We start from the raw sequence: 65,066 nt of genomic DNA, 5'->3' as shown, positions 1-65,066 counted from the left end.
TTTTCAATACAAAGCTTTGTCAGATAAGTGTTCTGCAAATATTTTCTCCAAGTCTGTGGTTTGTTTCTTCATTCTCTAAACAATTTTTCACATAGCAGAAGTTCTTATTTTAATGGCATCAATTTTTTTCTTTCACAGATTGTGCTTTTGTGTTGTATCTAAAAAACTAATCACCAAAAGTCACCTAGATTATACTATCTTTTCACCTAGAAGTTTTATTATTTTACATTTACATTTAGGTCTATGATCCAATTTGAGTTCATTTTGATGAAAGATAGATGGTCTCTGTCTAGTTTTTATTGTTGTTATTGTTTTGTTTTGCATATGGATGTACAATTTTTCTAGTACCATTTGTTGAAAATCTATCCCTTTTTCATTGAACTGGCTTTCTTCCTTTGTCAAAGATCAGTTGACTATATATGTGTGAATCTATTTCTGGGCTTTATATTTCTTCCATTGTTCTATGAGTTCATTCTTTCAATACCACACCATCTTGATTACTGAGCTTGATAGGAAGCCTTGAAAGCAGTATAAGTTCTCCAATTGTGTTCTCCAGTATTGTGTTTGCTATTCTTTTGCATTCCATAAAAACTTTAGAATCAGTTTGTTAACAGTTATAAAAGAGTTTGCTGGGATTTTGATTGGTACTGCATTGAATATCTAGGTCAGATTGGGAAGCACTGACATCTTAACAACATTTAGTCTTCCAGTCAGTGAACATGGAATATCATTTCTCTCCATTTACTTGTATATTTTAAAATTTATTTCATTAGGGTTTTGTAGTTTCCATATACAGATCTCGTATATAGATCATATACCTGAGTTAGATTTATACCTAAATATTTATTTTCCTAGATACCATTGTAAGTGATACTATTTTTAGATTTCAAATTCCAATTGTTCATTACTGGTAAAGCAACTGACTTTTGTATACTATTCTTGTATGCTATGAACTTCCTCTATTCACTTAGTAGTTCCAAAAGTTTTTTGTTGTGGTTTATTCTTTGGGGTTTTCCATATAGTCAGTGTTATACCCTGTTTTCCAATCTGTATGCACTTACTTCCTTTTATTTTCTTATCGCACTAGCTAGGACTTACCGTACAATATTGAATAGGAGTAGTGAGAAGGGATATCCTCATCTTGTTCATTATTTTAAAAAGAAAGTGTCCAATTTTTCATTTTTAATTATGATATTAGCTATATGTTGTAAAGATTCTTTATCAAGTTGAGGAAATCCCTTATATTTCTTGTTTAGTGAGAGTTTTTAATGTGAATAGATGTTGGATTTTGTCAAATGACTTTTATGTATTAGTCGATAAGATCAATAAGAATTTCTCCTGTAGCTTGTTGATATGGTGGATTACATTGATTTTTGAATATTGAACCAGCCTTGCCTAGCTAGAATAAGTCCACTTTAGAGTAAGTCTAATTATTTTTATACACTGTTGGATTTAATTTGGTAATATTTTCTTGAGGATTTTTACATCTATGTTGATGAGAGATTTTGATCTGTAGTTTTCCTTTATCATAATGTCTTGATCTGTTTTTGGTATTGGGATAATGGTGGCCTCATAGAATGAGTTAGAAAGTGTTCCCTCTGGTTCTATTTTCTGGAAGAAATTGTAAATAATTGTTCTTTACAAATACAATTTTTACAAGAAATTGTAAAGAATCATTTTCTCCTTAAATGTGTGTTAGAATTTACTAGCGAAACCATCTGGGACTGGGGTTATGAATTACTAATTACATTTTAAAAATAGATATAGCTCCATTTACATTTTCAGTTTCTTCTTGTATGAATTTTGGTGGATTTTTAAATTTATTTATTTTTATTTCTTATTTTACAGAGATGGGGGTGGGAGACAGAGGGAGAGAGAGAGAGAATCTTATGCAGGGCTCAATCCTATGACCCTGGGATCATGACCTGAGCTGAAATCGAGTCAGATGCTCAACTGACTGAGCCAACCAGGTGCCCCTGAATTTTGGTAGTTTGTGTCTTTCAAGAAATTGGTCTGTTTCATCTAAGTTATCAAATTTGTGGACATAGATTTGTTCAGAGTCTTCATTTATTATCCTTTTAGTGTCCATGGAACCAGTAGTAATGACCACTTTTTCATTTCTATCAATAATTTGTGTCTTCTTTCCTTTTTTCCTTAAAGTTGGTTTGGCTACAGGTGTATGAATTTTAGATCTTATTTGGCTTCACTAGGTCACTGGACCTTTATCAATTATATTTTTGTTTTCAAAGTGTAGCTTTTGGTTTTATTGGTTTTTTTCTCTGTTTTCTTATTTTCAATTTCATTAATTTCTCCTCTAATTTTTCTTTTCTTCTGTTTGCTTTAAATTCACATTGATAATCTCCAGCTTCCTAAATTAAAAGCTTAATGATTTTAGATTTCTTTCTCTAATATATTCCTTTAATACAATAAAAACTCTCTGAGCACTATTTTTGCCACATTATACAAGTTTTAATGTTTTATTTTTATTTTAACTTAGTTCAGAATATTTAAAAATTTTTCTTGAACCCTCTTCTTTGACCCATGTGTTATTTAGAAATATGCTGTTTAATCTCCAAATATTTGAGGTTTTTCAAGTTATTTTTCTGTTATTGATTTCTAGTTTGATTGTGTTATGGTCTGAGGACATATTGTATGACTTCTATGCTTTTTAACTTGTTAAAGTGTGTTTATGGCCTAGAATATAGTCTATCTTGGTGAATGTTCCATATAAGCTTGAGAAGAAGACATATACTGTTGTTAGAGTATTTTATATCAGATCAGGTGATTGATAGTGTTGTTTAGGCCAACTATAGCCTTACTGATTTTCTGCCTGCTTCACCTATCAATTACTGAAAAGGGGTGTTGAAGTCTCCAACTATAATAATGGAGCTTTCAACTTCTCCTTGCAGTTCTATTAGTTTTTGCCTCATGTATTTTGACATGCTGTTATTCGATGCATTAAAGATGTGTTATCCTCCTTACATTTTGCTGAATTTGCTTTGATAGATTTTAAAAGGATTTTTATATCTATGTTCATGAGGAATGTTACACTGTATTTTACATTTCTTGACAAGTCTTTTTTAGATTTTGGTATAAGAGTTACATTGACATCATAAACTAAGTTGGGAAGAGTTATCTTCTTTGTATTCTAAAAAAATGTGTAAGATTGGCATTATTCTTTCCTTAAATGTTTCATAGAATTTGGCAATGATGCTATCGGTCTGGAGCTTTTTGTTGGGACATTTTTAAATTACAAACTTAATTTCTTTTATGGTTTATGGCTATTCAGATTTCACATTTCTTCATTTCTTCTTGTTTTAGTTTTGATAAGCTACATTTTCTGAGGAACTAGTCTATTTTATCCAATTTATCAAATCTTCTAGCATAAAATTGCTCATAGTATTACATTATCATTTTTATGCCTGCAAGTTCTGTGATAATATCCTTCTTTCATTCACCTTTTCTTTCTTTCTTTCTTTTTTATTATCTTAGTTCAGGGTTCATCAACTTTCTTAACCTTTTCAAAGAGTCTACTGTTGGTTCTGCTGATTTTCTCAACAGGCTATTTTCTGTTTCCTTTTACTTCTGCTCTTATCTTTATTATTTTATTTCTTTTAATTACTTTGATTTTACTTTCTTCCCAGCTCTTTAAGCTAGAAGCTTAGAGCACTGATTGTAAATCTTTCTTCTTGTCTAATAAAAGTGTTTTAAGTTATTTTTTTTTCTTCTCACAGCTGCTCTAGCTACATCCCACACATTTTAGTATGTTATGTTTTAATTATTATTCAGTTTGGAGAATTTTCTAATTTCTATTTTGAATTTTTTTGACCCATGTGTTATTTAAGATCATGTTCTTAATATATAAGTAGTTAGCATTTTTTTAGTACTGTTATTGATTTTTTATTTAATTCCCTTGTGGTCAGAGAACATAGGGTATATTATTTCAATATTTTGAAACGTGTTGAGAATTATTTGATGGCCCAGAAAATTCTAGATCTTTGTGAATGTTCTGTGGGCACTAAAAAAGAATGTGTATTCTTTAGTAGTTGGATTTAGTATCCCATAAGCCTCAACGAGGTCAAATGATTTACATTGTAATATAAATCTATATTTTGTCCATTTATCCTATCAAATATAAGAGATGGTATTAAATTCCCTGACAATGATTTTGAATTTGTCTAGTTTTTTCCTTAGTCTGTAAAAATTACTTTATGTATTTTGAAGTTGTATAAAAGATGATTACCTTTTACGGATCTTTTTCTCTCTACTAGCTTTGGTCAGCCTACCTCCTGACTCCAAGTAAGTCATAAAAAAAAAAACCAAAAAACACTTCTATCATGTTTTAGGCACGCCTTAAAAAAATTTTTTTTTAATGTTTATTTATTTTTGAGAGAGAGAGAGAGAGACAGAGCATGAGCGGGGGAGGGGCAAAGAGAGAGGGAGACACAGAGTCCAAAGCAGGCTCCAGGCTCTGAGCTATCAGCACAGAGCCTAACGCGGGGCTCAAACTCACAAACCATGAGATCATGACCTGAGCCAAAGTTGGACACTTAGCTGACTGAGCCACCCAGGCGCCCCATTTTAGGCACTCTTATTTTCAGTTTTTCTGTAATATATATCCATACCTAATAGTCAATGACATAAGTAGTATGATAGAAAAGTACAAGATACCATGAAGGTGTATACAACTTAGCCATGGAAATCAGGAAGAGCTCTCCATGGAGGTGATATATTACTAGTAAGGTGGAAGTTAGCTCTAATAGCAGGTTGTGAAAGGAACATTCGAAGAAACAGAAAACTTGTGTGCATAAGCCTTGAGGCAAGGAGGAGTTTGGATCTTTGAAGAAACTCAAAGAAGTCAAGAATAGCTCCATTGCTTCATTGTAGAGTGAAGGCAGAGGTGGCAGAGGAATAGTGGGCAGGGAGGCATATGTAGAGGCTTGAAGCTTCCTGAGAACAGTGGAAGTATTAAGAGGTTTTAAGGCAAGAAGCACCATGATCTGGTGTACAATTTTTAACAAGTACTTAAACTGTTGTGAGAATAAATTGCAGAAAGGAAGAAATGGATGCAGAGAGTTAAGAGGTGATTGAGGTGAGTAAGGTGCAGGAGACGAGGGAGGCTTAGGTTAAAGTGTATATAGGAGAGCTGAGGTAAGTGGAAGAAGTCAAAGATAAATTTTGCATCTAGAATGATAGTTGGTCATGGATTGGATGTCGGTGGTAAGAGAGAATGAAGTACCAGTGATGCTTTTTGGCATGTGTGGAAATAGAGAAATATGAACGAACAGATGGGGGTGGGGTGGGGAATAGGTTCTAGTACACTGCAATTCAGATGTCTAAGGTACATCAAAAAGAAAGTATTACACAAGCTGTGAGATATATAAGCCTGAAGAAGGATCTAAGCTGAAGATATACATTTTGGGAGTTATAAACAGATGGCAACTAATGCCAAAAGAATGGATCAAATAATTTAGACAGGAAGTATAATTACAAGAAAAAGAGAAGACTATAAAACAACCAGAAAGAACTCTTAACATTCAAAGGTCAGAAAGAAGGAGCTGATGAGAAAAAAGGAGAAAAGGGGGCCAGGTATACAAAGTGATCTTATAAAAGTCAATACTTTCCTTCTGGTGATGTCCTTTTGTTTTGTCTATGGATTCTTCAGAGTCAAGGCTCTTTCTCCAAGGTCTGAAGGAGGTTACTCATTTTTGTGTAATCATTCATTTTGTGTGCATGTCCCTCTGCACAGCTGCTGGGCCCAAAACATTGCAGCTAATTACTAGAAAATGTCTTTAAATTCATACACAGTCATTTTCCTTAAGGCATTCACAGAATATCAGAATGGCTCATGAAAGATGGCTTCTGGAATTAGCTAAACATTGGCCTGGAACCAAGGGTCAGATTTTTATACTAAGTCCTTGAAATACAGTTTCTTTCCTTTATAATGATTAATTAATTTCCTCTTAGGAACCCCCTGGTCTTTTCTTACAATGAAACCAGACTGACTGTTAGTAATGGCAAGACAAAAGCATGGTGAAGAGGAAATATCCTTAACACTTTCCATTTACTATCAGATTTCTTGGTCAAGGTTTGTATCACTGGTGAAGATGGAGGTGTTCTAGGATATAGTAAATGAAGGAACTGCGAACCCAGACAATATTCAAGTGAGAGTGACAGAACTTTTCTCAGTGTAATCAAGCCTGGAAGAGCTGGCATGGTTTGGCAGATTTATCACTACATCCTTGAGTGCTGACTTGAAGTGTGGCTACATGGCTTTAACGGATGGCTATGTGAAGGAAGATTGAATCAGTGGCATTAACCATAAAAAGGAAAGACTGGTTGTACATACTAGATGACCCAAAAATGATGATTATCCAGTGCAAGCTATTTATAGTTGAGATTCTTGGGAAGGGAGCAGCATATGCTCCTAAAAGTGTGAATCAGAACTTCCAGGGGTTATACAGTTTGAAAATGATCACAAGACATTCTGTCACATAATTCTTTGTTTTAAGTTTATTTATTTAAGTAATTTCTACACCTGGCATAGGGCTTGAACCCATGACCTCAAGATTAAGAGTCACATACTCTGGCAACTGAGCCAGACAGGCACCCCTCTGATACATAATTCTGGGGGAGGTGGTGGTAGGTACACCTAACTTATTTCCAGTCTCCAATATGCCCAGTTAAAAATTATTACAACAAATCCAGTAAAAGACAAATAAACTGGGAAAATATACGGGCAACATGTATAGCAGATAAACTTATTAATTTTGTTACATAAAATCTTATATATATCCATAAAAAAATAGACACAACTAATAGACAAAAAATAGCCAGAGAATGCAAATAGATGGTTCTCAAAATAAGCTAAAATGACAATTAACATGATAAAACATTAAGCAACAATGAAATAATATTTGCCTATCAGATTGGTAATGATTACAAGGCATAAATTCAGTGAGGAGCATACATTCAGGCTTGATGGTTTCCAGTTTTTTCTATAACCATGATGGCATCCTTCCTTACTTTCATCGTGCATTAACAACCCTTTCCACAGAGTACCATGTGTAATGAGCCTTAAAGGTCCTTATGACCCCCTAATCTAGAGGCTGAATTAGAGACATTGTGTTTGGGGGCAAGTAGACCATTTTAACACTTTTGGTGTTGAAATCACTGGGTTCTGGGTGGCCAGAGGCATTGTCCAATATCAAAAGAACTTTAAAAGGCAATCCCCAAAGGCAAGATCCTTCCTGACTTCAGGGACAAACTATTGAGGGGACCAATCCAGAAAAAGTGTTCTTGTTGTCCAGGCCGTCTTGTTGTACAAACAAAAACCTGGCAGCTGGTGTTTATCTTTTCCCTTCAAGGCTAAGGGATTAGCAGCTTTATAGATAAGAGCAGTCCTGATCATAAACCTGACCGTATTTGCATAAAACAGTACAGGTGACTTTCCCTTCTTGCCTTCAACCTGGTGCTCACTTCTCTTTCTTTCTAATAAATGTCTTTTGTGGCATTTTATTCCAGAATAGGGCACTTCTATCTGCATTAAAAACCGGTTTAGGCAGATATCCTTTCTCCTCAATGATTTCTTAATGGTGTCTGGGAACTCATATGCTGCCTCTTGATTGGCAGAAGTTGCTTCTCCTGTTAACTTGACATTAGTAGCCAAACTTCTTTTTTAAAATTATCAAACCATCCTTCACTGGCATTAAATTCTCTAGCATCATACGCTTCACCTTCCTTTTGCTTTAAGTTGTCATATAATAACTTCACTTTTTTTTCAAATATTAGAGTCTATAATTATGCCTTTTTTATAGCAATCCAGAACCCACATAAAAGCTGCATTTTCAGTATGAGATAAAAAGGCAGTTTGCAAAAAGTTCAAGGTTTCTGCACCTGCTGGCAGAACTGTAGCAACAGCTTCATGACTTGTCCTTTTATTTATTTATTTATTTTTTTTTTTGGACAACGGTCCTTACACTAGATTCATTTGTCTTGAAACAGCAGGCATCTGCAGCTGCAGATCTCAATCTATGGTACATATCAAGCAATTCACCTTTTTCTTGTAATGTCGTGACTTTTCTCTGCTTCTTGGGAGCACTCCCAGCATCACTAGTGACACTTTGTATAGGTCCCATTCAAGGCTTTCACTAAACATGATGAAAAATATGTGAGATCCAGGAGAGATCACTTATTACTGTGGTTCCTAGTTTACTGGAGAGACATATCATTCATACAGAGAGGATCAGTATCATACAGTGTGTATTTAAAAAATTTTATTTGAGAGAGAGAGAGAGAGAAGCAGAGGGGGAGAGGGAGAGAATCTTAAGCAGGCTCCATGCTTAGTCCTGATGCAGAGCTCTATCCCACAACCTGAGCTGGGATCATGACCTGAGCTGAAATCAAGGGTTGGATGCTCAACTGACTGAGCCACACAGGTGCCCCTCACACAGTGTTTTAAGTGGATACTGGCAACACTTGAGCTCACCACAATAACAGGAAGGGGCTATGAAATTATCACAATAGTACAGTATGTACTACAGTTAATTTCATGCAGTTATGACTTAGTATTGTATCTTTACACTTGTTTACATTTCTCTCAACTGTGAATCATGCCTTGTATGGTCTATAAATGTTTGTGTGGGTAAGTTTTGATAAGTTTTAACTTTTTATAATAGATTTGCTATATTTTATGATAGCAAATGATAAAATAGATTAGTATCTACATATATTGTACACATTCATGACACACCTAATTTTATTTTTTTGATATTTCTAGATTATGTGGTTCATCTGTGAGTTTTTCATATTGTTGCAAATCTCCAAAAGTTTTTCCTAGATTCTTATGAGAAAAAATCCATGTATAAGTAGACCCACATAGTTCAAACCTGTGTTGTTCAAGGGTCAACTTTATTACCAATGAGTTTCTCCATTTTCTGTAAGTATTATCTACAATTTACTTATGTAACATTTAAGGCCTTTCTATGATTCTTCATCAAACTACATGCTTTCACTCCTGATTCGACAGATTCCTAGGTTCACTTTTTTTTTTTGAAAGCACACGTTGCTAATGATATTGACAATGTGGAAAGGCAGAAACACTAGGGAAAAAATGGACAGCTTGATTTATGTTGTTAACTCTGCATGGGCTGTAAGAAATGTTAAAATATTTTACTATTTTATATAAAATCAATTTTTATGATAATCATATCCCCTCTCAATTTTTTGTAGATAACTACATCTTATTTGTATTCAATCCACAACAAATGACTCTAGGCCTCAAAATTTTGCAGATACTGTGGATGCATATATTTGATTTTGTTCTGTCACGATGCCACCAAGATCTTGGTTAGATGGTTGTCACTCTAGGTGAATGAACATGCAGGTCTCCTTCCCTTTGCAAATTGAGTATGTACTGGACTATTAGTCTCTATACTGGGTAATGGAGCTCCAGAGTGGGTAAGTTCTAGGGTACTTTTCTTGCTGTATGATTAGACAGCTCATAAATGCAAATAAACATACTACTCTTCTCGGTACTGTGAAGGAAGTGTAAGTGCCACTCCTGACTTTTTGTCATCACTTGTCTAGGATTTTCTTGTATGTGACAGGCGCCCCCTAGTGAATAGAGGGGCTTAAATTGGCCTCTACTACAGAGAGGCTAGAAAAATACTTGAAGCTGTTATAACAAGTTCACACTGCATTAAACAACTAAGATGCTGAATGAAGTTTTGTGTGTGTGAATGTGGGTGAGGATGGGGATCTGTTCTCCATAAAAAGTATCCAGGATTTCACTATATAGAAGTAGTAATCAATTTTCTAGGTGAAGGTCAAACTAATCTGAACTTCACTAGATCATCAAAGTACATAGAGTAGATCACTGATCCTTATCTACTCTTCAGGTATTACAGCTTGACTGTGTGTATATAGATATCTACTAAATTCTGTATGATACACATAACTTTGGGGTTGAGACTTGAGAAACCATAATTTCAATCCAAAAACTTTAATCTGGTAAATATATTTGATAAATTACATTTTATTTGGTTAATTTCAAGAATACACCATTAAGACTGTGGTTGCTTGATATAATAAATCAATTACATTTAATTACCTCTTCTCTCCCTAAATCTCCTGCCACTTATAATAGTCTTTATGTTCTGAAATAAGTATGTTATAATGTTGACATCATCATAAACATTCATTAGTTATTATTTATAGCACTGGGTTAGGTCCTCAATGAGGAACTAAAAATAATTCTTATCCTCTAGGATGTTGCCAAGATAAAATAAAGTCAAAGAATATATAACCAAATCAACTGGAAAACAAATAAATTATCCAAATATGCTAAAAAACAGCATTCCTTTTATTTTAACAGTGCCAAAGAGCAGAAGCAATCACACACTTGACTCAGTGGTTTAAATGGAGCATCCTAAACCAACAACTGGAGAAAAGGTTAAACAAAGAGTAGGTGACATGTTTAAGTAACAAGTAGGTGAGAAGTTTATTCTCAAAGGTCTTGCTGACGTCAGAAACTATCAAATTAAGAACTGTATGTAGATTATACTTGCTACTTTTCAGGGGTATATTATACCGTTGGCTCCCACCTTACCATCTAAACAACTTTTAAAATAAAAAATTAATATTTTCCTCTTTCCCCTAGATTGTCCTTTGTCTCCTGAGCAATTATCCTTTTACATTCACCTCAACTTCTTCAGGTCCAAGAGGACTTCTCTAACAGTAAGGGTTCTCTCCGTCCTCCCTCTTGTCTGAAGCCATAATGACCTTATTTAACACAATTATATTGCTTTGATTATTCCAGGTATAATAAAAGAGTCTACAAAACACATGCAAGCATTCATTCAAATTATTTGTAAATTGGTTAGTGAGTAGACCCCAAAGTCCAATCTCCATCAGTGTAGCTTGGAAGACAAATATCACTTCACTAACTTAGAGGGATAACTTGTGCATTTCTCTTGTCAGGACAGGCATGTGCTAGTAGGGGTGAAAAAACCGAACCTAAAGGAAATAGAAGTGAATGACAGGTAAGGACCAAAGCACCTCGCCTACCTCATCCTTGCTCACAAAACGCCCATTCTTCCCTGTCTTGTTTCCTAAGATGTATCGGGGAGGAAGCGAGGTCACCCGTGGGAAGGCGGCGTACCCTCCTCCTGACGACCGAGACCGAGAAGGAGCCTTAAGGAGACTCGCGGGGTGGGCGGTGGGAAGACAGACAGCTCAAAAGGTCCCAGGTGTCTTGCTCCCGCACGGCGAGAGGTGCGGGGCGGCGCGCGCCTGCGCGGACCTGGCTCTCGCCACCCCACGACCGCAGCATCCCTGCGCAAGAGTCCCAGCAGCGCGGGCGGGAGGAGGGGCGGCGGCCCCTCCGCCCCGCGCGCGGCCACGTGACTCGGGCCGAGGGGATTGGAGCGGCGGCGGCGCGAGGCGGCAGACTGGTGCTGCGCCTGGAGCTCACGGCGGGATCTCCTCCTCCTCTTTCTCCTGGGAACCTGGACGGTACCTTCTCCTCCGCCCGGCTAGTCGGCGCAGCCGCCGCAACCCTACCTCCGCGGCGCCCCGAGGAGAAGGAGAAGACGCAGCTGGGCCGCCGCCGTTAGAGGGGTCCCCGGCTGCCTCTCACTCCGTCGGCCGTCGCCTCCGGGGTCAACCCGCCCGCGGTGTCTCCGCTTTCTCCTCCCGCTGCCGCCGGCGCCCGCTTACAGCCGCGATGGGGCTCTTGGACTCGGAGCCGGGCAGTGTCCTCAACGTGGTGTCCACGGCGTTGAACGACACCGTGGAGTTCTACCGCTGGACCTGGTCCATCACAGGTAAAGCGGCAGGCTGCCCCGTCTTCGTCCGGCCCTGCAGTCCCTCGCTCCCTGCGGCTTTTGGGATGCTGCGGATCAGAGGAGATGCGGGGCGCGGGGACCGCGGTCTGGCACTGGTTAATCTGATCCGAACGTTAAGGCCTCCCCCTCCCCCCGCGACGCTCGCAGGGTTTTCCTCTGAGCTTCCATCTCTCGTCAGCTTCTCGGATGCTGGGGCTGACATATCAGATGGAGCCTGGGCTGCTAAGAGCTCGTCGCAGGAACCACTCCACCCTGTACTCCCACATCTCCCAGTCTCGTCTGACAGTTTTAACTTATGCACAGGATTGGTTTTAACATTTACTAATAATAGTCCTTTTGTAGAGATGGCTGGGGAAAGGAGGAGGGCTTCAGTGGTAGCTGTCTTTTTTTTGCGTCTCTTCGGCCTCCTGGTTGCATTGACACAATCTGCTAAACCTTCTAGTGTTTAGTCTAACTCATCCATCTATACCATAATTTGGAACAAAAAGTAAAAAGCCATTGTTTGTCCTCTTGAACCTTGCAGGATGTTAGTTTCTGAGGCTTTTTCAGCAGCAAATATGTTTGAAGTGATTGTCTATAATGGCTTTGCGCAGTGCAGTGCAGTTAGGGGGTGGGGGAGGCTAAAATACCCGGAAAGAAATAAGTCTTTAGGAAGGGGGTCTCTCTACAGCAGCACCTAGAGGTCGTCCCAGCAGCCTGCATGTATACAATTTTCTTAAATTAGCAAACTTTTTCCCCTTAGCGGTTGTAGTTTGACAGGAATCGTCTATTGGTGGATTTATGCAGCTCTTCTAGTGGGAGCAGTTGGGCTATTATGTTATTTTTACATTTTGCCATTGATTTTCTTAATTTGCTTCAGTTGCTTTTGGTTTTAAAGCATTTAAAAGTTTTTGAAATTACAAAAAAATTAGCCTAACAGGATTTTAGAAATGATCTTATGATTTATAATTTTCTAGTCCTTTTGCAGTGTGGCACTGCATCTCCAGCAGTGGAGGAGAGTAACCTTACACATTATGACTCTGCCTCCTTTCCCTAGAAATGAAAATATATTCCTGTAGTTTTGTATTTGTTGTCAGAGTAAATGGAACCGTGGTTACAGCGTGATTACAGTACAATATGTGGGATACATTTTGTAGAGAAAAATGTGTGCTGGAATTATTTCTGTGTGAGACAAAATGATTCTTCAACATTGATGTGGCTTTAACTTCTTCAGCTAGGAATCTCATGTTTGGCACTGGTAAATAAGCTGTTTTAATTAGCCCTTGCAGTTGGAAATGGTTAAAAGGCAGTTTTTAATGGAGTCTTTCTTTAAATCTTCTATGTGCTGTTACACTGAGGTTACCCTGTACCTACGAGAGCTGGGAAAGATGTACCCATCCCTTCATCTCTGATTTTGGTTATTTAAGCATTGCATCAGGGTTTCCCATTACACAATTGTGCAGAGCTGAACATCAGCTTTGGCAGATAATTGTACTTTGCATACTTTAGAGTACAGACATCGTCAAGGTCCTCCAATCTCAATTCAGCCAGAGCCACACCCAGAGGTTCTCATTCCTGTCTATTATTCCCTTCCTATCTCAGAGCTTTCTTACTTCTTGAGTCTCAGAAACAAAAACTGAGTGCAAAGGTAGAATACACCTTTCTGTGTTGGTTAATTCCTTCCTAATGATGCTGCTGTAAAAAATATGAAAAAGATAGGAAATTTTGTGCAGTTGCTTCATGTGAAAACTTGCTACTAGCCTGTGAAGGGCATATAAGATAATATTGTAGACCAAGTCTGAGAAGTGAGAGTAGCCACTGGAACACAAGTGACCTCTCACTAGCAAGTTAGAGGGAAGGTATTCACCCATGCCCTGGCTATCCACTTACGAAACCTGAGACTGCTTCCTTGCTTTCTGTAATGAGCTACCTGCTGTAGGTAGATGGTATTTCTTAAACCAACTTAGAGGCTTAGTGGGATATAGTTTGTTCTGCCTTTCTGCTGTGAGGAGAAATATTTTTTTAGATGCAGGCAGGACAGACCTGAACCCCATGGTGTCCCATTTCCTTTCACCCCCTATCCTATGCTCTCCGTGCTACCTTTCTTTCACAACTTCACACTGCTCTCCACAAGGATTTCCTCTTGCTATAACTTCATGAAAATCTGAGTGAAGGAGTTTCAAAGTAGAAGAGTAGCTTATAAGATGAAGCTGAATAAAAGTTGATGAGTCAGATGTTTGGAAAGAGGGAGAAATAAAAATGGGTGGAGAGAAAAGATGGTCTTGAGAAATAGAGGTGAGTGATGAAAGGACACAGATTATTCAGAGAGCAAGATACGAACTAGGCTCTGTGCCCTTGAGTGCTTTCATTCCCAGACTGTAGTTACATGCTTCTATCTCCGTTTTATTAGTCCATTAAATATTTCTCTCCACTGAAGTTTCTACCTAAGTGTAAATGAGTGTATCTGCTTTGGACTGTCATAACAATAGTTATAGATTTGTAGAGTATATTTGGTGATGCAAGAGATCTTTTGCCCTAGGGCAAACGGTTTCTGGAAAAATATCATTTTGTGTTATTATATCAAATGGTACTATTTAATAAAACATACGGTGATGCTCAAAGCAATGTATAAAAACTGGGCTTTTCAAAGGCACATGTCTAGCAAATACAGAATATGACCCATAGAGTATTAACACAGATAATGTTACTTTTACTATAATTGTTAGCACTGAAGATTTTTTTTAATGTTTGTTTATTTTTGAGAGAGACAGAGACAGAATGTGAGTGGGTTAGGGACAGAGAGGGAGCCCGATGCGGGGCTCAAACTCATGAGCTGTGAGATCATGACCTAAGCTGAAGTCTGATGCTCAACCAACTGAGCCACCCAGGAGCCCCAGCTGTTAACACTTTATACATTAGTATTGAAACTTTGAAAAAGCTGTACTTTAGGAAAAACAACAAAAATAATTCTCTACTTCCCTATATTATATTTTTAGAGATTTTGAACAATGAGTTAATCTCAGTGCATATTACACAGGAAAGTATAGACTGCTGTAGAACTTTATACTAGTTGGTGGCAGGGGAGTAGGTATTCTGATGTTATTGAACTTTTTTTCCTAATGTTCTTTTACTTTATGAGTACATTAAAATTATTAGGACTGGGATACTAGGCTCAAAGTATATAAAATCAAAGTTGTATGTAAAATTTTAAACCTGGTGAATCTTAGTATTCTCCAACTTATAAATACCCAAATTATCTACAATATCTATTGTATTTGTTTATTAAAATAAATGCTTATTAGTAGCCTTTTGTGTAACTGAATTTAGCATAGAAATATCCTACAGAGTTAATAGCCAGCATGCCTGCAATAAGGCCAGCTGTCTCCTGAACTGCCATATTTCTTTTTGGCAGCATGTTTTTAAACAGCCATTGTTCATGGAGTACGTATTGGTAGTGGTGGGGAGGGGGGCGGGGAGTGGAGGTGGTTGGCATTGCTCTCTGTTTACAGATAATAGTAGCCCATATTTTGATGCAAAATTTGTGTTTACTTGGGAGTTAAACTTAGAGCATAAAGGGCCTGCTTATTTTTGGAGGGGCAGAAGGGAGAGGAGGATGAGTGGTACAGGAGGAAGGAGGACTCTTGTAGGATGATGATGAAATTTGGAAGCAAGGCTTGTATAATGATTTATTCTTTTCTCCTTACCATGTGTAGGCATAGTTCTGGGCTCTGGAGAAAGAATGAGGACACTTGGTCACTGCACCCATGCAGCTTATGAAGTCATGGCTATTCCACCTTGGGAATCCAAAGGGTCCTTTGAAGGCATGATCTGTGATTCTGTGATCTGTCAGAATTAGGCCTAGCTGGTGCCTAGGAAAGTCAGAAAAGTCCTTCTTTACTATTCTTATCTTTACTTCTTTTACCTGCAGTACGGTCTTGAGTTTTAAGAAGAATATACAAGCCCTATTTTTAGAATATTTCAGCTGTCACCATGTGGAGTTGATGTGAATATTGTCAGAGAGTATTTGTATAGGTAGACTAAGGAGAAGGGCTTCAAAGACTAAAAATTCATGGAACTGAGAATGTGTTTTAGGGTCAGTGAGTCATCCTGATTTGCTAAAACTGGGGGTGTGTGAGAGGGGACATTTAACTCAGCTCATATAAGCTGGGGTAAAAGGTCTGTCCCTGGGAGTGCTAGGCCCACATGCTAGCATGTGTTTTAAACATGTTACAATATATTTATATTAGTTTTATTATTTGTCACAGTTAATGTATAGTCTTTAATCTTTGTTATTGTCTAAAGTATGTTTTGTTTGTTTGTTTGGCCTAGCCTGGAAGCCTAGTTACCATTTTTGATGTTTCTTTGAGAAAAGGCATTCTAAATTCCAGGCAGCTAATTAAAGATAAATATGTGGGACATCACCAGCTCCTAACATGAGATCTCCCTTAGCTAGTGTTTTCAGTGAGGTCCTAGAGCTATCCTTCTCTCTCATAACCTCCCTGAAGCTTCTAAAAGGTCCACACCATTTTAGGATTTTTTTGTTTTTGTTCTTGTTTTGGTGGTAGACTCTTAGACTTTAATGTCTGCTACTCTTGTCCATTCCGCAACAGCCTCATAGCAGAACATCCAATCACAGATGAAATTACAGGAGGGTAAAACAATGCAAATTCTAAAACTGGTGTCGGGACAGTTTTATACAGTTAGATTTTTTGGCTTAGGAAGATGAGGTTTTACGAATTACATAGGTAATTATGTCAGACAGTGCTTTTGTGAGCCACAAAAAAGTTGGTTATCCTTTTAAAATTGAATTTGTTAGATTTTTTTTTTCTCAAGTCGTATGATAATGTCATTAGTGAGTGATTTAATATTACTAACCTAAGTATTATTTTGGATTTATTGAGTCATTTATTATTTCAAATTAGACATATAAGCACATAAAGAAAGATTCTATAACAGAGCAGACTCTTTTCTCACTTTAGATGGCTCTTTTTTCCTTTTCATGATTTGGACATTTTTCCTTTTAAAAATTAAGGCACTAGGGCACCTGGGTGGCTCAGTCAGTTAAGCTTTCGACTTCAACTCAGGTCACGATCTCACGGTCTGTGAGTTCGAGCCTGCGTCGGGCTCTGGGCTAATGGCTCGGAGCCTGGAGCCTGCTTCCGGTTCTGTGTCTCCCTCTCTCTCTGCCCCTCCCCCGTTCATGCTCTGTCTCTCTCTGTCTCAAAAACAAATAAATGTTAAAAAAAATTTTTTTTAAATAAAAAAATAAAAAAATAAAAAAAACCAAGGCGCTATTGTTTTATTTTCCCTTAGAATGAGAATGAATTCTAATATATTTTTAAAACTCACCAGAGTTTTGACTTTTAGAAAAGAGAAGGGAGGAAATACAATGGACTTTCGAAACCAGATTTCCAAGTTTCCTTTTCAGTCTCGTCAGCCTGTAGTATTTCCTCACCCACAGACCTGTAGCTCTAGCCAACTTGGATAACTCCCTCTTGAGTAAATCATGCCCATGTCTGTCTTTGTTTCTCAGTACACTGTTCCCTTTGCCTTTGCTGCCCTTTCTCCTCTCTACCTCTACAGGAGCACTGCAGTAGAACCCAGCTCAATTGCCCTCTTTCACAAAGCCTTTCTTGGCCTTGGTAACCTTGGAGCAGTTCATTCCTTCATCTGATCCCATTCCTGTTAGCAATTGCTCATGCATTTCCTTGTGCCATTCCTTCTGTAACTCTATTTTCTTGAACCGTCTTAACCTTCATTATTATTTACCCTTTCACCTCTTTGTATTTTTCTCCCCAACACTAGGGAGTATCCTTGTATTTGTTGATTTGATACGTGTCAAGAGATGACCCCCTTAATCTAGCGTATTTTCAAATAGTGATATATTCTGTTGCTAAATACTAATAATGTTTGGTGCCACAGTAAATTATATAAAGTTTTTTTAATGACCTTTATCATAAATTAGCCATATTCAATTGATGTTGACTAAATTTAGTGAAGGAATCAAACCATTAAATCATTTATTAGCACAAAACCGTTACTTTTGAGAGATCTGAAATCAGATGTAATTCTTTCTTCCTATCTATGTGGAAGTATCATGATGAATGTGGAAGTGAGGAGGGCAGCGTGGACTGGACTGGGATTTAGATGACCAATTCTTTAGTCTTACTAATTAGTTGGGAGACTTTGGACAGGTCCCTCTTTCCAATCTCAACTTTTTTCATCGGTAAATTGAGAGAGTTGAATCAGGTCATCTCTACGGTCTCACCCAGCTCTTAAATTCTGGATATATATGCAATTAAAAAAAAATTCTTTAAATAGGTCAAGCAATTTCCTATAAACATACATTGATCGGTAATTTAAAAACCTCACTCTATGCAATAATTTTAATCTTTTCCAACAAACCTGTTATTAGTGTTGCTAAGATAGTAAAAATAACAATAGATTCATATTTAATCTTTTTTACTTTCTTATCTGCTCCATAAGAAGTAGGTAAAGGAATAGAAAAACAAAGGGATACAGATATTTAAGTACCTGCTTTGACATAGCACTGTTTGTTGCCATTTTACTGTACCTATTTAATCATCTAGATATTTCTTTTTTTCTTTTTTTTTTTTTTCCATTTCTAAAACTTTTTTTTAATGTTTATTTATTTATTTTTTTTTTCAGATTCCACACTGCAGTTAACCTTTTATTTTTTTTTTTTATTTTTTTTTTATTTTTTAATATATGAAATTTACTGTCAAATTGGTTTCCATACAACACCCAGTGCTCATCCCAAAAGGTGCCCTCCTCAATACCCATCACCCACCCTGCCCTCCCTCCCACCCTGCCCTCCCTCCCACCCCCCCATCAACCCTCGGTTTGTTCTCAGTTTTTAACAGTCTCTAATGCTTTGGCTCTCTCCCACTCTAACCTCTTTTTTTTTTTTTTTTTTTTCCTTCCCCTCCCCCATGGGTTTCTGTTATGTTTCTCAGGATCCACATAAGAGTGAAACCATATGGTATCTGTCTTTCTCTGTATGGCTTATTTCACTTAGCATCACACTCTCCAGTTCCATCCATGTTGCTACAAAAGGCCATATTTCATTTTTTCTCATTGCCACGTAGTATTCCATTGTGTATATAAACCACAATTTCTTTATCCATTCATCAGTTGATGGACATTTAGGCTCTTTCCATAATTTGGCTATTGTTGAGAGTGCCGCTATAAACATTGGGGTACAGGTGCCCCTATGCATCTAGATATTTCTTGAATAATCAAGAGTTGCCTATATTGTCAAAGCTAATAGCAATAACATTAAATAATTAGTTTATTGTACATTATATACAATATATACAATTATGTGTTACATTTATTATGTAATATATGACTTCTGAGGATGGCTTGTTATGTGGTTTGGGGCAAGTTCATGATTCTTTGTGTTTCATATTTCTACCTGTACCATGAGATGGTTGAAACAGTATCATCTCTTAAGGCCACTTTATTGAATTCTCATAATAACTCCTAAAGTGATGGCTTAAATAGTCTAAACTTAATCTTACTTTACATTCTTTCCTACAGAAAATGCAAAATTTTATCATATGTCATTACAAAAGATTTTCAGTTATAGGCACTTTATGAGCATTTCTAAAATTTGAAAGTATGGCTTAAAATTTTTGTAAAATTGCTACAAATATGTAGGTCTTAGTATATGGGGTAAACAAAAAAATTAAATAATTTTGTTGTAAATATGTCCTTAACCAAATGTGAATTTTAAAAACTCTTAATTTTGTTATTTTTTCCCATAGAATATTGTCATTTTTAAATACCTGTCAATATATTTTGATTACATTTAAATTAGACTACAAATCTTGGAATTGAAAGGCAAATGCATTAATCCACTGAAGGAATCAGTTACTCACTGTTAGGTGTAATCACAGATAGGCATTGTGATTTTGAACTGGAGCATTCAAAGGAATAAGCTTTCTTTTCATTTTTATTTATTAAATAAAAACTAAGGCACAATTATGTATTGTTAAACAAGTTCATATAGTTTTGCACACCTATGTTCATGGCAGCATTATTCACAATAGCCAAGAGGTGGAAGATGTCCATTGGTGAATGAATGGATAAACAAAATGTAGTGTGTACATACAAGGGAATGTTATTTAGCCTTAAAAGAGAAGGAAATCCGATGTATGCAATAAAAGGGTGAGCCCTGAAGACATTATGCTAAGTGAAAAAAGCCAGTCACAAAAACAAATATTGATGATTCCACTTATATAAGCTCTCTGAAGTGGTCTAATTCAAAGAAACAGAAAGTACAGTGTTGATTGCCATGGCCTAAGAGGAGGGAAAGATGGGGAGTTGTTTAATAGGTAGAGAGTTTCAGTTTTGCAAGATGAGAAAGTTCTGGAGATTGGTTGTACAACACTGTGAATATACTTAATATCATTAAACTGTACACTTAAAAATGATTAAGTCAATTTTGTTATGTATTTTCACCACAATTTAAAAAATTCATATATTATAAAATTAATATAGCACCTGTAGAAATGATCTTTCTTCAGTGTTCAGTGGTACAACAGTTGATTCTGTGAAAATGTATAAAGGAAAACCTCATTAAAAATGGAATTGGGAAGTCGTGAAGGGAGAACTCTCAGGCATGTACCATTTGTCACAGCCTACTTTATATACTCCCACAGACAAGAAGAGGCTTACTTTAATACCCTAGCAGGAGGAAGATTTTCTCCTTGGCCAGCAGCAACCCAGCCAATGAGAAGTTGCCACAGCCCTGAACTCTCACCCTCTTCCCATGGACCATTCTTAACAACCTCTACCAACTTGTTTTTTCCCCTCTATTAAAAGGATCCTCTCGGGGCACCTGGCTGGCTCAGTCCGATTTCGGCTCAGGTCATGAGCTTGCAGTTTGTGAGTTCGAGCCCCGCGTCGGGCTCTGTGCTGACAGCTTGGAGCCTGGAGCCTGCTTTGGATTCTGTGTCTCTCCATCTCTTGGCCCCTCCCCTGCTCATGCTCTGTGTCTCTCTGTCTCTCGATAATAAATAAACGTTAGAAAAAACAAATTACAAAAAAAAAAAAAGGATGCTCTCCTCCTTTGTTCTTAGGACTTTCCTGTGGTTCACCATGGTTTGCATGTTCAAAATTGTAATTTCTCTGCTCTCCTCACATAAATTCATTTTGTTGTTAAACTAAATATCTATTTTATTCGGGGCGCCTGGGTGGCTCAGTCGGTTGGGCGACCGACTTCGGCTCAGGTCATGATCTCGCAGTCCGTGAGTTCGAGCCCCGCATCGAGCTCCGTGCTGACAGCTCAGAGCCTGGAGCCTGTTTCAGATTCTGTGTCTCCCTCTCTCTCTGACCCTCCCCCGTTCATGCTCTCTGTCTCAAAAATAAACGTAAAAAAAAAAAAATTTTTTTAAATAAATAAATATCTATTTTATTCTTTAAGTTTTGTTTTATTTTTTCAGCTTACAATAAAATGGCTTTAAAAAGGGAATGCATAGGTGTTGCCTAAAGAGCAGTACCCAAATGGCTAGAAAGTAGCAAATAACGAGAAAGACAACCTTGCCTTTGTATTTTATTTTACAATTTTAGCAAGAACTTTACAACCTTGGAAGATGGGACTGGTAGGCATTATTATTTTCATATGTTTAGAAGTCTCTGAGAGTCATAGAAGTTAAATCACTTGTGGATGAACGCTGTAGCAAAAATGGGTATTAATAGGATGTTTTGTCTCTTAGCCTAGTGCTCTTGTCTCCCATCACACTAGCCAAGCAGGAAAGCAATAATCAAACCTCTGACCTACTTTACTTGATCTTATACTGCTATCTATCTTATCTATGTACTGTCACTACTTAGAATACTAAATCTGAACAAAGTTGTAATACCGCCAGAGGCAATCTAAAGAAAAACATCTGAAATACTCAAAAGTACTGTAAGGCTGTTGTATGAGATTAAACTAAAAACTGATATTTATATAGATTTATATATTTAAATTATATATATGTAAAATATAAACAACATAAGTATTTAGCCTGAGAAGATAAAGTTGACTTCTATATGGTGGAGTGGCTAGAACTATAAAAAAGTATATTCAGGGGCTTCTGGGTGGCTCAGTTGGTTGAGCATCCAACTCTTGGTTTCGGCTCAGCTTGTGATGTCATGGTGGGATGGCGGGGGTGGGGGGGCAGGCAGGAGGCAGGAGGCGGGTCCAGGCATGGAGCCTGCTTGGGATTCTCTCTTCCTCTACCACACGTGCTCTCTTTAAAAATAAAAAAATATATTCAAAGTGAATTATGAAAATGTTTGCTAAATTTCACAGTCTAAGAATGTGAAACTATTGGTAATTAGTGAAAAGAAATAAATTCAGGACCAACAGTAAATTACCCATTGGATATTCAGCATATAGAACTGTTAGCAAGAGAAGATTATGGTCACAGTTCCCATTAAAACATACACACACTTCAATGGTATTTTCAGTGTTTTTGTTTTTGTTTTGTTTTTTTGCTAAAAGGAAATACCATTTCAGTTTCCTTAAATCCTTAAGATCATTAGTGGCACTAAAGGGGATGTTTGGACTTTGAACTTCCAGATTAGCACAGGGAGGAAGTTTTATGACTACTTTTCTGAGAAGTCAAGCAAAATGTGAAAATGCAGCAAGAAGGAAACCACTTAGCTGCATTTTATCTTGGCTTCCAGGATGTGAGGTGTCATTCTTTCATATCAAATACATATATATGAAGACATATTCATAAGAGCCAGTTTGTAGGGAAAGGGAAACAATGCCAAAAGGTGGGGGGATTTGAGGCAATTAAGAGGTCTGGGGGAAAAATACACAACTGACTCTTAAATAATTCAGGGGTTAAGAAATGCTGCCCCCTGCACAGTCAAAAATCCATGTATAACCTTTGATTCCCCAAAAACTTAACTTCCTATAGCCTACTATTGACCAGAAACCTCACCATAACATAAATAGTTGATTAATGTACTTTGTGTTATATGTATTACATATTGTATTCTTAATTATAAAGAAAGTTAGAGAAAAGAAATGTTATTAAGAAGATCATATTAAGAAGATCATAAGGAAAATACATTTACAGTTCTGTACTGTATTTATTGAAAATAACTTGCGAATTGAAGTGGACTCGTGGTTTAAACCCATGATGTTTGAGGGTCAAATATATACATAAGTATATATAAATGTGTGTGTGTGTGTGTGTGTATATATATATATATATATATATATACACACACACACACGTGTGTATATGTGTATATATATATATATACATATACACACACCATGGATTTAGATGTCATCTGCACATAGTGAAACTTACTGCTATTTATTGAGCTTCTAGAATAAGACCCTTATGGACTTGTAAAATGCTGTAGTATGTGTTTTATACACCTTATTTAATGTTCATAGCATCCCTATAAGGTAGGTATTATTTAATCATTATATGATGAAGAAACAGACTTAAAACTACACAGCTTGGTGTCACCTGGGTGGCTCAGCAGTTAAACATATGACTTTGACTCAGGTCATGATCTTGTGGTTTGTGAGTTTGAGCCCCACATCGGGCTCACTGATGTCAGTGCAGAGCCCACTTTGATCCTCTGTCCTCCTCTCCCGCTTCTGCTCTCTCTCTCTTTCTCAAAACTCAATTAACATTTTTTTTTGAAAAGCTAAATTCTTAAAACAACACCAGCAAAACAGCTGGAAAGTAATGGAGCTGGGACCTAATCAAGCTGGGACCTTTCACCTTCCTACACGAGCGACTTTTTCCTAAGGCAGTATAAGCTTCCTATTCATCCAACAAGTACTGTTTTACTGTCTACTAATAATAGCAAACATTTATTGGATGCTTACTAAGTTCCAGGCACTACGTCTAATGCTTTATATGTATTATCACATTTAATCCTCATATTCCTTTGGGCTGTATTTATTGAAAAGAATAAATTATTATTATTCCCTTTTCCCAAGTGAGTGAACTGACTTTCCTTGGATCTTCTCCTTCTAGTACTAATCCTTTCAAGTTAAACCTCAAAGGAATCAGTCTTCCAGCTTGCAACACACAATGATTCACTCACCTCATCTGTGTTATTGTCTTTTCTCCCTTGCAGTGTCTGAATCCCCCTCTGTGCATCTGCTCTCTGTGGGAGATTTTATCATTTGTCTCACTTTCTACCTTTTTTATGATCTCTGCTCAGGCAGACAGAACCAAATTTCTTCTTTCCTTTTTTCTCTATTTTTTAACTCCTTTATCCATGCTTTCAGGCTCTTTGGTGACTGTTCTACAACTCAGTTACAGAAAACATTTTTGCCCTCCTGTTGTAACTACTTTCAGGCCATTTGCCCCCTCGTCCCCTCAGATGCTGCAGCTTACCCTTGCCTTGCTGGTGGAGACCTCCATTCCCTCCTGTCTGCCCATCACACGCTGACCTCTTCGTCTTTTTTTAGCTGAACCTCTGCCTGCACCACCTCTATATTCTACAAGGTCTGCCCTTTCCTTACATTCATCCAGGCACTCTTCCTAACTCAAACCATCACCCTTTTTCCTGAGGATGTAAGGGGAGGCTAAAGCAGAAATTTTCCCTGCTCATCACTCTGACTCAATGGGAACGTACTACACTTTCCTTCATGCAGTGCCTTCAGAATCTGTGTTTTACTTCCAGAGTATATCTTGGATGTTACCTATCCATTGTATCCAGCTGTATAAAGACCCTTTGTCCTCTAGTTCTGACTTCTTCATCTCACTGATACCCAAAATCTTACTTGGCTTGGAGAATATATTAAGCATCACATGTTAGACTAGAATCCAGAAAAGGCCTTGTGCTGTTATTTGGTTTACCCCTATCATAGAGATAAAATCCTTCTCAAACTCTTCTTGACAACAGTTACCTACATTTTTCATTAAAAATTTTCTTTTCAACAAATGTTTGAGGGCACTTGTATCCTAGGCATTGTTATATGGATACATCAAAGAATAAAGACTGTGGCCCTGGCCCTCATGACCTTTATAATTAATGGAGGAAGACATTGACTACCTCATTGAGAAAAAGTCTGCGGTTTCCCTCTGGGGTTCCTCTAGGGTACGGTGTGACATTGACTATTATTTTTGTGTAGTCAGTAAAGGCAAATGGATTTTTAACAATATTACTTGTATAGTAGTGGTTAGTATACAGGTGTAAAAAATGGTATTGATTCGCAGCTGTTGGTTCTAACTTATTAAAGAAGGATGAATAGTTTTGGAAAATATATAGTACATACTTCTCAATGTCTTGAATATACTCCCAAAGCTACTCAGTATCTCTAGTTGGTTGTTAGGCGTGTGTTTTTGTTTATGGCAGGTTAAATAGATGTAGATGTTGTTAAAAGGAAAATAAAGTGATTCAGGTAGACTCTAGGAACAAATAAATAAACCAAGCTTTTATGACTGGATTTTAATATAAAATAGGCCCACGTTTATGAGTAAACTAGAGCAGTTCTTCTTAGATTTTAGTGTGTAAATCACCTGTGAATCTTATTAAAATACACATTCTGGCTTAGTAGTCCTGGAATGAGGCCTGAAATGCTGTATTTCTTTAAAATTTTTTTTTTAACATGTATTTATTTTCAAGAGACACAGAGAGACAGAGTGTGAGTGGGGGAGGGGCAGAGAGAGAGGGAGACACAGAATCCAAAGCAGGCTCCAGGCTCTGAGCTGTCAGCACAGAGCCCGACACGGGGCTTGAACCCACCAACAGTGAGATCATGACCTGAGCTGAAGTTGGACACTTAACCGACTGAACCACTCAGGCGCCCCTGAAATGCTGCATTTCTATTAGCTCCCAGGAGATACTTTTCTGCTGGTGTACCACACTTGGAATAGCAAGGGAATGGAGGATTCTTAATTTCTTTGATTATCTGCTACTTTGTACTAATATTGAAAAAGAAGACTTACAAATGTTCCTAAGCGATTGCTTTAAAAATATATTTAAGAAAAACAAACAATGGCATGGATTTTTATAGAATATTTAGTTGTTTTTTTTTACCCCAGCAGGGACTTTGTATACCTTTTAGAACCATATTGATCAATAACTCTTGCTCATTTTAACTGAATCAAAAGGGCAGTTGAGAAATGTCTTGAATGTCTATTCTCACAATAGCAGTAGCCATAATAATAATATTTATTTTCCAGACACTTTGCGGCCTTCATCCAGTCCACTAGTCTTCAGCCATTTGCTGGGTACATCCACTGTTAACAAGCCCTTATGGCTATAGAAATAACAATACTGCCCCTGCCCAGTCTGTGTGGGATGTGCTTAAACAGACTAAACGGACAGTTGCATGGTATAATAGAGGTAATCATAGTGTGCTTTAAAGGTTTCAAAAGAAATACATATTTAATACTTTTAAAATAAAAAACGAGTTAATGTTGGAGGGGCTTCTTACAGAGGGTTATCAATTTGAGCCTCAAAGCAACTCTGTGATTTGGGTAATTTTATTATTACCCCCATTTTACATAAGAGGAAAGTGTGCTCCAACAGTTTCAGGTGTTAAGTCATGGGGCTAGCACAAAGATAGACCTGGGATCCAGGTGTTCTTAATTCAAGTCCTGTCCCTTGTCCCTGTACCACACTCCCTCTGTTCCATGTGTGTTCCTAAGTCATCACCTGACTAGAATTATTTCCTAGTCTTGTGCTCACTCTTGTTAATTCTAGAAATTTGTATGTCCTAAAAATTAAAAATTTTACTGCTTTTTATTTTGGAAGATGATAACTAGCTTAGACTACTTGGGAAATAAAGTTCATTTTGATTGGTAGAAACCTGAATTCTAAAAAGCTTTAAGAAAAATCAATTACAAGAATTAATTACAGTTGTTTGTGTATAAGTAGAGGTTTATAAAGGACTTGGATTACTTCAAAACTATTGGATTATGAATATTTTGTTATGAAAACTAAATCCATATTATTTATTTACATTTTCTTTTTTTTTCTTACTTTCATTTTTAATATTTTTAACATTTATTCATTTTTGAGAGGCAAAGAGAGACAAAGTACGAGCGGGGCGGGGCAGAGAGAGAGGGAGACACAGAATCCGAAGCAGGCTCCAGGCTCTGAGCTATAAGCACAGATCCTGATGCGGGGCTCCAGCCCATGAACTGTGAGATCATGACCTGAGCCGAAGTCAGAGGCTTAGCCAACTGAGCCACCCACGCACCTCTGGTTTACACTTCATTAAAAAAGAGGTTTTGTTCTTTTAAGTAGCCTCTAAATAATTCAAAATGCAAAGTTAGACTTGTTATGTATTTGTTCTCCTGAATAAATTATAGAATGTGCTGTCTTCTCAGTATATGTTATAAAAATGTTCTGTTTTCTCAGTTTAAACTCTTATACAATTTATTATTGATGGTATTTTCCCTTCATTTGGTTAAGCTCTTCTCTTGGAAAAGAGGATTTAGTGGTTTAATTATTATCAATAATAATGACAGTGCCCACACTTATTGAACTCTTATTCTGTGTCAGGCACCATACATATAGCAATATCTTATTCCTCCCAACAACGCTGTTATCATCCATAAAGCCAGAGAGACTTAAGTGACTTGCTCAATGTATTTACCTAGTAAATTAGAGAGCTAGGATTCCAATGTTGGTAGGCTGACTTGAGAGTCAATATTTGCAATCTAGAGAACTTTAGAGCAGGAAGAAAAGGTATAGAAGACATCGCAGGACTTGACTTTAAAAAAAAAAACCTTTTTTTTAAATGTTTATTTTTGAGAGAGAGACAGAGTGCAGGTGTGGGAGGGGCAGAAAGAGAGGATGACACAGAATCCAATGCAGGCTCCAGGCTCTGAGCTGTCAGCACAGAGTCCGACGCGGGACTCAAACTCACAAACTGTGAGATCATGACCTGAACTGAAGTCAGAAACTTAACTGACTGAGCCACCCAGGCACCTCAGAACTTGACTTTTAATGGGAGGGACTCAGCTTATTCCTGAAATAAGACACACCTGTGTGAAGATGTGGCATGGATAGGGAATAGGATACAGCAGAAGGAACAACAATTGTGGTATTCATGTGTGCTACAGCTTTTACATTTAATCATCACACATCAGCCTGTGAAGTAGTTACTATCTCCTGATTGAAAAGAAAAGAACAGTTGATTCTCCATCTGTAGGTGTCTGTTGCTTACCCCATCCTTTTGGAAACATCTTACTCTCCTTTCCTTTTTCTCTGGTTGCTTCACTTCCATTTCTCCCGCTCTTCCCTTAAGTGTTCCCCAGGCTTCATTCCTTGTTCATTTTATTCTCTCATTCCACATGCTCTTTCCCTTGTGACCTCAAACTCCATGTGAGTGAGTCACATTGCCAGTGACTCTTCCATGTGTCTGCAACCCTGGTAGTTCTCTGCAGCCACAAGGCCTACTGAATACGTCCACCCAGGTACTTCAGACACACACAAGTACTTCAGACACAGGATGTTTAAAAAGTCACCTGGTCATTTCCTTCCAGATTCATTTCTCTTCCTTTATGTTCTGTCCTGGATCTCCTTCCAGATCTGTTCCTCTCCTTTTATGCTCTGGCCAGGATCATGGTTTCACCACTTCTGCCACTAGCCATGCCAGAAATCTGGGAGTACTTTTGAATTTTCTTTCACCCTTAGCTCTTACATCTGCATCAGTCACCACGTCTGTAGAGATTACTTTCATGTCTGCCTATGTTCATCACCAGTGCAGCCCTCTTAATTCAGGTTTCCGTCATTTCTTGCATTATAGTGGTGTCCAAGTCTTACTGCCCACCAGAATCACCAGAGGAACTTTGGTGATTCACAGTCCTGGCCCTATCCATGGAGATTTTGATTCAGTAGATCTAGGGTGGGGCCCAACAATCTATACTTTTAACAAGCAGATGGTTCTTATGTGGGTGGCCTGGCAACAGAGATGTTTGAGAACCACCGATCCAACTGGTTTCCTTGCCTCTTGATGTATCTTCTTCCCCTTCAGTCCATCTCCCACTGCTTCTGCCATTATTTTTTATAAGCTAAATGTGATCCCCTATTTTTAACCAATTAAGCATCTCTCCATTATCTACCAGACAGATTCTAGCCTCTTTAGCATATCTTGTAAGACTCTCCTAGGTCTGATCTGACCCATAAGTCTCCAGTCATTTCCTGCCATCTTCCTTTGTAAATATCCTCTACCTCAGGCCTGCTTAGTTTTCAGAATAAATGTGTTATTTCTTGATTTGGGGCTTTTTATACATATGTTTCTGTCTGTAAGAAGGCCTTCGTTCTCTCTGTTTGGCAAATTCCTCTTCTTTCCTTCAAGAAACAATTCAGATGTCTATCCCTGCAGTCCATCTTGTCCCCTGTCCTACCACTGTTCTTAACTGTCTTCTCTTATATTGTGCTCATTGTCCTGCAAAGCAATAGATTTTTTATGTCTGTCTCCTTTTCTAGTAAATGAGTTTTTACAGGTCGGGAACTAGACTACCTGCCCCAAATCACTTAGCTCAGAAGGGGTGGAGAGTCTCACTTCAAAATCTATTCTATGTATCCATCATGCTGTGTGATTTTAAGATACAGATCAGGTTAAGAATAAAAACCTGTTGGTGTAGCATGTTTGAAGGAAGCTCCACTTCAGATAGACCATTTTACCTCCCATTTGTAAAGGTATAATCTACACATAATAAAACTAACTCTTTTTATTTAGCAGTGAGTTTTGACACATACAGTTGTGTAACTATTACATGACCTTTTAATACAAATAAAATTTTATGATTACTGACTGAACGAATGTTTGTAAATAAATCATTCTCACTTGGTATGAGCTTTATGAAACAATCAAAATGTTCTAAATGGAAACTATTTCTTGAGGAAAAAAATTAACTCTTAAGGGTCTGAAAGAGTTAAGATAATGTATCTTAGTAATTCTTATTGTTAAAATAGTCTCTTGCTCCTGAACTTGATGTGCTACAATGTTTAGCTCTAGGTTTGCTTAAATTTAATTTAAAACTAGGATAAGGAACTCATTGCCAAAGAAGACAGCTCTTTCTTCTTACAAAAAGAAAGACCAAGTTCTTAGAAATTTTCTGAATATAGGTGTAATTCAGCTTCCTAAAACTTCTTTTCATTGGTTCTACTTCTATGGAATTAGAGAATAAATCTGAGCTCTCTTTAGGTCTTTTAGTATTTGATGAGTCCTCTTTCTTTTCTCCAGGCTGGACATCCTTAGTTTTTTCCCACCTTTCTTTGTGTTATGGCTTCCAAAGCATTCATGATCCTAGACCAGGTGTGTTAGATGTAGCACCTAAAAAAGTATGAAACTTAGTGTGAATATCTCTTGTCCTTCTTTCTACTAAGGGAACTTTTGTAGGTCTCTCTTATTTTCTTTCCCTTAAAGAAACATGATTGATAGTCACAATTCTATCTTAACATACCATTTGTACCCCAAATTTGGTATTGGTATCAAATTGATGGAAGAAATTGATGGAAATCATCTCTCTTAAAATTAATGGACATGAAAACTGAGTGGTATTGGAATACCTGCTAGGCTACGTGAGGCTCTTGACTTCTCTGAATTTCATTTTAATATAAAGAGATCATATCTAAATCTAAAATTGTACAGCCCTTCTTTAGGTAAAGGTTTACATGTAACACAAATGGCTTAAAATTGTTGATAAGCTCAAAATAAGAGCAAAATCACTAAGACATGGAGGCATAAACATGTTAATAAACAGATATAAAATATAAAAATAAGACAATATAGATATAAGACAATTTATAAAAATAAGTCAACTAGAGTCAGTTTATATTTGTGCCATATTGATCCCCTCCCCCCAAACTGTACAAATAGAGAATTTCTAAGAATGTTATATAAAACCCATTTGAATCTTGGGTATTCCTTGATGACAGTTTGACTTCAGTGGTGGCAGGAGGAATAGGATTTCAGTTGAATTGTTTTCTCTCTTGTTTTTTTCCTAATAAATTCATGGTGTGAATTCCTGTCCACAACTGTGTAGAATTAGGATATTGACAGCATATTGGAAATATGTCATCATTTACTCTAATGTGTGTAATCTACATTTAGATTCAGTGTAACTCAAATGAATAGAAGATTTAATTTATCCTTAAAATATGCTGTTTACAACAAATAAACAAATAAAACTCAGAAAAAGGGATCAGATTTGTCCTTACCAAGGGAAGGGGGAAGGGGGTGTTAGAAGAAGGTGGTCAAAAGGCACAAACTTCCAGTTATAAAATAAATAAGCACTAGGGGTGTAATGTACAACATGATGACTGTAGCAAACACTGCTGTATGATACACATGGAAGTTGTTATGAGAGTAAATCCTAGGAGTTTTCATCACAAGGAAACCATTTTTTTCCCTTTATTGTTTTCTTTCTGTTTTATCTATGAAAAGATAGATGTTAGCTGAACCTATTGTGGTAATCATTTAACAATATATGTAAATCAGACCATCATGCTGTATGCCTTATACTTACATAGTGAAGTATGTCAATTATGTCTCAATAGAACTAGAAAAAACAAAGAATCTAAGCAGATGTGCACATCTTTCTTAGAAGAAAGGCAACATGTAAAAATGTTATTGAAACATTTGAGTTAATGACAGGCTGGATAATTCATTATTTTAAGATTATATAAAATAAAAGCTTTAGTATTCACGATCTTCTTTTACTGTTCTAACTCCACATCTTTTTTCTTTCTTTTCTTTTTGTTTCTTTCTTTTTTTTTTTTTTTTTTTTTTTTGGCTCAAGACTTGTGTGGGGAACCTGTTAGTAATAGTGAATTTTCATATTATTGTATGACACTATTGTGACTCACTTCATCCTTTTTAGTGGAAAAGGGAACAAGTAAAAGAAGTATTGGATATATGCATCTTGTCAGAAGTACTAAAGGAAATATTTATGCAAATAAATTTAGAAAGACACAAGTAATTGCAGAGACATGGAGAGATATGCAAATATCACCATAGGATGGGGGTTGTGATGCTGTGTTCAGATTGCTGACAGTTACTACAACTTCCATAATGCTTATTGCAGGTGGAATTCTTGAGGGCTTTCTGACCCTGGTGAACTGGTGGGCTATTTTGAGAAAGATAATGGTGTGAACTATGGACTTTTATAGTCTGGAGATGGTTTTGTTAAGTGGTTGCTATATGAACACATGACTTGCAATGTTGGATATAGAAATGGGAGGCATTGCCTTTTTTCCCTGGAGAAAGCAATGAAGTAAAGACACTGAGGCGGAGAGAGAGAGCACACATTTACCCCTAAATACCGGGTTGAAGTGCTGACTTGGGTTCAAGTTATATGTCCCATAGAGGAGGATCTGGGAGGAGCTGTAGAAAGGGTTGCTGGGCACTGAAGAAACCTGGAATATCAGTAAATGCACTGTTGGATTTCATTTGAAGGTATCAAGAATAAAGGACTAAAATGGAAAAACAAATCAACCACTCATAATTTATGTATCAAATAAATGTTGTTTAGGCACCCTCATGAGCATTGCAGTACACGAATGAAAGACACAGCCCCTGCCTTCAGGGACATTGCATTTTAAAAGAAGGTACAGGACAGTGTGATGAGTGCCGCAGTGGAATAGAAATGTCAGGTACTCTGGCATGCAAAATGTGTTCCCTGACCAGTGAAAATTGCCCATTTTTTGGACCCAGTTTTCCTCACCTTAAGTTTCATTCTTCTTCCTAATTATCATTTTTTAAAAGTAACAACTTTCAGAAATTAAAATAAAAAAACCCCTAAGAGATTATGTAGCTTCTTGCTACTCAGAGGATGGGCCATGGAATATTGACATAGCATCCATTGGAGCTTCCTAGAAAATGCAGAATCTTCCTAATAAGTGGACTATATCCAAGACCTACTGAGTCAGAACCTGCATTTAAGCTATGCTTTCCCTCCCCGTGATTGTTTTTCTCATTAAAGTTGGGGGAAATACTAATCTAGTTCCCTTTCTCTCCAATAGGTTTTATAGATGAACAGAATGAAGACCGGTGGTGCCCTTAAATGGTAGCAGAGCTGATATTAAAACTCAGCCCATCTGTTTACTGATAGAGTCTCAAATGCCTTTTCTAATATCTCTGTTATTTCTTACCTACTCCCCTCCACCTTTTTACTCTTATGTTGGCCTCTATTTCATATTGTCAGATCTCCAGCTTCTTACTTGTGTCCCTTCCTCTCGGTGTCTTTCTTAGTTCTCTCTTTAAACTTCTCTGTTGAATAAGAAAATGGTACAGGCTACCCACACTGTATATCAAAAAGAATGAACATTTTTATTCATTCTTGATTTGGGGAAAATTTTTGGACCTTTTTCTCTAATTGCTTTCTACTTGTTCAGAACTTAACTTTGCAATCAGCAGGAATTCGGTGTGTGATAAGAGTGTGATATAATCTGTGATGTTAGAAATTAGAATCTCCTTTCAGATGAATTTATCTTCCTTTCTTTGCTATGTGGATTATCTCATAACAGACACCTTTTGCTCTTTGTTTCAAACACTTGGAAAAACAATGTCTGCCCTCTAGTTTCTAGAAAGGAATAGGACACCACAAGCTACTAGGATTTAGGGATTTGTATTAAGTTTTTTTCCTATAGGAAATAAATATCTAAGTGGATAAATGTGCCATGTTTTAAGGGGGGACTTTGGCATAGAAAGATATGGTCATAGCAGGATAATATGACAATATTAAAGAAAAGCAGACAATCAGTGATAAGACCATTGTGGCACGATGCCTTCAACAAAAGTCAGCCACTCATCTTTTAAGCCACACCCTCTTTATAAGAGGCCTATTTTCTCCTGTCTTGTGTTTTAGTTTATTTTTAACTCTGGAATATGTTTTGATTTGAGTGGCAGAACCATAATTTCCATTAGTAGATAGTAAGCCTCTCCTGTAAACTCTGAAATAAAGTCAGTTTTTGTTTTTTCTTGTTTTCATATGTGTTTTTCTTTCAAGTCACTAGCCCATCTTTCTAACAACTCCTATTTCGTAGAAACCATAGTTATTATGTCACTTCCTGACTTGGGAGACTATGTTATTAAACATTGTTCTACTTCCATTTCCTTCCTTTTATCTTATTTTCTATCAATAGTGTATAGAAACAGACTAATTTTAAGTAAGTTATTTTGAAACCTAATTATCTAATCCAGAACTCTTCTGCATATATAGTCTCAGTAAAACTGACATTTTAAATGGTGGGATATTGTAATGAGTAATTAAGTTAAATTTATTCAGGCTAGATTTTAGGAATGGATTGAAAGCAGGATTTTTTTATTGTTGCTATTTTAAAAGTACATCCTATTCTTCAGCATGGAACAAAGAAATGTTTTGCATTACCAAGCGTAAACTAGACATTAGATTCACAACCTGTAAAATACTGGTTAGCCTTTAGAAATATAAATTTCACTATCTTTTTATAATTTATTAGAATATTAATCTTTGTTAGCCCTGTATTTCATTATCATGCTTCTCTTAGAAATGTTACTTGTGGCAGAGCTCTATTGTAAAATTGATTCAAGGTTACATATCTGAATATTAAGGACAATTGACTCATTTTAAGTGAAATACTTGCACATATGGGAAGTAAATGCTTATAGCTTTAGAGAAGAGCTCATAAATTGGTTATATTCAATGTCTTGAATATAATGGAAATGTCTTGGGTATGGTGATTTCCACTTAAATAAATTAGAGAACTGTAGTCCCCCCAATTTAATCACACAAACATAACTATCCTCTTGTCTTAGTGTCCAAAAATATGCCGGCAATTGCTTGCATTGCTCCACCTCTTCAGTTTGCTGTTTTTTCCTGCTTTGCTTTAGGTAGGGAGGGAGCAGCTTCCAAACTGCTCTGATAAATCTCATACGTTTGATATGAATGACAAGTTTCTCCTTAAAATATTTATTTTCTGGGACGCCTGGGTGGCTCAGTCTGTTAGGCGTCTGACTTTAGCTCAGGTCATGATTCCACAATTCTTGAGTTCGAGCCCCGCATCGTTGCTTTGTGCTGACAGCTCGGAGCCTGGAGCCTGCTTCAGATTCTGTGTCTCCCTCTTTCTCTGTTCTTCCTCCACTCGCACTCTGTCTCTCAAAAATAATAAATAAACGTTTAAAAAAATGTATTTTCTGTCTATGAAGTCTTTCATTAACTTTTCACCCCCAGCTTGTTCTGTGTTTTTAGCAAGGTTGATTTCTTGTCTTTGTTCTCTAGGTTCTCTGTAAAACTTAATGTGTGCCATAGGAATGAAACATAATTTTCAAAAGCTACTCACAGGAATTGGTCTCATTTCTTTGGTTTTAATGCCATGTATTTTTGTTGTGACTCAGAGAAAAATGACTTGCATTTGGTCAAATTAGGAAAAAAGCTAAGTTGAAATATTATAATTCCTGATAAATTCATTTCAAAAGAATGTATTGTTTAATGAATTTAATATCACTTTGTTCTTTCTGTAGATAAACGTGTGGAGAACTGGCCTCTGATGCAGTCTCCATGGCCTACACTTTGTATAAGTACTTTTTATCTCTTGTTCGTGTGGCTGGGTCCAAAATGGATGAAGGACCGAGAACCTTTCCAGATGCGCTTAGTACTCATTATCTATAATTTTGGGATGGTTTTGCTTAACCTTTTTATCTTCAGAGAGGTAGGTTTACTAAAGTCAGCTTGTAATTCCCCAGGGTTATTGGAAATTAAGAAATTAGACTGTGTAAAACCCTCATGTAATATTGTACCCCAAGATAACCGTTAGCTACTCTAAAAGGTAAATTTTGTATTATTGACATTTTTCATGTTTGGATAACAAAAATATGAAATATACAGAAAGTATAGAACAGTTGTTTTAAAATGGAATTTTGAAGCAGACACACTGGATTCCAAGATAACCCTTATTAACTGTTCTGACACTAAAAGTTATTTAACTTTTCTGAGACTCATTTTCTCCATCTGTAAAATGGGAATAATACCTGCCTTCTAGGTCAGAAATAAGTGAAATAATTTTTGATAGTGTTGCCACATATTAAATAGTAAATAGTTGCTGTTGTTTATTTATAATTCTTATTCAGCAGTTTCAGATTTGGTAACAGATTAAAATATGCAGGTGTAAAATACTGATTTCAAGTGAAATCCTATTACATTATGTCATTATATTTTGGGTTGCAACTAAAATGAGTTAACTGTTACACACTGTTAATCATCATATACTTTTCTGGTCACCAGCAAATGCTCCCTGACATTCTGGAAAGAAATCCTAAAGGCTAGATCGACACAGGCATTTTTTAAGTTGTAAGAGTGGAAGGATTTTGTTTCCAAAGAGACTCCTTATTAAAAGTCTGTATGAACCCAGAGAATGGGAGTGGTGAGGTTAGGAAAATAAACAGTACTCTCTTTTAAAGAAATCTTTGACAACTTAGCCTATAGAATCTCAACTTCATAACAATTTTTATTTAACTTAGTTAGATACTTTGACCTCATTTGTTAGATAAAAACCACTCTGGAGCAAGAAATCAGTGTCACGCTTAGATCTGAGTCATAGTTAATCAAAAATTCTCTTAATATTATAAAGTAGATAGATTTGAAGCCTCAGTCAATGAGTTACTGGTGATTTTTAATTTAGATTTCAATTTGAGAGTAACTTGACACACAGCAAATTTTAGAAATTCTAATACATTAAATGTTTAATGCATTTGAATTTTTTAGACAATATGGCTTTTTAAAATAATTTGAAAGGTTGCATATTGTATTTAGAGTTTTTAAAATTCTGTGTCTACTAAAACTTTACTTTAAATATTATTCCCCTTTTTTTCCAGTTATTCATGGGATCATATAATGCAGGATATAGCTATATTTGCCAGAGTGTGGATTATTCTGATAATGTTCATGAAGTTAGGGTAAGTACATTAAAAATACCATTCGTCAGTAGAAGTGGGTTTAATTTTATAATCTCCACTCTGAAAATGTACTTTTGTAGAGTGGCAAAAGTGGATAGGATTGTGGTATGTCAGTAAAGCTGTGTGTTTCTTTAAAAGCATATAACTGAAAATATTTTCATGTCCCATTTGGCTGTGGGAGAGTGCATTTGTTCTGGATTACCAGAATGCAGTACTTAGAAAATTCCATGTTTAGTGTAAAGATGACATTTTGGAGTTTTGTTGGTTCCAGTCAAGAATAGAAACTTATAAAGAGAGTCTAATTCATTTGTTAAGAGCCTGAGGGAAAACAAATGTTTTATAAACTATGTAATGTTTAGTAAATTAAGCATAGCACAATCTGTATAGGCATAAACTCAGTTTTTATTATATTTGCAGAAAAATAAAGCATTGATAATATAATGTTACCATATTTTACTTTCCAGTCACCTCTGACACACAAAAGATTTATAAACAGTTCAGTTATGTACTGTCTTCTTTGTTGTTGGTACATAGGATACATATCAGAGAAAATACCTAATATAAAAAAAGTTGAGTCTAGGTTACTATTATAGTAGGGTTCTTGCAAAATATTTTAAAACATTTACAGAGGTCACCTCTCACTGGATCCTTGGATCCTTAATCTCAGCATGTAACATAATCTTTCTGCACCATCTGGTGTCTTAATTAGAGCCCAGGAAAAGAAAAGACTTATTCATGTAAGTAGGATTATATTTATGACCTAGGAAATATTTGTTACTTTAGTTCGTTTGTTTGTTTCAACTCACTACTTTAAAGATTTTACTGCCTAATACTAAATGCTATGATTAGGTATTTACTTTGTTGCACATGTTAAAGTGCCAGACAGACACTAACAGAGACAGGAGCTACCCAAACATACTTGCAAGAATATCTGAAGTTTAGTATAGGCTAAGGATGAACATCTGAAATAACCTTTACAAAGTAACTATCTCTGTTTCTCTACCATATTGAAAAACAGTAGTGTGAAGGTGTTTACGGCTCTGTGTTCAGCAGTTTGGTACTTCAGGTCATCTCACTATGTAGCAGACTAGAAATTTTCTCTAAACTGTTGCCACTGTGTAGATACAGCCCTGGACCCTTTCTTTCTCATCTCCCCCGCCCGCCCCCCTACCCCCCCCCCCCAACGGAGAGATGCCTAGGTTTCACACCTACTTAGGCAAAAATGATTCTATGCCTCATATATTTTGTGCAATGAAGATTGTTTAGGACTAAGAATGAATAGAAAGCCATATAATACAGTGTCACTCTGGTGTTTATTTTTTTTTTTTTTATTTTTTTTTTTTCAAAGACTTTTTTTTTTTTCTTTTAACGTTTATTTATTTTTGAGACAGAGAGAGACAGAGCATGAACGGGGGAGGGGCAGAGAGAGAGGGAGACACAGAATCGGAAGCAGGCTCCAGGCTCTGAGCCATCAGCCCAGAGCCCGACGCGGGGCTCGAACTCACGGACTGTGAGATCATGACCTGAGCGAAGTCGGACGCTTAACCGGCTGAGCCACCCAGGCGCCCCAACTCTGGTGTTTATAACATGCTCCCCCCCCCCCCTTTTTTTTTTTTTTTTTACAGATAGCTGCTGCTCTGTGGTGGTACTTTGTATCTAAAGGGGTTGAGTATTTGGACACCGTATTTTTTATCCTGAGGAAGAAAAACAACCAAGTCTCTTTCCTTCATGTATATCATCACTGTACAATGTTTACACTGTGGTGGATTGGAATTAAGTGGGTCGCCGGGGGACAAGGTGAGCATTTTCAGGAACATATCTGCATATATTAAGTTATATAAATGTGTTGTGTGGAAAAGTAATTATAAGCTGGAAATTTGACTTGGTCTTTAACTTACTTTCATGGTTAATTATTTCTGTGTTAATTTCATTTTAAAGAAATTTGAACAAAGTGAAGCTTTAGCTTTTTATCTGTGGCTACTTAAATTCCTAAAGATTTGTCTCAGAGATAAGCATAAACTAATCTTAAATGTGGCAAGTGATATTTTGATAAGCAATTGTAGTTGTTCTGATTCAAAGGGTACTAAGCTGTAACTCCTGAGTTTGAAGGTTCCGTCTCCAGTCCAAGCCCAGAGCCCATTCCTGCTCTAAAACAGGCCTTAAATTAACCTGTTGGATTTTACTCAAAGGAAATCATATATAGCCTTGTTAAAGAGGATCTGAATTCACAGTTTGTCCAAGATCTGTCTTCAGCTTTTCAGATGCAGATTGAAAATGATTTACATCACTGAGCTGGAAACAGACTATTGCTGTATTGGAGACCCAGGGTACGGGTCATTACAGTAGTACAGTTCACCTTCTATTTTCATTTAAAACTGTTAGGAAAGTAAGAAATAAGTACGATTTTTTCATAGATATATTTATGGGCACATCTAAAGGCAATAATGAGGCTTTAAAAATCTGCTTATACAATTACATGTACCATGACTTTTTTCCCCAAGCATGAAAAATAATATAGGTAGTAGTTCTATATTAGGGCATACTGAAGCCACTGGGGTGCTCCATTTGGAACCTTGCCACTTTGAAAATCCTTTGCATTTGAAGAACACTCATTTTTTTAATATGCTAAAAGCCTGAGTCTAAACTTTAAAAATACCTAGCATGATCTGAAGAGAAATGTTTTCTGTTAGTACTACTTTACAATTTTTTATTCCTAATCTGTACCCAAGATTAAATGTTAAAAAATAATGTGGATTCATTTATTTTATGTTCAGATGGTTTATTGCCTACTAAAGTTTTCTGTATCTTGTGATTCTGTTTTTCTGAAGCATTTTTTGGAGCACAGCTGAATTCCTTCATCCATGTGATTATGTACTCATACTATGGGTTAACTGCATTTGGCCCATGGATTCAGAAATATCTTTGGTGGAAAAGATACTTGACCATGTTGCAGCTGGTGAGTAAAATGCTTCTAAAGTTTCTTGTGGTGAAACACTGAAAATGTTTGAATTTACTAATTTTAAATGCAGTTTTTTTTAATGTTTATTTATTTTTAGAGAGTGTGAGTGGAGGAGGGGCAGAGAGAGGTTAGACACAGAATCCGAAGCAGGCTCCAAGCTCTGAGCTGTCAGCACAGAGTCCAACACAGGGCTTGAACTCATGAACTGCGAGATCATGACCTGAGCTGAAGTTGAACCTTAAATGACTGAGCCACCAGGCACCCCTGAATTTACTAATTTTAAAGGGCTAAGTTATCCTCGACAACTTTCTGTTACAAAGTCGACTTTCTCTGTGCTCTAGATGTGAGAGTTGAGGCTGCTTAGCTCTGAGCTTCTTGTTCATAGACCTAGTTGTCACTGCCACTAACTTTTAAGATACTCTTAAAAGGCTAAACACAACTCTGGTCTCTCTAAGAGAAATGTTCGAAGTACATCATAAAGTACATAAACTCATATATGACCAGAAAAATAGTGTAACTTCTTTCTCAGGTGATTTTTTTCTAATTTAAAATGTTACTATTACCTCTCTTCATCCTGCCCTTGCTTGAATTTTGTTTTCTGTTCCATTTTTCAGTCCTTTTAACAGAGCCCATACGTTTAGAGAATGAAAGTTGAGGAGAAGGTACAGAACCAAGGAAGGGGTGGGGTAAAGGAAGGGAATAAGGACAAGAGAACTCCTCTTAATTCCCTAACACATAGTCCTTAGAGAGCAAAGCTAGGTTTTTTCAAATGCTAGCCTTTAGAGGCGACAATTTTCAGCACATATGCCTAGTGGGACTTCTTGCAGCATCTGGATATATCAGTGAAACATTCAGAGAGAGGCGCTAGCCCAGTAATCAAACTGGAAATCCAACACCAACCTGATAGCTATTCTTCAAGCCTTGGAATTTATTATAATTTGCTGTAATCATAGCATGTACACAATTTATCAGTGGAATCACATTTGGAAATATTATTCATCTCTGCTTTAAGTTGCTAAACAGTTGGCTGGCCGAACAGGAAACACAACTTTTGGGGAATGCTGGGTGTGAAAGATTCATTTGTAACTAAAATGCTGCAGGAGGCTTCCTCCAGTTTATGTTTAAGCTGTTTATATAGTTTGTGTAATTCATTTTTCTCAGTAATCAGTAAATGGTCACAAGAAAATGAAGAGATGACAGAAGTCATCTGAACTTTGTATCTATTTTGTTGGAGTCTTCACCACAGTCTCCTTGAGTAATGCCACACTTGATCACACCTATACACATACATACTCTTTTGGTGACTTAGGTTCTAAGAACCAGTGTGAAATCAAAACTTCTTAAAATCTGGATTTTGTCCTAGAGAATTTAAAGTTCTTTAGTCTGATATAAATTTAGGGCTTACATGGAATAAATTATTTTAGTAATATTTATATAATAATTAACTTAGATAGTGCTGTGCTTAAAAGAGAAACCACAATTGCCCATTCCAGATAGGATGTTAATTTTGTGAAAAGCACAGTATTTTCAAACCAGAAGTTCTCATAACAGTCAATCATATCAGTTAATCTTATAAAAAGCTAACCCTTGTTAATACTATGGAATTCATAATTCTTCTACTGAGAGTCATTCATTTATCGATATATTGGAATTTAAACTGATTGGCCTTATCTGAATTAAAAAGCTTCTTAATTTTTGGCTTTTCTTCTTTTATTTTTATTCATTTATTTTATTTTAAAAATTTCTTTTTTTTTTTTTAACATTTATTTTTGAGAGACAGAGACAGAACATGAGCAGGGGAGGGGGACAGAGGGAGAGGGTGACACAGAATCCAAAGCAGCCTCCAGGCTCTGAGCAGTTTGTCAGCACAGAGCCCAACACGGGGCTCAAACTCACGAGCTGCAAGACCACGATCTGAGCCGAAGTTGGACGCTTAACCACCTGAGCCACCCAGGCGCCCCTGGCTTTTCTTCTTTTAAAAACTTTCAAAGTTAGGGGTGCCTGGGTGGCTCAGTCGGTTGAGCGTCTGACTTCAGCTCAGGTCATGATTTCGTGGTTTGTGATGTTCGAGCCTCACATCGGGCTCTGTGCTAATAGCTCAGAGCCTGGAGCCTGCTTTGGATTCTGTGTTTCCCTCTCTATCTGCCCCTCCTCCACTCACACTCTATCTCTCTTTCTCTCTCTCACTGTCTCTCAAAAATAAATAAACATTAAAAAAAAATTTTAAAACTTTTAAAGTTGAAAGTGATTCTCTCTTTTTGCACTTATTCTCAAATATCTACTAAATTTTACTAAAAATCTTAGTTTGTAAAGGATAGTGTTAATTCAAATGCAGTTTTACCTGTGTGCTATTTTGTAAGAAATAAAAAACCCTTTTGGTAGTTTCAATTTTAAAAGGATTTGTACCAGCTTACAGTTTTGTGGAAAGAAATTAGTTAAAATGTGAGAAGAAAACAAATATCAAAAAGGGCATACGGTACTACTTACTTTATTCTTTTAGGCCATTGATATTCCCTCTCATTAACAACATTATTCAGCATTATCCAACAAATACTCATTGAATCCAGACCCTGTGCCAAGGACTCAGGAATCCTCAGGGAGCAACACATAGCCTTACCCTCTGGAGTTATATACTAGTGGAAAGATGGACAACCAAGAAGTTAAGAATTCCAGATAGGTTTAATTGTTTTAAAGAAGAAAGTGCACACAAAACAAAAACCCTGATGAATGGGATAGAGAGGGCCAGCTGGATGGAGGTACTTTGTAGCAGCAGGAAAAACAACAAAAAAAGTCAGGAAAAGAAAAAGAAAAAAAAAAAAAAGGCAGGAAGCCCTTCCTGAGGGAAGGAGAGGGAGCTGGAGTTGGGTGTGGGAGCCCGAGAGCTATTAAACTTTGAACAGTGTGGCAAGATTAGGCCCTATCTTAGCCAGGCAGAAGATCCTGGTGTTGTTAAAAGTTATTTACTATTTGCAGTAAATGTATCCTGCATCGTGGTTTTGTTTTGTTTTTCAGGTTCAGTTCCACGTGACCATCGGGCACACAGCACTGTCTCTGTACACTGATTGCCCCTTCCCCAAATGGATGCACTGGGCTCTCATTGCCTACGCAATCAGCTTCATATTTCTCTTTCTTAACTTCTATGTTCGGACATACAAAGAGCCTAAGAAAGCAAAAGCTGGAAAAACAGCTGTGAATGGTATTTCAGCAAATGGTGTGAGCAAATCAGAGAAACAACTAGTAATAGAAAATGGAAAAAAGCAGAAAAATGGAAAAGCAAAAGGAGAGTAAATTGAACTGGGCCTTAACTGTTGTTGACAGTGAGGAAGCTCCCATTTCATATAAAATTTCAGGGAAAAAGAAGCAAATGAGGGTTTGGGGTGGGGAGAAAAAGACAAATGTGCTCTATGTATTAGTAACCTTTAGATAGAGTAAAGTGTTAAATACAATATCCGGATGTTTTATTTATGAAGTTTTATTTTAAACATTTTTTTTATTAGCCTTGATGTTGTCCAGACCAAAGCAATCATTATGTGACTTGGGAGGCTCTCCCTCTGTTCACATCTGTTGTCTAATGCATGAGATTTTTCATGTATCTTATATACAGTCATTCTTCAGTCTGATGATCACAGAAACACAGTATGAATTTTTTGGCTAAATTATTATTGCCTACTGATGAAAATCAGTTATCTAACATTTTCTGGTCCAAAGCTGGAACTGTAGATACTTTAAAATTTGCACATTTGGATTCATTTGCTGACTGGAATGGTCGAATCTCTCCACCTCTAGTCTGAATATACCCTTTTGGTTGTAATTAAATTAAAAAAATCTGATGATCTCTGTAGACTCTTAGAGGCTTGATGATGATGGTGTTGGTGAAAATAAGAAAGAATTACAGTAAAAGCCTGTCTAGCGACCCAAAGGTCACCACGACTTGCGGCACAAATCACTGTGGGAAACAATTTTTGTGATGAAAAGGCAGCCTTTTAATACTCTTGTTACTATCAGAAATATATTATGAAAATTAAGATTATTGTCTGATTGGAACATGAAACAACTCATGTCTTTATTAGTAACATCACAAAAGAGTTACACTTATGTGCTGTTAGAAGAGAGTATGTTGATTTTTATCAGGCTTTCCTTGTTTTGATTTGTGGCTGTTACCGATTTTTCATATGTGGAAATATACCTACCTCTTATGTTGGAAAGAACATTTAAAATTAAATAAATTTTAATTAAAAAATCAAGGAGTCCTCTAATGTAAATTTTAATAACTTTCGAATCCGCTAGTATTTTTTTTGCGTTTTTTACAAATAGCATACACCCAATTTTTCGTGAAACGATCCTTCTCTTTCAATGTGTTTAATTTTGGAGTGATATTTTCCTTGTGACAAAGTTGCAAGATCTTATTTATTAACTAGATATGAAGTGTATACCCATCTTGGGGCAATATTCTTGACTCCTTGGTGCTAAAGATCATTAAATTTAGTGTGTGATTGTTATAAGGTGTTAATTGTTAAGACACAAAATGAATAAAAGTAAGAGTAGTCAGAACCAGAAAATTAAATTTGCTGTTGACAAATAAAGTGTTTTATGTAATATAAATGAGCAACTGGAAATAGATTAGGAAAGAGACTTGTACGTTGTCTTATTGCATAGGTTGAATTGGTAGGGGATGTTGACCAGGGATCATTATTGAAAGAGAAAATGTGACAAAAAAAAAAAAAAGCATGAATATTTTAACTATCTCAACATGTCAAAACTGCATGGTGCAGGATGTATGCTGTTTGTGCAGACAAACTATTTCAGAATATTTTGTAAACTATAACATATTTATTGTGCATTAAAGTTACCCACTTTTTCCCCCAAAGGCATGCAGTCATGAGAAATACAGAATATTTGCAAAACTTTTAATAGTTTGGCCTGAGAGGATTCAACACCTTTGTCTTTGCTGCTTGGTGTGGAATGACTGGAGACTTGTAAATCTTTGTGAACATTCTGTACTGCTTCCCCAGACCTATTCATTCCCCGCTACCTGATTTCAGCACAATAAATATACTACTGCTGTGGGAAAAAAATGATTTTTTTCTGTTAATCAGTTTATTATGTAAATTATCTGCTAAATATTTATTTGATTCAGTTATTAGTATTCTGAATTCTCTTCCACTGCCAATTACTAATGTAGAAAAGAAGTGAAATTAGAACTTGGGTGCCTAAAACTTCTGGTGAAAAGCTTCTTTTTTTATTGTGGCATTTTTTACTGTAAAAATTAGTTGCCTTTGGAAGAGCTTTTGGATCCAGACATAAAACATACCATTTTCTTCTAAATTATCCTTCCATTTGTTGCTTCAAATGTTAGCTTAACACTTTTTCATGCTGCAGGGTTTTTTGGTTCCAAAAATAAAGTGGAGGAGCTCTTGTGTTCTTACATTAGATCATTCAGCTCTTTCTACACTTTATAAGATTCCTTATCTAGGATGACTTTAAGATGTGATGTGCAGCCGTTCTGGTAGCTTTCCTAATTTCTCAGTCATCACACTGAGTTGCATGCCTCATACCTAAAATCAGGGGAGGAGGATTGCATCCTCTTCTGGGTAAAACTTTGTCACTAACGAAAGAAATGTTTTCTTACGCAGAAAACAGAAGTTTTTAATGTTTGCAGTGGCTAGCAATACCTTAGGCATGCGACAGTGCATTTTCCTAGTATAATCAGTGACTGCATCTCTTCTTTTTTCTCTTTTCTGTGATACTCTTGACTCTGTTTTTCTGATGGACACTGACTGATGACTAGTTTCAGTTGTAGCACCATTAATTTAGTCATTCTCTGTTTCTCCCCACACGCTTCCTAGGTATTCAAAAATATTTTCATATGGATTTTTACATTCACATTTTAGAACATGGAATGTAGTGTTTGTAGTTTATTAGGAACATTTTAACTTACAGATTTATTCCATGTATGCAATTCATATGTGAAATGAAAGAGAACATAGAGGTGGAAGTGATTTTTGCTGCCCAGTCCATCTGATAATACAACAATCCAGGCATTACATATTGACAGTTGGGACCCGACTTTTGAATCTCACCTTGATGAGAATGTGACAGCATGCCGAACTGTCCCGCTCTCTCAGCTCTTGCCTTGTTGTAGCCTGAAGTTCAGCCAGCTGAATTCCTGGCACTGTCCTTATCGAGAAAAAGACGGCTACAGACTGTGTAGGAGGGCAAGTGCTTACTACAGACCTGCTTGACATAGACTGGGATCCTGCTGGATGGTGGCTAAGGCTGCAGAGCTGAGGTTCTGAGCTACTCCCCCAGGAACATAACACCCGCCTAATAGATGGTTCACCTGCCCCTCAGCATGCAAGCAGTTTTGGCAAATCACCTTGGAAAGCAAGTTCTTAATAGTGTATTTTAGAACCCATGCTTAAGCTTTGGTATTTTAGGCTGATGCTATCTGAACCAGAAAAATAGTTATGAAAAGGCAGAGAAGTGTAAACAAATTCATTGTTTTAAAACACTACAGATCATGTAAGTATTAGGAGTTAGTTTTCCTGGGGTGCCTGGGTGGCTCAGTCAGTTAAGCGGCCGACTTCGGCTCAGGTCATGATCTCACAGCCCGTGAGTTCGAGCCCCGCGTCGGGCTCTGTGCTGACCGCTCAGAGCCTGGAGCCTGTTTCAGATTCTGTGTCTCCCTCTCTCTGACCCTCCCCCGTTCATGCTCTGTCTCTCTCTGTCTCAAAAATAAATAAACGTTAAAAAAAAATTTAAAAAAAAAAGTTAGTTTTCCTAATTCTCTCTGGAATTTCCTAATTTCCCTCCTAAATTATAGAGGGAAGGCACACCTGTTAAGTTTAAAAATAGGAGGCTATAACACAACTATGTTCCTGAAGGGGATTCAAAGGGATATGTTAAAAATTATAATTGACTTATAGAACTATTACCAGATGAAGACTAAGATTCTAAGATTCTGGAATATATCACTAAAAGAGTATGTGAGTTATGAAGAAGGTGGTCAACAGCTGTCTTTAGATGGCGATTCGTTAATAGGAGTTTTAGGTTTGTAAAGGATGATATGAGATACAACTTGGTATTCTTTTGCACTTATAACTCTAGGTTTTCCTTTGAGAAAATAAGCTTTTTTCTACCTGTTTAAAAAAAAAAAAAAAGCCTAGAACTTAGGTCTTTTCTCTTTGTCTTTTTCATTTTACCACATGAAAGCATGTTTACATGTCCACACGTGAACAAATTTCCTTCATACTTTTATTCCTTCAAGATCCATCTGGTCTTAAATAGAAATACAACAGAACTTTTTCTCTTTTTCTCCTTCTCATAGGTGAGGTTCTCCAAAGGATTGTGTCCTTAAAGTAGTATCTCCTTTGAGAATAAATACATGCTGAAACACATCACTTGATAACTATCTACCTAATTATAATAATCTCATGCAGCTATCAGAAGGTCACATTGTAATCAAACATCTACACAGGACATACACAGAGAATATGTCCAAATTAAAAGCCATTCTAAAACTAAAAAATCTTGGAAGGTTTAAATAATCTAGCCATTTCTAAAAAGATAGGGTCTGGATATTATTGGGTATTTCCCAATTTAAATACAAGACTATGAGTTGTAAAGAGAATTTGTCAGTCCTCATGCATATTCTGTATACTCTATCAGTCTCCAGGAACCCCTGGATCCCTTTTCTGCAATTTTAGAGAAGCCAGTTAGGTTACTCCTTTCCTCAGTTTTAAAATTTTTCTTTGAATTTGCCTTTGGGAAAAAGCATCCAATTGAAATTCCTTCTTTGTCATCCCTGATGCATCATATTTAAACTGAGTTTCTCCTCCCTGTGAGGAAGCTATCCTAAGAACCAGTCTTTCAAGAATAATGATTAGTTAGCTATTTGGTAATGAGAGGGTGGTAGGTTATGAGTCTTGCACAGGAGGTAGCATTATGTTAGTGACACTCATACCTCACCTTTGAAAGTGGCTTGTGTTCTAATTTTTTAATAAATCTGGGAATCAAATACAACATTTACATTTTTATAAGCATATTATATAGTTAGGGTATATCAGTTGTACATATACGGTTAGATTCTAAATATTTTTTGAGGTCAGTCCTCACAGTGAAAATGTAATAAAGATGTCATATGGTCACAAAAGAACAAATAGCTGTGCTTCAAAGCTGTATTTATTCACCAACATTTAAGTGTTTTCGTTATGTTTGAATTATTACTGTCAGCCCTTATGAAAGTGGGGTCTGGTCTTTTTTTCAGAAAGAAAAGGAGTATGGGAACACATGTCTAATTTCTAGTTGTATTTGAGATTTTGAGTTTATATCTTAGAATCTACCCTAAATACTACTTGAGAAATCCAGCAACCATCTTTAGATTAGTGTGCTAGATATTTATTGGTTCTATGAATCCATTTCTATCCCCTCAATACATCTCCCTCCTTCCCTCCCCCGGTCTAAAGAACTAAAAATTACACTTCTCAGATTCCCTCACAAATTTAGGTTTTATCAACATGCAGCACTCGTGAAATTTTTGGAAGGTAGAAGGGAGGTGGATGTCATCCTTCTGGAGAACATAATTATATAAATGGGCTCCTTACAGATACAAGTGTTGGCAACAGCTGAATTACATGTTCCACTATCTTGACACCATTTTTGTAAATGCAGGCAGTGGTAATAGTGATAATGATCATGGCAGATGTGGTCTTACAAATTTGAAGTTAAAGACTAGGGGTGGCCTCTTGACTCATTCCTCCAAGTTACCAATAATCTTATAAGCATCTAATCCTTTGAATTAAAGCACTCTGCTTGAAATACCTAGTGGTATCTATTTTATGCAGTGAACCTTGCCTAATTTAGTATTCAGCACCAAAATTTGATCAGGAAATAGACTGCCAAAGATAATAATATGAAATTGGTTATCTGACCTGTTTGAGTTTACAAGCAGTGATAACTTAATGACCACTGGGAAATGCAATACAGTTTTCCATGTAGTGAATAGCTGAATTTTCACCTATGGCCACCTACAATGAAATAGTTATTGCAAGACAAGATATTGGCCGAATAAATGGTAGCTACATTGTAGTATTGTGATGGAAACGAGAAATATAAATAAAGATTTAAGTGAGATAGTTGCCTCTGATTGCCCTGCAGAGTTTATAGGAAAAAAAAAATTAGCTTGTGTCTTAAATTCTTGGCTGCCCTTTAAGGACCTGTTATATCTTATAGGTACAGATCTGAAACATCTTAAAATAAGATCCAAAGGTTGATCCAAAGTGGGTTGCAAAATTACAACTTCAGTTCACAGCCCCAATAGTTTTCTAAGTGAAAATTGTGGCATTAATTGAAAACAGGGCCAGGAGGGGGAGGGACCCAAAGAATTGAAATGGGGACACATAGATAGATTTGGATGAAACTGCAAACCTGAATCTCTCAATCCTATTAAATATCCCTGGCCAAGAAAAGCAGTCCCTCCTCCATTGTCAGATGACCTTAGTTTTTCATTGCTTGAGATCCTGTAATGACTTGAACCAAGGTAGTTACCTTCCAAGAGGATGCTGATCTTCCTTAGGGCTGCCTCTTATTCTCTCAGTGCCATCAGATCTGTAAAGATAATTTTAACACAGGATGCCTCAGGGGGAAAGTTCAAAATCTACCCTGGGAGGAGGTAGTTTAGAATGATAGGATTTGGCTAATTTCCACCTGCAGAAATGTGTAGGAATAGAAAGAGTGCCAAGTAAAGTAGAAAGAAACATACCTTTAGATTGGACTGAAATTATTCATACAGGTGCATTTACCAGACATTGTTAATTTAAGGATATAGCTCAACAGTGAGAAGCAGCTTTTAACTAAAGCCTGAAATCACTGGTGGCCTACACTAAAATGAGATATATGTTAGAAATTCACTGGAATAATGTGAAGGAATGAATCCAAAGTCTTAAGGCATAAGGAATGTTGCAGATGATTTATCATGTGCAACCCACTTGACCACCCCCCCCCACTATGTTTGAGAAATATGTAGGTAAATGTACATTGGTAATAGGTCTTTGAAAAAATCCTGTAGTGGCTGTTTTCCATAAGCTGAGGACTATAGAGAGGAAAACTTTTCCCCCACCTTCTTAGGTTAGTGACTGAGGCTTGTGAATTATTGACAAAAGACAAATTAATAGGGGGAACGTTTGTAACTTCTATTGATACTAGTATTTTTTTTAATATTTATTTATTCTTGAGAGAGATAGAGACAGAGCACGAGTGGGGGAAGGACAGAGAGAGAAGGGGAGACACAGAATCCGAAGCAGGCTCCAGGCTCTGAGCTGTCAGCACAGAGTGCAATGCGGGGCTCGAACCTCACGAACCATGAGATCTTGACCTGAGCTGAAGTCAGAAGCTTAACCGATGGAGCCATCCAGGTGCCCCGATACTAGTGTTTTTAATTTTATGTGAATGGAGCTTCATGGAAAAGAAGTGAAAAACTCAAAGAAGTGGTTAGTTAGCCTTATAGACTTGTATACCATTTTAACAAAAGGCAGTAAATTGTGGAAAAGTGACTAGACAAGGAAAGGGAGTCTGATAAATTGTGGGAAAGTGAGTAGGGAACATATGGGGGAAACTAATGGTAGATAAGGGTTATTCCAAAAACATTGTTTATGCAGACTCATCTCAGTGCCATCACTGTTTCCAGTGATAAGGGTTGTTCTCTATCTCTTGATACAGTTTCACACATTTATGCCCTGCTGTTAGGCAGGTAGAGGGAGGACAAAGAGCTGTTCTGGTGCTTGCTTTTTCTCAATTGCCTTCAGTTCAAAAGAATCTTTATGTCACGGTTGTATATTTTCAAGTGACATATTCTGATCTCCTTCAGAATAACAAGGAAGGGGGATGCTGTCTCTGAAATGGGCTCCCTGACTTCAGTAGGAATGAAGGCATTATTCATTGCTAGAGGCCAAATGGCAGTACTTAAATGCCAGAGATGAAGTGGACTTGGTTACAGTACTGGGCAGAAAAGTCAGAGTGGTTATTAGAATGGCTTAGTAGCATGAGTATCTATGATGGTGGCTAATCTATTATGATGCCTTTAGGACTGAAATAGGCAACCTACTAAAGTCCTACTTGATCTGTATACCTGACTCTAAAGTTACTGAACACAGTTTGAGTCAGCACAATAGCACAGCCCCTCCTGAGTCACTTCATAGACCCAAAGGTCCTTAAGTGAAGGAAATGTTGGGTTCCTTCGAGGAAATTTTCTGTGATGATGTCACAAGGATGTACTATAAATCCTCATCCTAGCTTTCACCAAAAGGGAAGAGAAATAATCAGACTTTGGGAGCATTACTGGTACATTGAGCTGATGCTGATTATTAGGTGTCCAAATTTTTGCTGTGGTCACCAATCAAAATGGAGGCTTATGGAGGCCAGGTGATAAGTGCAGTTTGGGCCAGAGTCCTTGTCACAATAGACCCAGTGGGTCCCTAAACTTACTCTCTCCAGTTCCTGAATGTATTTTTAGATTAGACATACTTAGCTTCTAGCTAAATATCCACATTATTTCCCTGTCTCATAGATAGGGCTAGTATGATATGAAGACCCAAGTCAAAGCTCAAAAAATGTAACCACCTTCTTAAAACAGTGGACCAAAAGTAGTGTCACATTTCTGGGTGAAATTCAGAGGTTCATGCCAACATCAAAGTCATGGAAGATTCAAGGGTGATGATTACTTATCAGACACCCATTTAACTTTCCTGTTTGACTTGAGTAGAAATCAGAGAGTCTTGGAGAATAACAGTGGATTATCATCAACTTAATCATGTAATTCCAAGTTCAATAGCTGTTCTAGATATACTCAAATAACTGAAGCAAATCAATGTAATTTTGGCATTTGATATTCTGCAACCAAGCTATTAAATGTTTTCTTCTCCTTTCCAATAAAGATATTACAGAAGAAGCTTCTTTCACCTGTATTCCCTCATGGTCCTGCCTCAGGGCAATATTAACTATTCAGTATTCTTTAATAATCTAGGAATCTTGTTTGTCTCATCATGTGATAAGACACTGCTTTGGCCCATCATGTGACCGCATTTGGTGAGTAGGAGGTAGCAAGTGGCATAGATTCTTTGGTAAGGAACATGTATGCCAGAGGGTGGGAGGGGAAAATAACCATAAACTCAAGGGCCATGACATCAGTAAAGTCTTCAGTGGTCCTGTGGTCTATAACAGATTGAGACGTTTCCTCCTCAGGGAAAGACAATTGCTACATCCATCACTGTTAAAGAAGTGAATTTCTTAGGCTCGTAAATCTCACTGGGCTTTGGAAACAACATATACACATTTCAGGGTACTGCTTTGACTCTCTTATCAAGTAACCCATAAGGCTGCTAGATCTGAATAAGGCCAGAGTAAGAGAAGGCTTTGTTACTACTATGGACTACAGTGCAAGTTATTTTGCTATTTGAGCCTTAAGATCCAATAGATCAAATGGTGCTTGAAGTGCCTGGCAGAAAGCAATCCTCTAGGGGCCTCTGCCAAGACTTGATTTAGAATTACAGTTTAGAGCAAAGCCATGGCCTATTCTCCATATAACTATTCTTTTAAGAAACATATCCTGGGTTGCTTCTGGACCACAGTAGAAGTTTGTGTATCTGACCATGGAATATCAAATTATCATGTAAGCTAAGCTGCTTACATGGATTGGGTGTTATCTGATCCACCATGTAATAAACTAGGGCATGAACAGCAGCACTCTTTCATCAAGTAGAAGGTTATGAAAACACAGGTAAATGGCAAGATCAGTGCCTAAGGCTACCATTGCATCACTCCTGAAGCATTGTCACTTCTCCCTCAACCCACATGTTTGACCTCTTGAAAGTTGCTATGAAATGTTGGCTGATTGTATTTTCACACCTCTGATTCATTTTGCCTTGTTTTGTGTCCTAGGAAACTGATCCATATAGGCACTGAATCACCTTGTCTTCCTTGCCAGCTGACTTCCAGTTGGGTGCAATGAGTAGAAGATCAACAGGTAGATGTATAGAGTGGCTAGGACATCCATTCTGTGCTCTCTCCCTACTTAGGTGTTGTATCTCTAGCTCTAGCTACTTCCTTCCATAATCATAGCCCCTACCATAGTTTTAGTTCTCGTTGAGCTCCAGGATCATTGTTTCTCCTCTTGTTTCTTCAGTTCTGAGGATGATAATAACATCACACTCTTGCTAGCATCTAAGTACCTCACTATCCTTTGTTCCTTTAACCTTGCCTATACGTCTGCAAGCAATTCTTTATTAAAGGATATTTATTTAAACCACATGGGATAAATTTTAATTTATGCTGAAACCCTGATTGAGACACTGGAAAAGAAAGTAATTGATCCTGGTTTACAAACTATTCCATATAATATGCAAACACAAGCTGGAAATGGACCATGGCAGCATTACAGCTTTACTTAGGAGTGGCCCTGAGGGATATATTGAGGGAAAATATTACTAATGAAAGGACTTTGGGCAGTACATCTGGTCGCCCACTTTTCCTAGAAGGAAAAATAACCAGTGTTATAAACATAAATTGGCTTTTGGATAATTGATAATGGTTTGGCCAGACGTTCAAAAGCTTGGAAGGGATAAAATTGAGGATTGGTGACAAGAAGTTCTGAGAAGCTCTGGGTATGGCATTATTTGTGTTTCATGTAAATGCTTACCAAAGGCACCCACCATAGAAGAGTTTCTCAACAGAGGGACAGAGTGACTGGTTCTATGGTTATTTGTTAGCCTCTTTTCCTAACAACCTCACGTTTGCTCAACGGGTTCATAAACAAAATGAGCAAGGTGCAATGTAATGGGCTGAACGGTGGCCCCCAAAATATCAAGGCCTATCCCTAAAATCTATAAAGGTTTGGGGCAAAAAAGTCTTTTTAGGTGTGATTAAGTTGAAGATCTTGAGGTGAGGCAATAACCCTAGATTATCTAGGTGGTCCCTAAATGCTATTGTCAGTGTTCTTATAATAGATATGATACACAAAACGGAGAAGTGATGTGAAGATGGAGGCAGAGATTGGAGTGATACAGGTCAGGAATGTTGGCAGCTACTAGGAACTGGAAGAGACAAGGAACAGTTGCTCCTCTAGAGCCTCCAGAAGAGATATGGCCCTGCTGACACCTTGATTTCAGACTTATGTCCTCTAGAACTGTGAGAAAATAAATTTCTGTTGCTTAACCAATTGTAATGCAGTAATTTGTTGCAGAAGCCACAGGAAGCTAATGCATACAGGGAAGGAGGTTGTATCAGAGCTTGAACAGCATGGACTTCTTAGCAAGGCTGATGTGACTAGGACCACTGCTGAGTGCCCAACCTGCCAACAGCAGAGACCAATGCAACCCTTGGGATATGGAACCGTACTTAGAATAGCCAGCCACTTGGTGGCTTCCCATTATGCAAATGGCATCAGTTAATTCCTACTAGAGTAACACTCATTCTGAAATGTACTTTCCAGGAACACCATCCATCTGTGGATTTATTGAATGCTTTATTCAACACAATGGTATACCACATAACATTGCTTCTTATCTGGAAAATCATTTTATAATAAAAGAAATATGACAATGGGCTTAACCCATGGGATTCCAATTATATTTCCATTTATTATTCAAGATAGGCTAACTACTGAAATAAGCAAACTCCGATGAAGGGGTATTAAAGAAATACAATAAATTGATAATTAAACAAATTCTATTTCACAAGCCTGTAGAACTCATCAGAGCGGGGCAGTAGAGGTGGAAGGCTCTGCTCCGTGCAGTCATTCAGGGATCCCGAGCCTCCTTCTCTCAACTGGCCTTCTTCATTCAGTCACAGAGATGGGGTTAGAGCGAGATCGCTCAGAGGATTTTATGAAAGGAGTGGCCAAGTTTGGCGGTGACAGTCATCAAATACAACTTAGACTCCATTGGCAACAGCGTACTCAATTACAGCACTTAAGAGCAAGGGATACCGAGAAATGTCATCGAAATGTGTTTCCAGGAGGAACTGTGTTTGTGAGATTCTACCCATTATCTCCAACATACCATATACTCAGACTCGATTTCCCCAGAGCATGTGACCTTTAAAACAGTAAAGTGTTCTATTGAAGACTATTATGACTATAGCGTGAAGATAAGAGTTTGAGAAGCTGGAGTGCTTTCCTACTAGTATATGCTCTGAACCGGTCACAAATGTATGGTACTATTTCCCCCTTAGCCAGAATACTTGGGTTTGGGAAACAAGGGATACATTTGAAAATGGATCTTTTCACTATTACACTTACATGCAACATTAAATGTTTTTTTTTGCTTTTTCAACTTCGTGCTGTGTTAGTTTAAAGAGCTGAGTTTCTAAAGAAGGAAAGTCTTTACTAAGGGATACTAAGTTGTGATTTCACTTAACCTGAAGTTGAAACCACCACCTGGAATTTAGGGATTCTTATGCCATTCGGCAAATAGGCAAAGAAGGGAAGACAGTACCAGCTGGGGTAATTGCTGCTGCAAAATGGAGGAAAGGAGGAATATTTTTGCAACCCAGACCTTCTTTGGTGCTTCCAAGTATTCATGTGACCAGTGACAAAATTGACTGAATGCCTTTAGTGATCCCAAGAGACAGGAATATCAAGCGCTCCAACTTTTCAGCTGTAAAGGCACAGGTTACTCTACCATGTGAAGAACCCTGTACAAATCAAGTTATGACTGAGGCAAAACATAACTGGAATGAACCATGGAAAAATTAAGTTAACTGTACTGTTTATGGTTTTATGACCAGTTCTTGCAGAAACACGACCTCGGATAGTTTTGCATATTTTTCTTGCTTTATGTATATGTTTGTATATCTTAGCCAAAAATTTCCCCCTCTCTCTCTTTCTCTTCATACTTGATATAAGGCATATTAATGGTGATAAAGTTTACAATTTACTCTTTAATATAAAGGATATCAAGGGGCACCTTGGTGGCTAAGGCGTCCAACTCTTGATTTCAGTTCAGGTCATGATCTCATGGTTCATGGGTTTGATCCCCACGACCGGGTCCGTGCTGGCAGTGCAGAGCCTGCTTGGAATTTTCTCTCTCTCACTCCCTTCCTGCCCCTCCTTTGCTATCTCTCTCTCTCTCTCTCTCTCTCTCTCTCTCTCTCAAAATAAGTAAATAAACTTAAAAAAAATAGAGGATATCAACGTGGTTTATAACTGACCAAGAAGAGAAATGAACAAGATTACATTGTTGGGTACAGTGACTAGCCTTTGGATCTTTTCTTTTAGGAGACAGTGAGCAAATTTTTGTTTTGTATGCAGGCCAATTGTACTTTGCAAGATTGGGAAGATGTTGGTTTTGCTCTTATGCTTGTTTGGAAGTTAAACGTGGGTAAAAGATTGTGGATGCTGGGTAGCTACACAATGGATCATGCCCAATACTGCCTGTTGGTACATGGCATTCATTCCCTTCCCCCATATCATACATTGCAAGGGCTGGAGCACTAAAATCCACATTTGCAAACATCCCTGATGTTAGAGCTCTGGAGCTAGTTTATAATATGCTGATGAAATGCACTTGAGTGACTGAATTTTTTGGAGACAGAAGACGGTCCAAACAGCTCAGATGGACTTAACATTGATAGCAGCTGGATCCCATGTTCCAACATTATCATCAGCTTCATTAGTGTGGAAGAGCTGTGAAGTCATCAGTGGTGGTAGCAATGGCAGAAGCAGTTTCCTGACTCTGAATCCCAGTCAAAGGAATGGTTCCTTGGGTTACAAAATATAATGGTGGTCTCTTGATTTCTCTTCTCTGGATTCACATCATTATGTAAGCACATAATTTCCTCTGTTAAAACCCTTTCTGCTTCGGGGCACCTGGGTGGCTCAGTCAGTTGAGTGTCTGACTCTTGATTTTGGCTCAGGCCATGATCCCAGGGTCGTGGAATTGAGCCTACATCATGGAGCATGCACACAGCTTAAGATTCTCTCTTTCCTTCTGCCCCCCTCCCCTGCTCATGTTCTCTCTCTATATAAAACAAACAAACAAACATACAAACAAACAAACAGAAACAGAAACAAATACTTTTTGCTTGAAAACACGAGTTTCTGCTTCCTGCACAGAACCCTAAATAGCACAGATGATTGTTAAGAAATCTCACAGCACTTAAATTTTTAAGTATGATATGATAATGAAATATTTTAAGAATGCAATGGCAATACAATTACATATGGCTTTAGCATTCCAAAATGGTCATTCTTATCTTTGGCATGTCTTTTTCTCTTGCTGTGCTCAGGCTTTCTGGTAAATAAGCATTGAAATGTTTTTCTACATTTGAAGAGGTACCAAATAATTGGCCTAACTTGGGCACCCACATGTCTCAGCACAGCCTTGATTCCTAGACCTCTTGTGTCTTTTTGAGAAGGTTTCCTGAAGAGCCTAAGGCAAGGTCTTTGATGCAGATAATTTGAGAGTTGATTCTGGGAAGCTAGAGTGAGTGTGTAAAGAAAGTAAGATCGGCACAGAGGAAAAGCCAATAAAGGGTATGTGTTAGCTTAGTTAGCACTGTGGGTAGCTGGGATACAGCTCTGTTGGTAACTCTCTGACAGACCATAAAGAAATCTTAGAATTCTGTATCTGGAGGATGGGAGACTGAGGCATCTAACTCTGCATTTCTGTCTCTCATTGGTTACACTGGGGAGTATGCTCTGTATCTGCACCTTCCCCCTTAATTCTGGAATATACCCGTTAGCCTAAGCAGCCCTGAGGCAGAAAACAAAGAATAGCAGCAAAAATGAGGTTGAAATGGGACACTGCCCGTTTTCATGGAACTGTCTATTATAGCACTGAAATGAGAGAGAGATTTGAGGAAATGTGGTTCTAGAAACAAATGTTCCTTCTACATCTATCTGACTTGACTCTTAATAAGTTTTTCTTTTTTTTAAAGGTTACTCTCACTCTGTTTATAGTATAATTTCTAATATGTACAGTTGTTTACAATATTGTCTATGGTTGTTTACAAAATTGTCTATTACAATCTTGTCTAGGCACAAAATTCATTGCGTAGCACATAGTGCTTTTTAAGAGTCATACAGGTGGTGTGATGGTTAGCTAATCACTTAAAGAATTTGTATAACTCTGCTTAAAAAATTTTAAGATATAAGTGTACACATATAAAAAGTAAAAAGTATACACAGTCATGTAATTTTAAATCAACAGTTTCTCACTTCATTCCTCTCCATCCTCAGTTCTGTTCCCCAGAAGCAACGCTTTTTAACTTTTCAGTTTGATTTCTTCTGGTGGTGTTTTATTTGTGTTTCTAAACATCTCCTATCTTCTGGTGGTCTCATATTCATATTTCTAAATAATAAACATGTGTTTCTTGCTATTCTTAGACTTGCCAACTTGAGGAGATTATATACCGAGCTCTGCTATCATAGACAAGTGTTCAGCTCTGTTACAGCCCCTACCCACCTTGTTTAAGTCTAAATGATACACTTGCACCTCTACTTCTCTTCCCATGAGCTATAGAAAGTGTCCTTGATCTCACATTTTGTAAGATGTAAGTATAAATGCCCCTAGGTCCTTTCTCTCCACTCTTCCCCAATTTGTACTCTGCATCTGTATTTTTTAGCTTATATTGTCAATAGTGATAATATTTACATTCTGTTCTATTATCAAAATTAAGTCTCTTCATTATGTGTTTTGTCTTCAAGATTATTCTAAAAGTTGAAAAATCAATAAAATCCATTTACATTATTTAGACCATGTAAATTCTGTGATCTTCAGAACCGAGTACTGTGTCCTGATCACATTTCCTTTCTTATATAGCTTTATGTTTTTCTTCGACTTTTGCATTACCTTTCTGTTTTCTTGAATTTTCTCTTCATTTCCCAATGTCTCATAGAATCTCCTTTTGTTCCTAGCGGACTATCTCACACTGTGAGGTATGCAGAATGTGTCTTCTGTAGGTCTTTTGTACAGCCATCATTCCAGTAATTCCCTTCATTATTTACACGTGTTGAAACTGCTGCTTCTTGGGCCACTATCTTCCTCTACCTTGGTTTATTCTCTCATTTTTCTGGATTATATCCTTTCCTAAGACAAGCTATGTGGGTGATATATTTTCTGAGTGCTTACATCTGTCAAATTGTCTATTTATATACTTACTAACTCATCTGGGTGCAGAATTCTCAGGTTGAATACCAATAGCTTTTCCTCAGAAATTTGGGGGGAATATATCCATTGTCTTCATGTGACTAATATTGTTTGGGAAAAATCGAATGCCAGTCTGAATTTTATTCCTTTGTTAGTGACATGTTTTCCCTTGCCTCACAGCATTTCTTTACCCTTAATTTTCTGAAATTTCACAGTGATTTGTCTAGGTGCATTTTTTTTTTCATGTATTCTGCTACATACTTGGATGTCTCTTTTAATTTGGCAAATATATATTTTTCCAATAAAGGAAAATTTTCTTCCATTATTTCTACAATTCCTTCCTCTTTCATCTTTTTTCTGGTCCTTCTGAAAATACTATTATTTGGGTATTATAGCACCTGAACTGATCCTCTGAATGCCCTATGTTTTCACCAATATTTTTTGTCTTTTATTTCTTCTCCATTCTGAGAGACTTCCTTAACTGTATATTTCAATCCTTCTATTGCACTATTGTTTGATAAATCACATTTAAAATTTCTAAAAACATTCATAGTCTCTCATTATTTATTTTCCCCATAGCATTTATTTTTGTTTTATGGGTACAGCCATATTCTTTTTAAAAAAAAATATTTATTTATTTATTTTTGAGAGATAGCAAGAGAGAGTGAGTCATGGAGGGGCAGAGAGAGAGGGAGACAGAGAATTTTAAGCAGGCTCTGCACTGTCAGCTCAGAGCCCAAGGTGGGTCTCGAACCCATGAACCATGAGAACATGACCGAAGCTGAAATCAAGAGTCGGACGCTTAACCAACTGAGCCACCCCAGTAGTCCTGGGCACAGCACATTCTTGAAGATTTCTAACATTCATAAAGAATTTTTCAAAATTATCCTTGTTCCTTGAATCACCTCTGTTTCTTCTAGGGGCAAATTTTCAGTGTGTCTTCTATCTCAGAGCTATGTAATCCACGCTTGCCATTCGTATTTGAGCCTGACCCAAAGGCTGATTCAGAGTTGTGTGCTCATGGCAGGGTGTGTTGTCTGTCAGGCTATACTTCACTGTGAGCTGGCAAGGACCTAACCTTACACTGGGGGCCTCTCAATGCCAAAATGAGGAGGACTGTAATTTAAATCACCAACGCCTGTACTACCCGCCTTAGTTCTCCCCATAATTTTTTAAGACAAGAACTTTGGTGTGTTTTTTTCCTGTGAGGGAGAAAGAAGTGAAGATTGATAGTGTAATGCTATACATTTTGTGGATGAGAGTGCTAGAAGGGAATGAGAGTTTTAACTATTCCATATATAGGCTTTCCAACCCCCTTTTCTCAACTCAAATTCTCATGCCCAATCTCCATCAGGGTGGCATTTTCCAGATGTTATGGAGGGAATGTTGGCTCTCTGCTTCATTATAGCCACCTCTGTGTGTGATTCCTAAACAGTCTCCTCTACTCTACCTTGTGTTTCAATAATTTAAACACCTGCCTTCCATCTTCCAGAAAATTACTAAGATCTCTCACCTGCTGTGGCCCCTTCAACTTCTCCCCATTGTGGGTTTAGACATTTTACTACTCTTTTATTATCTTTAAAATGTTTTTAATCTTCATTTATTTTTGAGAGACAGAGTACAAGCAGGGGGGGAACAGAGAGAGAGGAAGACACAGAATCTGAAGCAGGCTCCAGGCTCTGAGCTGTCAGCACAGAGCCTGATGCGGGGCTTGAACTCACAAACAGTGAGATCATGACCTGAGCCGAAGTCAGAGGCCCAACCAACTGAGCCAGCCAGGCGCCCCTCTTTTATCTTTTAAATAGATCTTTGAGAGGGATGGGAAATAGGTAATAATAATAAAATAGATACACAGGTAAAAAATGTCGGTAAATTAAAGATGCAAGCTTTTTCTACCGTCTTGAGTCAGAGGACTCTTTACTGTTTCTGAAGGAGAAAACATTCTTTTTTATTTAATTTTTTAAATGTTTTTATTTATTTTTGAAAGAGAGAGAGAGAGCAAGCAGGGGAGGGGCAGAGAGAGAGGGAGACACAGAAACGGAAGTAGGGTGCAGGCTCCCAGCTGTCAGCACAGAGCCTGAGGCAGGGCTCCAACCCATGAACTGTGAGATCATGACCTGAGTTGAAGTCGGATGCTTAACCGACTGAGTCACCCAGGTGCCTCTGAAGGAGAAAACATTCTTAAAGACATTCTTTGTAAAAAAAAAAATTTAACACTTATTTACTTTTGAGAGACAGAGTGAGAGTGGGGAGGGGGCAGAGGAGAGGGAGACACAGAATCCAAGGCAGTCTCCAGGCTCTGAGCTGTCAGCACAGAGCCTGATGAGGGGCTTGAACCCATGAACCATGAGATTATGGCCTGAGCCGAAGTCAGACACTTAACTTACTGAGCCAACCAGGTACTCCACCCCACCCTGCCCCTTAAAGATGCTCTTAAAGCAAATGAGAATTTCAGATCTGAGCTTGGTCACTGATATAACCTGAACAAGTTATTTAATCTTCCTGGAAGATAATAATATCTAATTCAAATAGGTAATATATAAAAATTAAATGGAAAGATGTATATAAAGTATTTAGTACAGTGTGCTGTTCATAGAACTTGCTTAATGTGAATTCCTTGCATATTTCTTGGCATCTCCTTGAAAGTTCATTCATCCTCCAATTTGGTAGAATTGTTTTATTTTTATGTTTTGATTTATTCTGTGGCAATAATTCTTTCCACAGTCATAAAAAGAGAAAGAACTACTGCCCTAGGCTTTTTTCTAATTGGAAGTGATCCACATCTATTTTTATATTCACCTCTAAAAGAGGTTATTTTTCCCTTCAAAGAGTCAAACTAGGCACTTTTTAAGACAACTTATTAGTTTCTTCTTGTTTTCTATTTACAGCTTAAAACCTACTTCTAAAATGGCTTTGCTATAGTTGGAAAATTATAGAGCCTTTCTTATGGGTTGATTGTATTAAACCTTTTTAAGATAACATAATACACTGTATGTATTAACTGCTTAGTAAAGGATTCAGTGCACTGTTATTTGCATAGCATAGCTAGTGTATTATGATTTATCACAAACTAGCTACAGTGATGCTCTGAATTTAGGGCCCCCTAGGAAAATATTTGTAATGAGATGCAAATAATAAAATCTCTAGTGCAGAGGGAGATCTTCCAATTAAAGAGTGATTGGGGTATTAATTGTACCTCTGCTGTCTTGATATTATTGATAGTGGATTAATACACTATAATTTGAATTCAGGCAAAGAAAATCGCTAAAGGAAATAACATGATTTATTAATCAAGTCCTGAAGCATTTCGAAGTTTATTTAGCAGTGCAATAAATTTAAAGGAATTTCTATATTAGCTCTTATTGTTTTATATTAGGAATTAATTTTCACTTGTTATAAGACAGTGCTGGAATAGATATGGTTAGAATAGCAGGAGAGATAATCAGATTAAGGGCTCATGGCCGGGCACTGTGACAATAATAGAAATTAATGACTTTAAATCCAGAGGGACCTGCCATGGATCCCTGGATTAAGAAACATTGCTAATACCGTGCCCATCCCTGTGTACATCTATAAATCTCAGTTTGAATTATAAGTGTAATTATGAATAAAGCTCCTCTAAAATCCACGTGTAGGCTTTTGTGTGGATGTAAGTTTCCGAGTCCTTGGTAAATACCCAGCAGCAAACTGCTGAATCATGTGGCAGGAGTATTTTTGCTTTTGTAAGAAACTAACAAACTGTCTTGCAAAGAGGCTGGACTATATTGCGCTCTCACGGCGGTGAATGAGAGTTCCTGTTGTTGCTCCACATCCTTGCCAGCATTTCGTGCCGCCAGGCCATTCGAATAAGCGTATAGCGGTAATTCATTGTTGTTTTAATTTGCAATTCCCTAATGACATATGATGTGGAGCATCTTTTCATACCCTTATTTGCTATCTATACATCTTCTTGGGTGAGGGGGCTGTGCAGGTCTTTTGCCATTTAAAAAATCAGGTAGTTTATTTTCTTATTATAGAGTTTTGAGAGTGCTTTGTATATTTTGGATAGCAGTTCTTTATCTGATGTGTCTTTTGCAAATATTTTCTCTCCGTCTGTGGCTTGTCTTCTTGCTGTCTTGATAGGTCATATTTTTTTTTGGATTAAGTAGTTTATCATTCCTAAGGGGATATAAACTGGAGCAAATATATCCCAAAATTGTGATTCTTGCTTATTAGAGATAAATTGTGATTTTAGAAATATATCGTCAAAGCAACCTTAGACTATTGCTACTTGCATCTCTGAATAATCAGTCACAGACACTTAATCACTTATGTTCCCCATTTATTCATTTTGTTTTATGGAGACATTACTGATTGAATCATCATGTTATGCCATCAATGTGCTAGAAACTGGGTAGGGAAAGGGGATGGAGGAATTCTTTTTTCCAATGAGAAATTGAGGTAGCTTAGTTCACCTCAAATTTCATTTTTTTTAAAGTATGCTTTACATCCAGTGCAGAGCCCACTGTGGGGCTTGAACTCACAACCCTGAGATCAAGACCTGAACTGATATCAAGAGTTGGACCCTTAACCGACTGAGCCACCTGGGTGCCCCTCATATTTCGTTTTTGTATTTAAAATTCATATCAGTTTTCCCACTTCTCTATCATAACTGAGTGGCTATAGTTTTGATGAGAATTCAATGAGATATTGTTTGAAAAGCATTTAGCCTAGGGCTTGACACATATTAAATGCTCAAGAGTCAATATTATCATAGGGTTTCCATAATATTATTGCTATAATAGTAATCCTTATTGTCACTGTCATTTAATTGTAAAAGTACATAATAATTATTTTGAATTATAACTTGTCTCATTTTGATTTATATTTATCAACATAATTATAGTTGAAACAAACATAAATGAATTCAACATAAATAAACTTGGGGAGCAGTGCTCATCTGCTATAGAGCTCACAGCACTATGTGGCCAGCAAGTTTCAGGAAAGGGACTGCCTTCAACATACACTGGACTGGGAGGCTATTGTAGGCAATACGATAGCCTCAGGGTTACTTAATAAGCATATCATATGCAACTGGAAAAAAGTTCTGATTTTCCTACTCATGGAATTATATAAAGTCAGCCACCAGGACATAATGGGACTTCTAACTATTGTGGATGTACAGTGTTTAACTATTTTCTAGTAAGGGAAAGGGATAATAGTAACATTGGAGAAGAGTAAAAAAATAAAGCAGATATGCATGTTATTTAATACTTTTCTCATAGATTTGATAAATAGCATAAATTAATATATAGTTTTAATCTTTGAAAGTTGTATTTACATATAAAAATTTTATTCTGAAAGGTTCATTTTATATATAAATTATATATATATACATATGTATATATATATATATATATATATATATATATACATATGTATATATATATATATATGCTTCTTAAGATACCTAGACATGGCTATGGAGTTAACTAACTTTCAAATTAACTATCTTTCAAAGACTTAATTTTAAACATCTTCAGGGATGATTAAAATTACAACTTGTAAAGGTTGTTTAAAGGTTAAAATTGCAACAATTTATGCAAAATTTACCCTTTCATATTCAGATTTAAGTCAGAGATTTCCTAATTATAACCATAATTTATGTAAACATTTGGGGAGGGGCAGCTACGTAATTCTGGAAACAAGACATTTCCTTGTTCAAGAAGTAGTAGGCTTATGTCAGAAGCTGTAATATGAAGAGAGCTTTGCCTACCATTTGTATGGTAATTTTACTTTATGCTCTCAGATTATTGTTGAATATATTCATTTGACAAATACTTAACAAATTCTTTCTATGTCCCAATTATTGTGCTAGCCTGAGGGAGATAATAATACACATCCCAAGCTTATGAAGAAGCCAATGACTTATGGAAAAGATGGGCAAAGAACCAATTAATTATATTACAAAAGGTGCTAAAATAGAGGCCTAGACAAAGATGAGAGTTCTAACCACTTCAGAAAAGCTTGTTTCTAACTTATAAAGAGCTTTTTGGAGTAATATTTTCATGCCTAGACATGAATAGATTTGCATGTAACATTTATGGTTGCCAAGGCAGACTTACATGTGACACTATAATGGAAACTGGACACCATGTTAATGAAACATGCTACTTTTCTATAAGTTAATTGAAGAATTCATTGACTGAAACGTGTTAATGGAAACATGAATCTGGGAAGATACTTAATTTAAATACCCCCTTATTTTG

The 65,066-nt window shown here is 37.0% G+C and overlaps 1 protein-coding gene across 1 annotated transcript; it reads left to right on the top strand.

Moving 5' to 3' along the window:
* The first annotated feature begins 11,029 nt into the window (after nt 1-11,029).
* ELOVL4 (ELOVL fatty acid elongase 4) lies at nt 11,030-44,777 on the top strand. The gene is made up of 6 exons (XM_060616014.3): nt 11,030-11,825; nt 35,290-35,477; nt 36,640-36,720; nt 38,346-38,517; nt 39,549-39,676; nt 42,692-44,777. The coding sequence occupies exons 1-6, from the start codon at nt 11,036-11,038 to the stop codon at nt 42,965-42,967; spliced, it is 1,635 nt and encodes a 544-aa protein (XP_060471997.3). The 5' UTR covers nt 11,030-11,035; the 3' UTR covers nt 42,968-44,777.
* Nucleotides 44,778-65,066: the final 20,289 nt, after the last annotated feature.

This window comes from Panthera onca, chromosome B2 (genome assembly GCF_046562875.1).
Source record: "Panthera onca isolate mPanOnc1 chromosome B2, mPanOnc1 haplotype 2, whole genome shotgun sequence".
In the NCBI taxonomy this organism is placed as follows: domain Eukaryota; kingdom Metazoa; phylum Chordata; class Mammalia; order Carnivora; family Felidae; genus Panthera; species Panthera onca.
This window is presented reverse-complemented; position numbering and strand designations above follow the sequence as displayed.

Bases quoted from the DNA above. Each gene is read 5' to 3' on its own strand.
- ELOVL4 (XM_060616014.3), top strand. From the start codon at position 11,036: ATGACAGGTAAGGACCAAAGCACCTCGCCTACCTCATCCTTGCTCACA. The intron at 11,826-35,289 runs GTAAAGCGGCAG...TTCTTTCTGTAG, and splicing joins CTGGACCTGGTCCATCACAG to ATAAACGTGTGGAGAACTGG. The intron at 38,518-39,548 runs GTGAGCATTTTC...GTTTTTCTGAAG, and splicing joins GTGGGTCGCCGGGGGACAAG to CATTTTTTGGAGCACAGCTG.